The sequence below is a fragment of the Oncorhynchus keta genome, unplaced genomic scaffold (genome assembly GCF_023373465.1).
Source record: "Oncorhynchus keta strain PuntledgeMale-10-30-2019 unplaced genomic scaffold, Oket_V2 Un_contig_13749_pilon_pilon, whole genome shotgun sequence".
Taxonomy (NCBI): Eukaryota; Metazoa; Chordata; class Actinopteri; order Salmoniformes; family Salmonidae; genus Oncorhynchus; species Oncorhynchus keta.
Genome location: NW_026278334.1, coordinates 26,715 through 98,803, shown reverse-complemented (window position 1 = coordinate 98,803; position 72,089 = coordinate 26,715). Strand labels below are relative to the sequence as shown.

Sequence of the window (72,089 nt, the reverse complement as noted above, 5' to 3'; positions counted from 1 at the left end):
CATCAAGAATTTCAAGAAGAGCGGTTCAATTGTTGTGAAGAAGGCTTCAGGGCACCTAAGAAAGTTCAGCAAGCGCCAGGATCGTCTCCTAAAGTTGATTCAACTGCGGAATCAGAGCACCACCACTACAGAGCTTGCTCAGGAATGGCAGCAGGCAGGTGTGAGTGCATCAGTGAGGCGAAGACTTTTGCAGCAAAGAAGCCACTTCTCTCCAGGAAAAACATCAGGGACAGACTGATATTCTGCAAAAGGTACAGGGATTGGACTGCTGAAGACTGGTGTAAAGTAATTTTCTCTGATGAATCCCCTTTCCGATTGTTTGGGGCATCCGGAAAAAAGCTTGTCCGGAGAAGACAAGGTGAGCGCTACCATCAGTCCTGTGTCATGCCAACAGTAAAGCATCCTGAGACCATTCATGTGTGTGGTTGTTTCCCAGTCAAGGGAGTGGGCTCACTCACAGTTTTGCCGAAGAACACAGCCATGAATAAAGAATGGTACCAGCACATCCTCTGAGAGCAACTTCTCCCAACACTCCAGGAACAGTTTGGGGATGAACAATGCCTTTTCCAGCATGATGGAGCACCTTGCCATAAGGCAAAAGTGATAACTCAGTGGCTCGGGAAACAAAACATCGATATTTTTTTGGTCCATGGCAAGGAAACTCCACCGACCTAATCCCATTGAGAACTTGTAGTCAATCCTCAAGAGGTGGGTGGACAAACAAAACCCCACAATTTCTGACAAACTCCAAGCATTGATTATGCAAGAATGGGCTGCCATCAGTCAGGATGTGGCCCAGAAGTTAATTGACAGCATGCCAGGTCGGATTGCAGAGGTCTTGAAAAAGAAGGGTCAACACTGCAAATATTGACTCTTTGCATTGACTCTTTGCACTTCATGTAATTGTCAATTAAAGCCGTTGACACGTATGAACTGCTTGTAATTATACTTCACAATTCCACAGCAGCAAACTTTGTGGAAATGAATATTTGTGTCATTCTCAACTATTTGGCCACGACTGTAAATAGCACCTTTGTGTATTCTCTCTGGCAGTTCAATTTATCCAATGAGTTTTCACAGCTAATCTCCAACAACCGCTACCTCTACCCAGCCCAGCTTCATCTCCATCCATAGGCCCTGGCATTGGACATGTATTCCTAATATGGACACCCATATCAGTGGATGTTTAGGAGGGCTTTGTCAATCAGAAAGAATGCAACTCATTTTCTGTCTTTATTTCCCAGAAGAGTAGAGAGCCAGGACAGCACTGACCCTGCCCAAACCCTCTTCTTGTCCTCCTATCCTCGTCTCCTTTCCTAGTGGGTCCATTGTCGTCACTGGTCTGCTCCGTGCTCCAACCAATTGGCTGCTGTTTCTGTGAATAACAAGCACAGAGATGTATTCTTTTTGTATCTTTCGTTCTTGCGTTCCAACTTGCAGACTGTCTGAAATTGAATAGAACACCAAATAGGCGTCTTACTTTTCCATAACAAATCCACCAACAGTAGCAAAGGAGAATACTATTATTTCTGTCTCTGTATTCTTCAGTCAGCATTATGACTAGTAGGGAGGGCTACACTGAACATCCATAAGCCAACGAAGATAGAAGACGTGGGTTAAAATACTATTTGAAATCCTTTCAAATACTATGGCTGTGCTTGATTGAACTTGCATGGAGCAATAGAATAGTCTCAAAATTGCAAGTAGTATTTGAACCCAGGTCTGGAAGATCGTATCTGTTCTGAGTTTCTGCTGTGTGTTTATTGGTCACAGAGGGATTAGACTAGCCTTGTAATTACCAGACTGATTACCGCTGCGTAGGGAAAAGCCATGTAAGTTCGCGAGACCAGGCGGCTTGCGAGGCTGGGTTTAGACAACATGGCTGAGAGAACACAGTTGATCAGGGGGAACCAGGAAGGACAACGCTCAGAGGACAGATTGCAGGAAAATAATGTTGTGATGAAGAGAGGAAGGCTAGGGGAGAGCAGCTGATAGTGATGTGGCACATTTGGAAACAAAGACGATAAACTATTATTTTACAGCATCTGGTGGATGGAGAGGAAAGTGGGTGCTGTGGAAGTAATATTACACAGAGATAGATAGAGAGGGAGAATGACAGAGAGAAGGGAACAGACAGAGAGAGTAGGGCAAAGAAAAAGAAACACAGAAAGAGGGAGATAACCAATATAGAAAGAGAAAAATGGAAGACAGAGAAAACAATGGGAGAGAGAGGGAGAGAGATTGAGAGGGAAAGAGCAAAAGAAAGAGATATGATTAAAGATATGATTACTACGTGTAACAATGTAACACACAAACTGTCTCTATTGTCAAATTGACTGGGGCCAGCAAATCTCTTGTTGTCAAATTGACTGGGGCCAGCAAATCTCTTGTTGTCAAATTGACTGGGGCCAGCAAATCTCTTGTTGTCAAATTGACTGGAGCCAGCAAATCTCTTGTTGTCAAATTGACTGGGGCCAGCAAATCTCTTGTTGTCAAATTGACTGGGGCCAGCAAATCTCTTGTTTTCAAATTGACTGGGGCCAGCAAATCTCTTGTTGTCAAATTGACTGGGGCCAGCAAATCTCTTGTTGTCAAATTGACTGGTCCGTTGTTGATTGAACTCATAGCTTCTTTAAGTTTGGACAGGTCACCATACTCTCATCTATTTGAGTGACGCATGTTCAGAGAGTGGACATAGACAATGTTGCCACACTAAGTCAAGCGAGGTGTCATGCGTCATAGGAGTCATCAACCCCAGAGGTCTTTCCTCACCCTGTTAACGTTCACCACGTCCACAGGCTTTAGAATAGTGCTATTTCTCTGTCTTTTTATTGAGTTTTTAGCTCTACCCCTCCTTCCCTGCCTCTGTCCTCTATATATCTCTTCCTCTATTTTATGTATTTGCTCCCTCTCTCCTTAAATTCCTCCCTCTCCTCTCCTTGTCTCTAGGGAGCCATCCATTCAGATGCTGTTGAACACTTCTCCCTCTCCATGTCTCTCACTCTCTCTTTCTCCCTATCCATGTCTCTCACTCTCTCTTTCTCCCTCCATGTCTCTCATCTCTTTCTCCCTCTCCATGTCTCTCATGTCTCTCTCTTTTCTCCCTCTCCATGTCTCTCACTCTCTCTTCTCCCTCTCCATGTCTCTCACTCTCTCTCTCCCTCTCCATGTCTTTCACTCTCTCTCTCTCATCTCCATCTCTCTTTCATCTCCATCTCTCTTTCAATTTCATTTCATTGCCAAAGCAAGTGAAATTAACAAGAATTAAAACTGAGAAGAAACAAATTTAACAACATCAACAAAAAATGATTAACAGTAAACATTGCAGTCAAAAAGGTTTCAAAAAGATAAAGACATTTCAAGTGTTACATCATCAGTTATGTACAGTATTTTAGCAATGTGCAAATAGTTGTAGTACGAATAATAGTACAAATAGTACTACAAATACCACCAATACTTATAAACAGATAAATATTGGTGATATTTACAATGTTTTTGTACTCCACTTGTTGCCCTTTTCCCATGGCAACAAGCCACACATCTTGCCACTGTGATTGCACATGGTGGTATTTTGCCTAACAGATGTGGGAGTTTATCAATGCTGAATTTGTTTTCAAATTCCTTGTGGGTCTGTGAAATCTGTGGGAAGTATGTGTCTCTAATGTGGTCATACATTGGCAGGAGGTCAGGAAGTGCAGCTCAGTTTCCACCTCATGTTGTGGACAGTGGAGACATATCCTGTCTTCTCTTGAGAGCCAGGTCTGCTTATGGCGACGTTTCTCAATAGCAAGGTTATGCTCACTGAGTCTGTACATAGTCAATGATTTTCTTAATTTGTGGTCAGTCACAGTGGTCAGATATTCTGCCAATGTGTTGTCACTGCTCAGGGCCAAATAGCAATTTGTTTGGCTGATTCTTTCCAGTGTGCCATTCAGTCTTTTGGACTTCTCACAGTTTGGTTGGGTCTGTTTGTGTTTGTGAACAGAGCCCCAGAACCAGCTGGCTGACGGGACTCTTCTCTAGGTTCATCTCTCTGTAGGTGAGGGCTTTGTGGTGGAATGTGTGAACATTGCTTCCTTTTAGGAGGTTGTAGAGTTGAACAGGTTTTTTCTGGATGCTGATAACTAGCAGGTATAGTCATCATTCTGCTCTGCATACATTGTTTGGGGTTTTGCGTTGAACAACAAAGTATATTTTTGCAGAATTCTACATGCAGATTCTCAATTGGGTGTTTGTCCCATTTAGTTAATTCTTGTTTGGTGAGTGGACCCAGACAATCACAACCATAGAGGGCAATGGGTTTGATAACTGATTGAAGTATTTGGGATGTCAAGTTTTATGTTCCTTTTCATGGCATAGAAGACCCTTCTTGACTTGTCTTTTAGATGGTTCACAGCCTTGTGGAAGTTACCTGTGGTGTTGATTTTTAGGCCGAGGTAGGTATAATTCTTTGTGTGCTCTAGGGCAATAGTCTCACTCTCTCTATCTCTCACTGTGTCTCTCACAGAGAGTGTCAAGAGATTTATGTAAAGTATATCAAGAGATTTCCTTTGCCCACGAACACAACTCAGAGGAGTTACTTCAGCCTCAACTTACCCAGGAAAACTGTCTATTGCTCTAAATCAGGTCCCTGTTAGTGAAGAGAGAGAGAGAGAGAGAGAGAGAGAGAGAGAGAGAGAGAGAGAGAGAGAGAGAGAGAGAGAGAGAGAGAGAGAGAGAGAGAGAGAGAGAGAGAGAGAGAGAGAGAGAGAGAGAGAGAGAGGCCATGTTCACAATCTGTCCTGCCTACTACTTACAAAAACGACATACTGTATACTAATTGTACTACATACTATTTAGAAAGTACTGTTTAGTAAAAACAAATGAAGTAAGCAACACATATTACCACACTAGGCTCATACATATTGAGAATGCATCATCTAATGGGCAAGTACGCTACTTAATATAATGTTTACATACCCTACATTATTTATCTCATATGTATACGTATATACTGTACTCTATATCATCTACTGCATCTTTATGTAATACATGTATCACTAGCCACTTTAAACTATGCCACTTTGTTTACATACTCATCTCATATGTATATACTGTACTCGATACCATCTACTGTATCTTGCCTATGCCGCTCTGTACCATCACTCATTCATATATCTTTATGTACATATTCTTTATCCCTTTACACTTGTGTGTATAAGGTAGTAGTTTTGGAATTGTTAGCTAGATTACTCGTTGGTTATTACTGCATTGTCGGAACTAGAAGCACAAGCATTTCGCTACACTCGCATTAACATCTGCTAACCATGTGTATGTGACAAATAAAATGTCATTTGATTTGATTTGACGTTGATTCCCAGCATTAGTTCATTTTAGAACAGTGCATCCACTTATCTGATTATCAGCTTTAGTCAAACCTGTGTGTCTGGAAAGATCATTCTCTTCTTCAATAGTGTGCAGCAAATTCTACTAGATGAACAACCGAAATGAGTATGACATCCTGGCATTTAAAGCAAACTCAATTGTAGAAAATGTGCATACCGAAAATGCCTACTATTTAGAACACGGGTATTCGGGACACGGTCAGAGCGAGGGAGAGGGGGAGAGGGAGAAGGAGAGGGAGAGGGAGGGAGAGAGCGAGAACCAGAGAGAGAAAGGGAAAGAGAGAGACAGGAAGAGAGAAATGGACAGTGACTCTAACCTATAATAGTCCTTAGTAAGTGGTGACACGTAGCGATAGTGGTCCCTTGACTGGTGCTACACACTGCCACAGCCTGGAGGCTGCCCCGGGGCACTGGGTAATCTCATGGTGGTTAGCGGCCCGTCTCAGGGCTACGGGAGACTGGTGGGGGCAGTTGGAGATGGTGGATTGAGAAGTAAGGAAAAGGGGGATTTGAAGACCTGGAATGGAGAGAATAGGGCAGTGAGGAGGAGGAGAGGAGAGGGAAGGAAAGGACAGGGACAGGTAGGCATATGTCTACAAGAAGGTATAAGGTAGTGAGAAGGAGGGAAAGAGAGGACAGTTTACCTCCTGGGTAAAGCTGGGCAATGGAGGTGGACTCTTAGACATATCAGTTCATTCATCAGAGTGACAGATATAAAGTGACTAGTCGACCATCTTGAGTCAGATTGTCTCAGGAGACATCGTTCCCACTTCCCAGGAAATCACTGTCATATAACTTCACCCCCCCCTTTCCTCCCTCTCTCTCTCCCTCCCTCAGCCCCCTTTCATCCCCCTTTCCTCCCTCTCTCCCTCCCTCAGCCCTCTTTCATCCCCCTTTCCTCTCTCTCTCCCTCCCTCAGCCCTCTTTCATCCCCCTTTCCTCCCTCTCTCCCTCCCTCAGCCCTCTTCACCCCCCTTTCCTCCCCCTCTCTCGCCCTCCCTCAGCCCTCTTCATCCCCCTTTCCTCCCTCCCTCTCTCCCTCCCCCAGCCCTCTTCATCCCCCTTCCTCCTTCCCTCTCTCCCTCCCTCAGCCCTCTTCATCCCCCTTTCCTCCCGCTCTCTCGCCCCTACTGTATTATGTCCTTAAGCCCCACCCTGCAATGCAATGTCTGTCTGTCTGTCTGTCTGTAAGTAAAGGGGCTTTATTGGCATGGGAAATATATGTTTACCTTGCCAAAGCAAGTGAAATAGATAATAAACAAAAGTGAAATAAACAATAAAAAGTAACCTTAAACATTACACTCACAAAAGTTCCAAAATAATAAAGATAGGTTGAATTTACAATGGGGTTTGTTCTTCACTTGTTGCTCTTTACTTGTACTTGTACTTGTGTATTTCACCCAATAGATATGTGTACTGTGTACTTGTGTATTTCACCCAATAGATATGTGAGTTTATCTCTCTCTCTCTCTCTCTCTCTCTCTCTCTCTCTCTCTCTCTCTCTCTCTCTCTCTCTCTCTCTCTCTCTCTCTCTCTCTCTCTCGCTGTCTGCTTTGTGATATTTTTAAAGTTGAAAGTCAAACACTGCAACTGCCACAGGATTACAAAAGATACTTTACATGTCATCATATAATTGGCTGTGTATGACCCATTCCATTGCATTGACCCAGGCCAAAACGGGTCTTTTGTCCAATCACATCAGATCTTTTCACATCAGATCTTTCTCAGAGCTGATCTGATTGGTCAAAAGACCAATTAATGAAAAAAGTACCAGAATTGGGCTGCCTGTCTAAATACAGCCTTTACTGTCTCTCTCTTTTTCTCTCTGTTTCCTATATACGCTGAGTGCACAAAACATTCGGAACACATTCCTAATATTGAGTTACACCCCCTTTCACTCTCAGAACAGCCTCAATTCATCGGGGCATAGACTCTACAAGGTGTCGAAAGCGTTCCACAGGAATGCTGGCCCATGTTGACTCCAATGCTTCCCACAGTTCTGTCAATTTGTCTGAAAGTCCTTTGGGTGGTGGACCGTTCTTGATACACACGGGAAACTGTTGAGCGTCAAAAACTCAGCAGCGTTGCAGTTCTTAAGAAACCGGTGCACCTGGCATCTACCACCACACCCTGTTCAAAGACACTACAATGTTTTTTCTTGTAAATTCAACCTCTGAATGGCACACATACAGTACACAATCCATGTCTCACTTAAAAACCCTTCTTTAACCTGGCCAGTCATGGAAAGAGCTTTGTACACATAGTGTTTTGTACACTTAAGGTTTTGTACACTTAGTGTAGTCTTCCATATAATAAAAATAACCCAAGGGCATACTAAACAATAACACAAGGCAATGTTAAAACACAAAAACACATCCCAGTAGTATAGGCAGGAAGTTGAGGGATGAGTCAAATATATAAACCGGTTTCTCATGGTCCTGTTCTTGCCAAATCCAGACATATGAACATAATCAGTACAACTTTGGCCACATGGGATTGATAGATAGGCAATACTTAAACAGTGATGGAGGGTACAGGTCAATCCCAGTCCCCTGAGAGAAGAAGAACAGGGAGAAGGAATAAAGGAGGAGCGAGGAGTTGGAAAAAAAACATTCTATTATGTTTTGTTTTGGAGTTCCTTGAAATTGCTGTTGTTTTGTGTTAAAGTAAAATGTTAGAAAGGAAGGATAATCTCACATTTATGTGCTATGGTTTTGTGTTTTGCATTGTGTGTGTTTTGTGTTTCTGTTGTATATTTTCTGTTGTTGTTGGTGACTGTCATAAATTAAAATTATAGAAGTAAAATCTTTGAAAGGAAGGATAATCACATGTATGTGCTATGCCAATAAAAATGAGTGCCTGAGTGCCAGTCTTTTTGTGCTATCATGCCAACTCATTGTCACTTAATGGCTGCATTTACACAGGCAGCCTAATTCTGATCTCTTTTCCACTAATTGGTCTTTTGACCAGTTACATCAAATCTTTTCACTTCAGATATTTTTCAGAGCTGATCTTATTGCTCAAAAGACCAATTAGTGAAAATAAGATCAGCATTGGGAGGCCTATGTGAAAGCAGCCATTAAGTCAAATATTGACCAGTTTTTCATGGTACTCTTCCTGACATTTCCATTGTTGGTTCACCACAGAGGTTTGAAGTAAATCCAGACATATGAACATAATCAGTAAAACTTTGGCCGCAAGGGGCCACAAGCATAAATCAACTGATGGGGGCTGTAGGTCAGTGTTTCCCAATCCTGGTCCCGGCCATGAGGACCATAAAGGGTGAATATTTTTGTTTTTACCATAGCACTAACACATTGAAACAAGTAATCAACTCATCATAAAGCCTTTTAGTATTTCATAAAAGGTTGTGTTGGTGATAGGGCAAAAACTAAAACGTGCACCCTGGAAGGACTGGCATTGGTTCCCCCCCGTGGTTTGGTATATGGACCAGAGTTTGTCATTTGAGAAACAACTGGTGCATGTGCTTTATAAGGATTTCAACTTGTATGTGATTTGTCTAGGCCCTACTGCAACAGAGACAGTAGTGGTTATACCAAGATGGATCATCTGTGGTTGTGGTTATTTCCTCTGGAAGGACTGGCATACTGTATGTCTTCCAGGGGAAACTTGATAGGTTTCAGTGCATCTGGATCCCCGTGGTTTGGTATATGGGAGAGGATGCAGTGTTGAGAGGGGTTGGCTGGGCCGTAAGAGAACAACACGAGGGACAAGGGAAGGAAAGGAAGAAAGAGTGATGAGTTGGAACATAGTGATAATAATAATAATAATAATAATAATGCTGGATTTTTCTTCTTTTTCTAGTATGTTTTTGGAGTTCCTTGACATCGTTGCTTTTGTGTTGTGTTATACATTGTGTTGTGTTATACATTGTGTTGTGTTATACATTGTGTTGTGTTGTACATTGTGTTTGTGTTGTACATTGTGTTGTGTTATACATTGTGTTGTGTTGTACATTGTGTTGTGTTATACATTGTGTTGTGTTATACATTGTGTTGTGTTATACATTGTGTTGTGTTATACATTGTGTTGTGTTATTGTGTTGTACATTGTGTTGTGTTGTACATTGTGTTGTGTTATACATTGTGTTGTGTTATACATTGTGTTGTGTTATACATTGTGTTGTGTTATACATTGTGTTGTGTTATACATTGTGTTGTGTTGTACATTGTGTTGTGTTGTACATTGTGTTGTGTTATACATTGTGTTGTGTTATACATTGTGTTGTGTTGTACATTGTGTTGTGTTATACATTGTGTTGTGTTGTACATTGTGTTGTGTTGTACATTGTGTTGTGTTGTACATTGTGTTGTGTTATACATTGTGTTGTGTTATACATTGTGTTGTGTTGTACATTGTGTTGTGTTGTACATTGTGTTGTGTTATACATTGTGTTGTGTTATACATTGTGTTGTGTTATACATTGTGTTGTGTTATACATTGTGTTGTGTTGTACATTGTGTTGTGTTATACATTGTGTTGTGTTATACATTGTGTTGTGTTGTACATTGTGTTGTGTTGTACATTGTGTTGTGTTATACATTGTGTTGTGTTATACATTGTGTTGTGTTATACATTGTGTTGTGTTGTACATTGTGTTGTGTTGTACATTGTGTTGTGTTATACATTGTGTTGTGTTGTACATTGTGTTGTGTTGTACATTGTGTTGTGTTATACATTGTGTTGTGTTATACATTGTGTTGTGTTATACATTGTGTTGTGTTGTACATTGTGTTGTGTTATTGTGTTGTGTTACATTGTGTTGTGTTATACATTGTGTTGTGTTATACATTGTGTTGTGTTATACATTGTGTTGTGTTATACATTGTGTTGTACATTGTGTTGTGTTGTACATTGTGTTGTGTTATACATTGTGTTGTGTTATACATTGTGTTGTGTGTTGTGTTGTGTTATACATTGTGTTACATTGTGTTGTACATTGTGTTGTGTTGTACATTGTGTTGTGTTGTGTTGTGTTATACATTGTGTTGTGTTATACATTGTGTTGTGTTATACATTGTGTTGTGTTGTACATTGTGTTGTGTTATACATTGTGTTGTGTTGTACATTGTGTTGTGTTACATTGTGTTGTGTTACATTGTGTTGTGTTACATTGTGTTGTGTTATACATTGTGTTGTGTTATACATTGTGTTGTGTTATACATTGTGTTGTGTTGTACATTGTGTTGTGTTATACATTGTGTTGTGTTGTGTTGTGTTACATTGTGTTGTGTTATACATTGTGTTGTGTTTGTGTACATTGTGTTGTGTTATACATTGTGTTGTGTTATACATTGTGTTGTGTTGTACATTGTGTTGTGTTGTACATTGTGTTGTGTTATACATTGTGTTGTGTTGTACATTGTGTTGTGTTATACATTGTGTTGTGTTATACATTGTGTTGTGTTATACATTGTGTTGTGTTGTACATTGTGTTGTGTTATACATTGTGTTGTGTTGTACATTGTGTTGTGTTGTACATTGTGTTGTGTTGTACATTGTGTTGTGTTATACATTGTGTTGTGTTGTACATTGTGTTGTGTTATACATTGTGTTGTGTTATACATTGTGTTGTGTTATACATTGTGTTGTGTTATACATTGTGTTGTGTTGTACATTGTGTTGTGTTGTACATTGTGTTGTGTTGTACATTGTGTTGTGTTATACATTGTGTTGTGTTATACATTGTGTTGTGTTGTGTTTGTGTTGTGTTGTACATTGTGTTGTGTTATACATTGTGTTGTGTTATTGTGTTGTGTTGTACATTGTGTTGTGTTGTACATTGTGTTGTGTTGTATACATTGTGTTGTGTTATACATTGTGTTGTGTTGTACATTGTGTTGTGTTGTACATTGTGTTGTGTTGTACATTGTGTTGTGTTATACATTGTGTTGTGTTATACATTGTGTTGTGTTGTACATTGTGTTTGTGTTGTATGTTTGTGTTGTTGTTGGTAACATTGTCATACATTGTGTTTTAAATGATAAAATTGTGTTGTGTTGTACAAATTGTTTGTGTTGTAAGTGAAGGTTGTGTTATACATTGTGTTGTGTTATACTTGTGTTGTGTTGTACATTGTGTTGTGTTGTACATTGTGTTGTTTATACATTGTGTTGTGTTGTACATTCATTGTGTTGTGTTAAAAAAGTTTGTGTTGTGTTGTGTTTGTACAATGTGTTGTGTTGTAGCATTGAGTGTTGTGTTGTACAATACATTGTGTTGTGTTCATTGTGTTGTGTTATACATTGTCATGACAACTCCTTGTGTTGTTTATCATTGTGTTGTGTTGTACATTGTGTATCATGACAAACATGTTTGTCTTGACAATGAGCAATGGGGTTGGGACCAGACTAATGCCCACATGCCACCCTGACAATGATCTCTACTTAGGCCACAAGGGAGTGATAGAGGGCCATAATCAATCATCTAATGGAGGGTATGAGTCAGTGTTTCCCAATCCTGGTCGTGTGACCCTATGGGGTGGATATGTCTGCTTTTGACTAGAACTAACACATTTTATTAACTTGGTTCAACTCATCATCAAGCCTGATTATTTCAATCAGGTGTGTTGGTGATAGGGGAAAAAAGTATCATTTTGGGTTCCCAGGAAAATAAATTGTAATTTGGGAAACAATTATGTATTTTTTTAAACTAGGCAAATCAGTTAAGAACAAATACTTATTTACAATGACAGCCTAGGAACAGTGGGTTAACTGCCTTGTTCAGGGGCAGAACAACAGATTTTCCCCTTGTCAGGATTCAATGTAGCAACCTTCCGCTTACTAGTCCAACGCTCTAAACACTACCTGCCACCCCATGTATGTGCTTAAAGGATATTCAGACATGTTTGGCTTGACAAGCACACACACATAACTTGGACCAGGCTAATAGAAATGACTGGAATACATGTCCATGCAATATTGTATGTCTTAAACAAGATGAAAGACCCCATGCTGGTAGAGGAATCCATTTTCTATGATCTTAGTTCATTAGTGTCTGACACCCAAACCATACAACCATTCATCTGTCAACATAAAACAACATGAAAGCATTCCAAGCCAGAAAGCCGTGGGTTTATCCTATGGGGACAGAGTCTCAAATAATGAACTCTGTATTAGGAATATAGCCAATATAATGATATAAACATCTTCCCTCTCAAATTAATGTCTTGAACCATACATCAATCCAAGTGTAGAATCTATTTTTTTATAGAATCCTGGATAGTCCTAGCTAGCCTAAAAAACATATACATTTTAACAAAAGATTAAAAAATTTAAAAAATTAAATGGTAAGACTGATATTTGGAAAGGTGTAAATAAAGTTAATGATGCTAAAAACAGCTGCTGTGCAAAGATTTCATCGGTCAGCTTGGTCTCATATAATAGACGTAACATAGTAAACGAAGATCAGAGTAACTCAATTTGTATGATATGTTACATTTGGTATAGTGACGTATATAACACGAATGTCTAGCACCCCAAAGGTTGCGTGTTCGAATGTCATCATGGATTTTGGCACTTTAGGTAATTAGCAACTTACTAATGAACTACTTGCTACTTTACAACTACTTAGCATGTTAGCTAACCCTTCTTCTAACCATAACACTTTAACCTAATGCCTAACCTTAACCACCTAGCTAACGTTAGCAACAACAAATTGGAATTCGTAAAAATATCATACGCATTGTGTTTCACAACATATTGTACGAATTGCAATTCTTAACATATCATATGAAATTGATGATAGATATCCACACATGTATAAATACCATACCAAATGTTACATATCATTCTAATTTGAACATCCACGATTGTCCTTTACTATGTAATGCCTAACCCTGAGTCCAGGTTGCATCAGTCCTATTGCCTTAGCTTGTGCAACAAGTGAGTACTGTATGTATGGCTTTATGGTGGATCAGTAGCTATTGGTGAGAGACCTGCTCAGAAGCATAGTGACGTTGTCGCGCTATTGTGATATATAAATACCAGCGCAGCAGCCAGCCTCCCTCTCCAAAAGGACTAGCCGAAAAGCTCCAGATGAATTAACTGCATTCCCACCTTCAAATGAATTCTGCACCGTGCAGAGCTGGAGCTTGCTGTTTTACTTTGCTAACAGTAAACTACACATTCATCACAATCAAACAAGATACTTTGATTTGATAAGAAAATGTATCTTAGTTTACATAACAATAATGATTAGATTGTGGGCGTTTTGAGATCAGCAAAGATGCAAAAACGGATTATTGAGTGTGTGCTGCTCCCGCCTGGAATTGACACGAGGACTTGTTGACTTGATCGTTGTGTAACATAGTCAACTTCTTCAAAACATTTCGTTGCTTTGATACAAGTCTTTAACAGCACCACGTCGATAAAGGCGCGCGTCTGAAGTGGAAAAGACATGGAAATGCGCACTGCGCGAACGGCGAAACTCGGACGTGCCATGGACAGTGTATGAAACGCTCAGGTAAGTCTTTCAATAGAAATTAATAAAGCGAGCAAATATGTTCGTTTTTTCATGGGAATTATTAAAACAAGATTAAAGTTACATTGTTTAATATGTCCCTAAGCAATGTAATATTAGGTTTGAAGGATTGGTGTGCTTGGCGAAAACAAGACTACTCTAACACTTAGAGGAGCTACTGTACACCTGGATGGCGCGTTCCCAAACTGTGAACAGGACGTTAGTGCAGTAATTTTACACGCTACACCAGAGAGGGAAACAGATGCGTGGGTGGAAGCAGAATCAGTAGTACTAGATCTGTTCTGCAAGGAATATCTTGATTTGGGGTCCAATGTGTGTATATGACGACAACCATATTTCTCATTACATCAAAAATAAAGCTGAGTAAAAATTCTACAACCATCTGGCAGTCAATTCATTAACCTCATTCATTAATCAACAATTGAACAGTTGCTGGCTAGCTGCAGTGGTGGCCTGCCCATTTGGGCGTTAGGGGCAGAACCCCACATGTGATTGGTCAAATTGTAAAAATAAATAATATATAATAATATATTTATATATATATACAAATATATATTATATAATCATGATTATGTTTTAAATGTTTCATAAAAGTGTGGCAAATGTGTACATTTCCCTGTTTAAAAATATATTGTTCAAAACAAGTGGTGCAGTCACTTACTACTCTGCCCCTCATTGACTCAGCAGCAGCAGCAGCCCGTGGGCACATAGGCCGTGTGAACATTGCTTGGATTGTTTTGCCACCTATTTGATATGAGGAAGAACTGCCCCAATGAAATCACAGAATATTATAGCATACATTTTTACATCAATAAATAAATGGACCACCCTGGAGCACTCAAATGTTCACTCAGAACTTCTGGGTCTGATCTAGTCTTCCTCCCAATGAGTCTCTCCAACCCCCACAGCTTACTTCTGCTTGAGACTAGATCTGCTCTATCAGGTACAGATGATGCTTAAGCAAAAGCTAATTGTATTTAACTTGTAAATAATCACAACAGTCATGGAAGCCTGGGACCTGATCAACCGTACATCTACATCCAACAAGAGTGGAAGGACAGAGGGATACACTAGCTGAACCTTCTCATCGCAGATCTGGTTGGGCAAAAACATGACTGTGGCTGGTCAATTGTATTGTTTTCCCCATGGTGTTTATCAGGCGACATGTTGTATTGACTTACACAGCGTAAATCTGTGTTTATCACAAAGCATGATCAAATTAATTAACTAGTTATAGTAACTTTGACAAACATTGTGAAATAGTTTGGTAGTGTCATGACATAAGGCGAAAGATGGTTGGAGTCTTACAATGTTTATTAATCCAAAAGGTGTAGGCAAGACAGTAAGCAAGACAATGGTCATGGACAGGCAAAAGGTCAAAACCAGATCAGAGTCCAGGAGGTACAGAGTGGCAGACAGGCTTGTGGTCAAAACCAGGAGGACTAGAAAAAGGAAAAATGCAAAAGCAGGAGAACAGGAAAACCACTGGTTGACTTGGAAACATGCCAGACGAACTGGCACAGAGACACAGGAAACACAGGGATAAATACAGTGGGGAAAATCAGGTTGGAGACAATCACAAGGACAGGTGAAACAGATCACATGACAGGTAGATTTTTGGGTCAAACCCTTTATCTACCTTTGAATCCAAGCTAGCTAAGCTAGTGGTAGGCTAGGTAGCTCCCATGCCAATTTCAAGTCTTTCTAAACAATATCTGACTAACTTGGAAATAGGAAGTTATTTCAGAATGAAAGTTAACTTGCTAGCACATCAGGTGACAATGTTAGCCACTCCAGTTAGATAATGTGTTTTGAGTCTGCATGCTTGTTGCATTCTCCTGGGGCACTTGTTCATTTGTGAGCTGGCTGCTCATTCTAAATAGAACACCACCCCTGGGTTTCAACCAATCACAGCCGCCACTGGCTAGCTGTCTGTACTTTGTAGGCCAGAACAAATGCACATCAATTGATTCTGTTGACAAAACATACCTGGTTCTCCGAGGACGGTTGCTACAGCATTCCATGCTTTTTCTTTGGACAAAGCATCCTTGTATTTGGGGTTGCTGGGGTCGTACAGCAAAGGGTGCTTCTCAACTTAAATGACCAAACTGGTGGCATCCATTTGGCCAACTTTGTCCTGTCACATCAGAATAATTTCTAAGGAGGGTTGGGGGAGGGTCTACTCTACACATCCTCTGCCTCAAAAGATAATACAAGGTAGACCATCAGCTCTGCAACTGCCTTTTTTTATAGTTCATCAGCTGGTTTAAATGTTTAAATGTTTCTAATAAACCTATTGCTACTATACATATAACCTACCTCCAGTTATGAACTAGGAAGACATCAATCAAATGTATTTATAAAGCCCTTCTTACATCAGCTGATGTCACAAAGTGCTGTGTAGGTGTAGAAGGTGTAGAAGCACCTAAAACGACAGTTTTATTTTTATGTGATTTTCATACAGGTAGCCTTCTACTATTGTCACATCCGTCATATAGAGGAGACCAAGGCGCAGCGTGATGAGAATACATTCTTCTTTAAATGAACGAAGAACACTTAACAAACTATACAAAACGAACATGACGCTATGAACAACAAGTGTCAACACAGGCAACTATACATAGACATAACGACACAGGCAACGATCCAAGGAATATGGCTACCTAAATATGGTCCCCAATCAGAGACAACGATAAACAGGCAACCATAGACATATATACACCTAGACTAGAAAACCCCATAAACATACAAAAACCCAGAGACAATACAAAAAAATACACAAACCACCCTTGACACACCCTGACCTAACCAAATAATATAGAAAACAAAGATAACTAAGGTCAGTGCATGACAACTATTGTGTTGATGTAACCGACTACTATTATTCAAATTTCTATTACATTTTCACTATGAAGCTGAGTGAATATGTTTTTTAAGTGTCAAAAAAATATTTAGGCACTTTGTATGGTGTTTACGCATGTGGATCTGAGAAAAATAGACTCCAAACCTAATTTTAGGTTGCTGCTACAGCAGCTGCACAACACCTAGGCTTTATGCACGTGCTGATATAGTAAGTAACATTGACTACAGAATGACTCTTATCAACTCCGTATCAAGCAAGTCTCACAGAAATCCACACGTGGCATAGCTAGGCTGTTACATACTCTTATTATTATTAGTGTGCTTGCTGAAGGCAAGACCACTCTAGATCTCTTACGTAATAATATGAATCATGTTTTGGGTGGCATGAATTAATGTGGGCTTGAATGAGAACAATTGTAATACATTGGTAGGTATTCAACATTGTCCTGCTCCTAAGCTAATTAAGCTACAAGAACAACTTTAAAATGTTCAGGCTATCCTAACTACAAAATTCTATAAAACCTTTCTAAACTACATAAATAAATGTATTTGCATAAATTTGCATAACACTTAATGGATTCAATGCCAGCCATAAGAACAAAGTGGTGGACATTTTAAAAGCTACCGCTCTTTAACCATTTCAGCTACAAACATTAAAACAACTTTTAAAATGTCAAAACTTTATAAATTATAACTATTGACATTTGCATAAATTACCCATCTAAAATAGCAGTAACTCTTGAACCACTCAAGCTAGAAACACCAAACCAACTTTGACATATTTAAGCTATCAATCAATCAATCAATCAATCAATCAATCAATCAATCAATCAATCAATCAATCAATATTTCAATCAATCAATCAATCTTTCAATCAATCAATCAATCAATCAATCTTTCAATCAATCAATCAATCAATCTTTCAATCAATCAATCAATCTTTCAATCAATCAATCAATCAATCAATCAATCAATCTTTCAATCTAGCTACTATTTCAACTGTAACCGGTCACTACGATTACTACTGCAGTCACTAGCACTACCATAAATACTTCAAGACAAGCTAGCAAGCACACACATATTCTTTAGGAAATGTACTTTTCTAGTATGTATGTATTATTCTTTTCACATGGCTGAACCAACTTTATATATATTATACAATTGTAAAATGTGAACAATTCAATGCATGAACATTTTTTTGCCTGCAGGCTTTTGCATTGATATGCAGCATTGCCTGTGTCTGGCTTGACATTAGGTATTTGCCCAGCGTCACTTATCATAGCATTTTACTGTGACTGAAGTCACCCGGAGATGAGCTGGTTTATTGCCAGGACATCCATGTCCTTAAAGATAAGAATGTTCCAATGTGGTTAGCTAAAAATGTCATAAGATAGTTCACAAGGCCATCATCCAGAGTTTCAAATCAACAGATATGCCACTTTTCCAGTTCCTTCTTGTTGCAGGGCGCGTTGACAGGAATTAGAATTTGACTATAGAAAACCATGCCTTTGTTATGTGTGACATGACAATTGGAGAGAAAGAATATTACACAGGTAGCCAAATTCGGATCTTTTGCCCAAGTATTGTTCAAAAAGCTGATCTGATTGGTCAAAAGACCAATAAGCAGCTAAATATCTCAATTGGGCTGCCTGTGTAAATGCAGCCAAAGAAGAGGTGTGGAAAATTGAATGTCACCATGCAGGTTTGCAGACAGTTACCACGTTTCCATCCAACCATTTTTCTGTGTAAAAGGTAAGTGCATAGGTATGTAGGAGGGCATTTTCATCACCATGTGGATTTCCACAAGTAATCACATAACCTCTCACATGTGAAATCATGTGGTTTTGGAACACTTCACAAGTGATGATATTTCACATTAACCTTCACAATATAATATATATATATATATATATAATCATATATATTAAGAACATTATATATATCATTTAACCAGATTTAACCAGGCAGTCAGTTAAGAACAAATTAACTCTAAAATAGCAGTAACCAGTGGAACAGCTCAAAGGAAAACCAAAAACTTTTACATATTTAGGGATCACCACTCAATCAATCAAGAACAAATTCTTATTTTCAATAACAGCCTAGGAACAGTGGGTTAACTGCCTGATCAGGGGCAGAATAACAGATTTGTACCTTGTCAGCTCGGGGGTTTGAACTTACAACCTTTTGGTTACTAGTCCAATGCTCTAACCACTAGGCTACCCTGCCGCCCACATGTGAATTAAAATGTTCACATAATGCACTGCAAGCAAAAATGTGTTGTTAGGATGTCCCTGGAACATCCTGAAATAGCCACAGTGTTTTCAACTTACAAACGTGATGTACATGATTACATTGTGTATGTATATTTATACAGTCATTATTAGTCAACATGTTCTCACCTGGGATTTGAACTCAGAACTTCTTAGTTCCCGGTATTCTGATTCTCTGCTATACCACCATGGCTGTATGAATAACTGAGTTCACCTGTACACTGAGTTCACCTGTACACTGAGTTCACCTGTACACTGAGTTCACCTGTACACTGAGTTCACCTGTACACTGAGTTCACCTGTACACTGAGTTCACCTGTACACTGAGTTCACCTGTACACTGAGTTCACCTGTACACTGAGTTCACCTGTACACAAAGTTTCACTTACAAACTGGTTCATCCATGTACACTTTGTCCTTCACAAATTTCTAGGATTGTAAAGAAAACTATTTGATTTATCATAGTGATTCAAGTAACATTTAAACATAATAACATCAGACTGCAACTTACAAAAAAAATGTTTAAATGTTTCTAATAAACCTAATTGCTGACAATAACAAAAGTTATCAACTGATGAAGACATCAATCAAATGAACATAACCCTTCTTACATCAGCAGATGTCACAAAGTTTCAATGCAGAGAGGTGTAGGTACGTGAAAATTAAATACCCAGGTAGCATTCACTATTGACATGAGTGAAAACTGAGAATACATTTGTCAAATGATACAAGATTTGTACACTTTTAAACTGGAATTGCTTAAAACCTTTTCATTACATGTCAACAAAAAACATAAGAGAATAACTGTCAATTTCTTGAAAATTAAATGAGCATAACTTGGAATTGCATTTTCACATGTCAAAAACTGTCACTTGAAAATCTAACTTGCACTTTAAAAAAAGTTTAAAAAGTTGTCACATAGTTCAAGATATGAAAAATCCCCATGTTGTCACATTTATTTCCATGAGATTTTTTTATATGTGTAGTTTCATGGTATTTATTTCCATGAATCATTTTTTATATGTGTAGTTTCATGTTGTCACATTTATTTCCATGAGATCATGTTTTTATATGTGTAGTTTCATGTTGTCACATTTATTTCCATGAGATCATGTTTTTATATGTGTAGTTTCATGTTGTCACATTTATTTCCATGAGATCATGTTTTTATATGTGTAGTTTCATGTTGTCACATTTATTTCCATGAGATCATGTTTTTATATGTGTAGTTTCATGTTGTCACATGTTTCTTTTACATGTTGTCACATGTTATCACATTAACTTCACATAAGATCACATGAAATGGATATGGTTTTTCCTGTAAGGGTACTGCAGTCACTATCACTACTATAACGTATTTCAAAACTATAAATACTTTAAGACAAGCTATCAAGCACACAAATGTTCTTTAGGAAATGTACTTTTGTAGTTGATCTATTTCTTCCACTCACTCTAGCACTTAAAGCACGTACACATTCAACACTAAACAACCCCAACTTTGATTGCTTGAGATTTTTTCCCTTCTATTTATACCTTTTCTACTCCAACATTTCTTAAGTGCATTTCACCAAATGCATTTCAATGGCAATACAAGTGCATGTAACACTTTATTTTAAGGGTCCATAATGAACCATTTATAAGGCATTTAAAGGGCATTTGCTTACCATTTATTAATCATTACTCCCACATTATTAATTATTATTAATTATTCACACTTATATATATTTCCTTTAACATCCTGTGTTGTGTGCTTGTTATTTTACCAGGGACTACAGAATGTCTACCAATGGCATGCCCATCTTTTTTACACTGGTCACTCCAAACATTTATGGAAGATTTATATACATAGCACTCCCTTAATGTTTACATACCCTACATTATTCATCTCATATGTATATGTATATGTATGTATATGTATATACTGTACTCTATATCATCTACTGCATCTTTATGTAATACATGTATCACTAGCCACTTTGTTTACATACTCATCTCATATGTATATACTGCACTCAATACCATCTACTGTATCTTGCCTATTCCGCTCTGTACCATCACTCACTCATATATCTTTATGTACATATTCTTATCCCCTTACACTTGTGTCTATAAGGTAGTAGTTTTGGAATTGTTAGCTAGATTACTTGTTGGTTATCACTGCATTGTTGGAACTAGAAGCACAAGCATTTCGCTACACTCGCATTAACATCTGCTAACCATGTGTATGTGACAAATAAAATTTGATTTGATTTGAGATGAAAGAATGCAAAAATACTTCACTTGATTAGTAAATGGTTTATTCATGTGGGAGTAATGCTTAATAAATGGTGAACAAACAATTTATAAATGGCTAATAAATGGTTTATTGCAGACCCTTAAAATACCACTTGAATGGTCAAACCTTAACGCTACTCTTCTTGAACCGTTTAAGCTATCAAAACCATACTAATGTTGAAATATGCAGACTGAAACAATTTAATAATTGCCCACAGCTTTTTGATACTATTTATACTTTTCGAACCAGAAACATTAAAAATGTGCATTAAAATGGTAACATTAAGAAGCCAGCATACATCCAAATGAGGAAAAAATATATTACCCTTCAGAAATACTTGTAATAGGCCTTTGATTATTGATTTAATGTTTTTTTTTTAAGTAAGGGCAGATTGCATCATCTGTGGATCTATTGAGGGGGTATGCAAATTGGAGTGGGTCTAGCGTTTCCGGATGAAGGAGTTGATATGAGCCATCACTGGCCTTTCAAAGCGGTAGTCATTTAGGCAGGTTACCTATGCTTTCTTGGGCACAGGGACTTTGGAGGTTTTGTCTGAAATGGCAAAATGTATCAACTTGACCAGTCCATATTTTGTATTTTGCCCCCAAAAACATATATTTTTTAAAAGATCAAATGTTTTGTGGATTTTCTATGTAACTTTCTTTCAGTAATATTTTGTTGTCCTTTATGGCTTAACTTGGAGACATAACCAGGGTTTAAATTGGACCCAATCCGCCAGGTAACACTTCAAATGAATGGCTCAGAAATAAGAAATAATCATTTTTAACACACTTTAATTATTATACTCAGATAGGCTAAGTTGCCTTTTGACAGAATGGCATTACAGAATTTGCACTTCCATATGTGGAAACATTGCTACTGCAGCATGCTAACAACACCTCTTCACATGTGAGGTGAATAACACTATTCCACCATCACACGTGAAAGGGAGATTTTCACCTGTGGAGTTTTCAGTACATGTGAAAATGCAAATGTGATTTTTACACGGTTGTTTTATACGTGTCTTGGTGTGGGCTCTGGAGTGGAACAGCGGTCTAATGCACTGCATCACAGTGCTATAGGTGTCATTACAGACCCTGGTTCAATTCCAGGCTGTATCACATCTGGCTGTGATTGGATGTCCGATAGGACGGCACACAATTTGATTTTCAAATGTTGAACTGCATATCTAAAATTCACATGAAGTGAAACAGCTAATTTCACATGTGCAACTGCAACTCACATGGAAAGTTGGTGTTAACAAGTGAACTCCACATTTTATACATGTGAAAATATTTTCACGTGAAATTTAAGCTCAACATGTGAAACTGCAAATTTTACATCCTTTTTTGTAAAGGGAGTATGCAACAGAAAAATCAAAGAATCCCACTGTTGAATAGTTGAACTATTCAATTGTTCAGCCTATAATGTATTCCTCTCGTGCATATTCAAATTGCGAGTGCTGCACAGGGAGAGAAATATGTATGCCCTGTCACTCACTGTACAACATTCTTAATGCAGTCGCAGGAAAACACATTTTTGAAAGCAGTCACTGTTAAAAGAGGAGGATCACTTGTCTTTCTACTGTTACTACAGTGGTAGGATCTTCATTTCACCTGTATTGTCGCAGCAAAATAATCCTGCAGCAACAGGATTTTAACATTTAGTCCATTGGCTGCGTGGGGTGGCATTCAAGTCATTAATGTGTTGCCAACTAGCAACAAGATAGCCTAATGTTTATACTTTAGAGGTTGTGATCTAGGTAATGATTAGCCTACTGTTTATACTTTAGAGTTTAAATCTAGCTAATGATTAGCCTAAACATACTTTAGAGGTTTGATTGCTAATGATTTTTTCCTAATGTTTATACTTTAGAGGTTGTGATCTAGCTAATGATTAGCCTAATGTTTATACTTTAGAGGTTTGTGATCTTGCTAATAATTAGCCTAATGTTTATACTTTAGAGGTTTGTGATCTAGCTAATGATTAGCCTAATGTTTATACTTTAGAGTTTGCGATCTAGCTAATGATTAGCCTAATGTTTATACTTTAGAGGTTTGTGATCTATCTAATGATTAGCCTAATGTTTATACTTTAGAGGTTTGTGATTTAGCTAATGATTAGCCTAATGTTTATACTTTAGAGGTTCTGATCTAGCTAATGATTAGCCTAATGTTTATACTTTAGAGGTTGTGATCTAGGTAATGATTAGCCTAATGTTTATACTTTAGAGGTTGTGATCTAGCTAATGATTAGCCTAATGTTTATACTTTAGAGGTTGTGATCTAGCTAATGATTAGCCTAATGTTTATACTTTAGAGGTTGTGATCTAGGTAATGTTTAGCCTAATGTTTATACTTTAGAGGTTGTGATCTTGGTAACTAGATTAGCCTAATGTTTATACTTTAGAGATTGTGATCTAGCTAACCATTAGCCTAATGTTTATACTTTGATTGTGATCTAGCTAATGATTAGCCTAATGTTTATACTTTAGAGGTTGTGATTATTAATGATTAGCCTAATGTTTATACTAAAGGTTGTGATCTAGCAATGATTAGCCTAATGTTTATACTTTAGAGGTTGTGATCTATGATTAGCCTAATGTTTATACTTTAGAGGTTGTGATCAAAACCAATGATTAGCTAATGTTTATATAGAAACTATTTAATGATTAGCCTAATGTTTTTGATACTTTAGAGGTTGTGATCTAGGTAATGATTAGCCTAATGTTTATACTTTAGAGGTTGTGATCTAGGTAAATGATTAAAAAATGTTTATACTTTAGAGGTTGTGATCTAGGATTAGCCTAATGATTATTGATTTAAATTTGTTTTTATAGTTTAGGGGTTGTCATCTGTGGATCTAGCCTGATGTTTATACTTTAGAGGTTGTGATCTAGCTAATGATTAGCCTAATGTTTATACTTTAGAGTTGTGATCTAGCTAATGATTAGCCTAATGTTTATACTTTAGAGGTTATCTTGCTAATAATTAGCCTAATGTTTATACTTTAGAGGTTTTGATCTAGCTAATGATTAGCCTAATGTTTATACTTTAGAGGTTGTGATCTAGGTAATGATTAGCCTAATGTTTATACTTTAGAGGTTGTGATCTAGCTAATGATTAGCCTAATGTTTATACTTTAGAGGTTGTGATCTAGGTAATGATTAGCCTAATGTTTATACTTTAGAGGTTGTGATCTAGGTAATGATTAGCCCAATGTTTATACTTTAAATGAGGTTGTGATCTAGGTAATGTTCATTTTTATACTTTAATTGTTATCTTGGTAGATTAGCCTAATGTTTATACTTTTTGACAGAATGATTAGCCTAATGTTTATACTTTAGAGGTTGTGATCTAGCTAATGATGCTAGCCTAATGTTTATACTTTAGAGGTTGAATGACACTATCTAATGATTAGCCTAATGTTTATACTTTAGAGGTTGTGATCTATCTAAAATTAGCCTAATGTTTATACTTTAGAGGTTGTTTTATAATGATTAGTCTAATGTTTATACTCTAGAGGTTGTGATCTATCTAATGATTAGCCTAATGTTTATACTTTAGAGGTTGTGATCGGTAATGATTAGCCTAATGTTTATACTTTAGAGGTTGTGATCTAGGTAATGATTAGCCTAATGTTTATACTTTAGAGGTTTTCTAAATGATTAGCCTAATGTTTATACTTTAGAGGTTGTGATCTAGGTAATGATTAGCCTAATGTTTATACTTTAGAGGTTGTGATCTAGCTAATGATTAGCCTAATGTTTATACTTTAGAGGTTGTGATCTAGGTAAATTAGCCTAATGTTTATACTTTAGAGGTTGTGATCTTAATGATTAGCCTAATGTTTATACTTTAGAGGTTGTGATCTAGGTAAAATTAGCCTAATGTTTATACTTTAGAGGTTGTGATCTAGGTAATTGATTAGCCTAATGTTTATACTTTAGAGGTTGTGATCTAGGTAATGATTAGCCTAATGTTTATACTTTAGAGGTTGTGATCTAGGTAATGATTAGCCTAATGTTTATACTTTAGAGGTTGTGATCTAGGTAATGATTAGCCTATGTTTATACTTTAGAGGTTGTGATCTAGCTAATGATTAGCCTAATGTTTATACTTTAGAGGTTGTGATCTAGCTAATGATTAGCCTAATGTTTATACTTTAGAGGTTGTGATCTGCTGGATTAGCCAAATGTTTATACTTTAGAGGTTGTGATCTAGGTAATGATTAGCCTAATGTTTATACTTTAGAGGTTGTGATCTAGCTAATGATTAGCCTAATGTTTATACTTTAGAGGTTGTGATCTAGCTAATGATTAGCCTAATGTTTATACTTTAGAGGTTTGTGATTTAGCTAATGATTAGCCTAATGTTTATACTTTAGAGGTTCTGATCTAGCTAATGATTAGCCTAATGTTTATACTTTAGAGGTTGTGATCTAGCTAATGATTAGCCTAATGTTTATACTTTAGAGGTTGTGATCTAGGTAATGATTAGCCTAATGTTTATACTTTAGAGGTTGTGATCTAGCTAATGATTAGCCTAATGTTTATACTTTAGAGGTTGTGATCTAGGTAATGATTAGCCTAATGTTTATACTTTAGAGGTTGTGATCTAGCTAATGATTAGCCTAATGTTTATACTTTAGAGGTTGTGATCTAGGTAATGATTAGCCTAATGTTTATACTTTAGAGGTTGTGATCTAGGTAATGATTAGCCTAATGTTTATACTTTAGAGGTTGTGATCTAGGTAATGATTAGCCTAATGTTTATACTTTAGAGGTTGTGATCTAGCTAATGATTAGCCTAATGTTTATACTTTAGAGGTTGTGATCTAGCTAATGATTAGCCTAATGTTTATACTTTAGAGGTTGTGATCTAGGTAATGATTAGCCAAATGGGGCAAATGCAGATGGGTAACCTTCAGGCTGTTTATTTACAGACACTATGTTGCATCATATGGGCTACATCAGGTGATAATGATAACCCCTGCCTGATAGTATTGTCCAATATGTTATTAAGCTCATTTCTGGAGGGGGAAAGTATATTTTAAACGTCAGCATTATTTTATTTTCATTCATTTTGGAGCAGAGTGCCCCTTTAAAAAGTAACCAGAACTGACTTTCTCCCCAAAAAGTGTAGGTCCCCCCATGACCTATAGTATGATGTGATAAGGGTTGCTGTCAGTATTGTTGTCAGGAGGTTTAAGCACCTCCTAAATCCCAATTTGACCTTACTTCTTTAACATCAAATGAATGAACGTAATTGCAGTATTCTGACCTCATAAACCACCATTTTGTGGTTTGTTGTTGAAATATATATATTTGAGTTATTTTGATGTCGGAAGGTAAACCATCTCTCTAAATTGTCTATCAAATATGAATGTGGTTCCATGTCTCAGTTTGGCAACCCTTTAAGCCCAATGTTGCATTTTTGCAGCACTTACAAATCTAACTCTAGCTCTGGCTCAGAATGTTTGTTTCTGAAATGATTTTATTTGAACATAATCACTACATCTTAGAGAAGATAGGGAAAAATATTGTATGTACTTGCATGGATGGCTTACAACATATGCTTGTTTGGTGGACTGGTGTAGTCTTAGATGAGTGGACAGGTTTCTGATGTTTCAGAGTCTACTGATGCCACAATAATCATACAGACACACAACGCATACTGCTCAGAGATACATCTGGGTCTAAGGAGATGCACTAGGTAGTGTTTGTCATGATGTTTTAGTTTAGGACCTGTACACAATGCAATTTTTTGGAAGCATTGCATTTGTTCAACCATGGGTCTTACAGGGTTAAGCTATGAACTTCAATCCCATGTTGAAATGTGCAGACTGACTCAACTCAGATGGCTTGCATACGGCTTGTTGTTACTATTTATACTTTTTGGATTTATAACCATTTAACATTTGCATAAATGAACATGGGTTTGAATGAGAAGCATACGAATACAGTGGTAGCTATTCAAAACGGTCCTACTCCTTGGCGACAAGACCAACTTTAAGATGCTTAGGCTGTCCTAACTTCAAGTTCTCTAAAACCTTTAGAAACTATAATGACATAATATAGACTATAATGACAAAACATTAGGAAAACACTCACTTTCCATGACATAGACTGACCAGGTGAATCCAGGTGAAAGATATGATTGTTTATTGATGTCACTTGTTAAATCCACTTCAATCAGTGTAGATGAAGGGGAGGAGATGGGTTAAAGAAGGATTGTTAAGCCTTGAGACCACTGAGACATGGATTGTGTATGTGCCATTCAGAGGGTGAATGGGCAAGATAAATGATTGAAGTGCCTTTGAATGGGGTATGGTAGTAGGTGCCAGGAGGGGGGGTATACTCTATGTATATAGATATAATGCTAATAAACTTGAACCATTTCAGCTACAAATACCACTTTAAGATTTTAAAAACGTTAAATTATACAGAGTGGCTACGCTAAAGATACTGAGATTTTAGCGCGTGTGCAGGATCGAGTCCTTTCAGCTGTTGCCTTAGTGCTCACTCATTTCGTGACTCCCCTGCTGCTTGTTCAAACAAACTTAGTTCATTGTCTATTGTAACAGTAATCAAAGCAAACATGAGAACGACACAACAGGCAGTCTAGCAATTTCATGTTCTTCTTTCAGGAGAGGAGTTGGCCTTCATGCAGCTATTTAGGCCAGCTAGATGTACACAGCATAGCAAAAAGCAAGCCACAGACAGGCAGTAAGTAGCAATTCGATGTGCAAGCAATATCAGTTACAACAGACAGATAGCCTTCATATATATATATATATATATATATATATATATTGTAATGACCTGACTAGATCATAAATGAACAATTGTCCAGACAGAGGCTTGAGTTTACGAATTGACGGTTTATTACACCAACTTCACACAGGCTACTGTTTGGGCCGTAGCACACGCCAAATAGATGACAGATAACCCACAAGCCAATCGTGACCTTCTCTTGTGAAACCCAGACATAAGAGAGAGAGAACAAAGGCTGAACCTGGTCTTAACTTCCAATGCTCCACCCCCCTGCCCAACCCCCCTCCACGCCACTCCGCCAACCACCAGGATGCCCGGCATCAGAACATTCCAGGCATTCCCGTGATTGGCAGATAGCAGGTTGATTGACAGGTCGGACCCCGCGAACACCGGGTACTGGTCAGTACAACACAACCACCTCCTAGCCTAACACATAACACACAGCTGTCTGTGCGGGTCGCTACAATATATACACACGCGCAAAAATCTCAGTATACACACACACACACACACACACACACACACACACACACACACACACACACACACACACACACACACACACACACACACACACACACACACACACACACACACACACACACACACACACACACACACACACACACACACACACACACACACACACACACACACACAGAGAGGACAAGACATTAGGATCACCTGCTCTTTCCATGACATAGACTGTTCAAAATATTACAAAGCAGTCACCCCGCCACTTGGATTGGTAAACAGCTGAGGGGCGGGGCTTGAGTAATATAACCACTCACAAATTCATAGACAAAGCTATGGATGCAAGGACTTACCATCCATGAGATTGAAATGATAGTTTTACCATGTTTTAAAGCTATAGTGGTTGTTTACATGGACTTTGTTTACAAACATTGACATAAAACAAGCTTATATTTTGGCTTCTGATGGGTTCCTACAGTTGAACTAAGCTCATGAGGCTTTGATAAAGTATATTATTCAAGAATCAATGGCTATATATCAATCATTTAACGGTGCAAAAATGGATGTAGTAACTGCGGATTGCCTCTGTAAATGGCACAAACATAAGTTATTAAACAAAGTCATGTTATGTTTACTTTATTTTCTGTATAAATTTGGAAAGTGCAATTTTTCATGAGTGAAAATAGAAACTGTCATGATTTTGCGCTAATAGAGTCAGACAATTATGTCCTTACAATAGTTTTGATTTAGAAATGTCAAAACGATTTATGCAACTTCGCCTCCATGCCACATGCAATTGTTTATAGTCACAACACTAGGCTGTTGAATGGACGTCATTCCAATGTTTTGGACTGCGTTTCAATGAATCCCCACATCAGACCACTTATTGGCGCAACAGGTTTCAGGAGCTAGTAGCTAGGGGTTTACTCAGAAACACTGACCCATCATGAACAATAAAATGTCAACCCTTGACCGAGTCTTCAGTCAGATACACCCAGCATTGTCCAGGACTTGCACGCCATTGACAGACTAGCCAGATTGTTACATCCATTCTTGGACTTAGAATTCATAATATAAACCCATTGAAGAGTATAAGAGTTTAGTTCCACTGTCTTACCCCATCAGAACCCACATTTTTTTAAATTTTATGAGGCAAGTCAGTTAAGAACAAATTCTTATTTTCAATGACAGCCTAGGAACAGTGGGTTAACTGCCTGTTCAGGGGCAATACAACAGATTTGTACCTTGTTAGCGCGGGGATTCGAACTTGTAACCTTTCAGTTACTAGTCCAACGCTCTAACCACTAGGCTAGCCTGCCGCCCCAATATAACCATGTTTTACCCCTTTGTTTGTAAACAATGCAATTGTAAACAAACACTGTATAACATCAAAACAAGGTTAAAAGTATAATTTGGATATCTTGGATGGTCAGTCCTTGCATCCATAGCTCTGTCTATGAACTGGTTACAATTCTCCATCAGCTATTTACCAAGTCAGTGGCAGGGTGACAACTTTGGTTACATTTCTCCAACCCCATCCTTCAACTATTTACCAAGTCAGTTGCAGGGTGACCACTTTGGCTACATTTCTCCAACCCCATCCTTCAGCTATTTACCAAGTCAGTTGCAGGGTGACAACTTTGGTTACATTTCTCCAACCCCATCCTTCAGCTATTTACCAAGTCAGTTGCAGGGTGACAACTTTGGTTACATTTCTCCAACCCCATCCTTCAGCTATTTACCAAGTCAGTTGCAGGGTGACCACTTTGGCTACATTTCTCCAACCCCATCCTTCAGCTATTTACCAAGTCAGTTGCAGGGTGACAACTTTGGCTACATTTCTCCAACCCCATCCTTCAGCTATTTACCAAGTCAGTGGCAGGGTGACTACTTTGGCTACATTTCTCCAACCCCATCCTTCAGCTATTTACCAAGTCAGTTGCAGGGTGACAACTTTGGCTACATTTCTCCAACCCCATCCTTCAGCTATTTACCAAGTCAGTGGCAGGGTGACTACTTTGGCTACATTTCTCCAACCCCATCCTTCAGCTATTTACCAAGTCAGTGGCAGGGTGACTACTTTGGCTACATTTCTCCAACCCCATCCTTCAGCTATTTACCAAGTCAGTTGCAGGGTGACCACTTTGGCTACATTTCTCCAACCCCATCCTTCAGCTATTTACCAAGTCAGTTGCAGGGTGACCACTTTGGCTACATTTCTCCAACCCCATCCTTCAGCTATTTACCAAGTCAGTTGCAGGGTGACCACTTTGGTTACATTTCTCCAACCCCATCCTTCAGCTCCAAGTCAGTTGCAGGGTGACAAGTTTGGTTTTTCTCCAACCCCATCTTTCAGCTATTTACAAGTCAGTTGCAGGGTGACCACTTTGGCTACATTTCTCCAACCCCATCCTTCAGCTATTTACCAAGTCAGTGGCAGGGTGACTACTTTGGTTACATTTCTCCAACCCCATCCTTCAGCTATTTACCAAGTCAGTTGCAGGGTGACAACTTTGGCTACATTTCTCCAACCCCATCCTTCAGCTATTTACCAAGTCTGTTGCAGGGTGACAACTTTGGCTACATTTCTCCAACCCCATCCTTCAGCTATTTACCAAGTCAGTTGCAGGGTGACCACTTTGGTTACATTTCTCCAACCCCATCCTTCAGCTATTTACCAAGTCAGTTGCAGGGTGACCACTTTGGTTACATTTCTCCAACCCCATCCTTCAGCTATTTACCAAGTCAGTTGCAGGGTGACAACTTTGGCTACATTTGCCCAACCCCATCCTTCAGCTATTTACCAAGTCAGTGGCAGGGTGACCACTTTGGCTACATTTCTCCAACCCCATCCTTCAGCTATTTACCAAGTCAGTTGCAGGGTGACAACTTTGGCTACATTTCTCCAACCCCATCCTTCAGCTATTTACCAAGTCAGTTGCAGGGTGACCACTTTGGCTACATTTCTCCAACCCCATCCTTCAGCTATTTACCAAGTCAGTTGCAGGGTGACCACTTTGGCTACATTTCTCCAACCCCATCCTTCAGCTATTTACCAAGTCAGTTGCAGGGTGACCACTTTGGTTACATTTCTCCAACCCCATCCTTCAGCTATTTACCAAGTCAGTTGCAGGGTGACCACTTTGGCTACATTTCTCCAACCCCATCCTTCAGCTATTTACCAAGTCAGTTGCAGGGTGACCACTTTGGTTACATTTCTCCAACCCCATCCTTCAGCTATTTACCAAGTCAGTGGCAGGGTGACCACTTTGGCTACATTTCTCCAACCCCATCCTTCAGCTATTTACCAAGTCAGTGGCAGGGTGACTACTTTGTAGTAAGGCATGAGGAATACGTGGAAGAAGTGCATGGATGTATGCCTGCCTGAGGTAGTCCATGAAAATGTGCTGTTTTTCTGATGAAGTACAGAGTGAACAGTGTCAATATGGGCCCCCTGCCCAGAGAATGTCCATGTGGTGTTGTGGGTGAACAAAGTGGAGTGGTGAAGCAGTATAGTAGAAAAGGTGAAATATCACACTAATACAAACATTGAAACATCACTCAACCTCTCATCCATAAGATGGTTTTCATAGACAAATGTCAGAATGACTAATGATGTTCAATTCTATTCTAATTTATTCTATATTCTTCTTCTATTCTGTTCTTTTCAAAATGTCCATTAGAATGTCTATTAGAATGTCTATTTTCCATCCTCAATAACTGACAGTTCTATTTTTATTTTCAGCCTTATGGGCCATTTCCTGATTCATCTCCCTGACCTCCAACCCCACCCCCACCTCCCCGCTATGAATCCCCAAGACTGCACCTCCATTCCTGGGGATTTCAACCTCTCCTCCTCCTCCAGGGGCTACTCCACGGTCACCAACCTCTTCATGAATGAGTCCGGCGAGAGCGCTCCCTTCCAGGACAGCAGCACCGTTATCACGGCAGTAATCTCTATGACTGTATTCATGGTGGGCCTCCTGGGCAACACGCTGGCCATCTACGTGGTCCTGCGCTATGCCAAGATGAAGACTGTCACCAACATGTACCTTCTGAACTTAGCCCTGGCAGATGAATTGTACATCTTAGGACTTCCCTTCCTGACCACCCAGAACGTGCTCTCTTATTGGCCGTTCGGGCAGTTTCTGTGCCGTGTGGTCATGACGGTAGACTCCATCAACCAGTTCACCAGCACCTTCTGCCTGACCGTAATGAGCATTGACCGCTACCTGGCCGTGGTGCACCCCATTCGGAGCGTCAAGTGGCGGCAGCCGAAGGTGGCTAAGATCATAAACGGGCTGGTGTGGGTGGTGTCGTTCGTGGTGGTGCTGCCGGTCACCATCTACTCAGATGTTCAGGACCGCTTCAACTCGTGCAACATGAGCTGGCCTGATCCCCAGGAGCTGTGGTCAACGGTCTTCATCCTCTACACGGCCATCTTGGGCTTCTTCGGCCCCCTGCTGATCATCTGCCTCTGCTACCTGCTCATCATCATCAAGGTATAGTTGTGTTGTACTATAACCCACATCCTCTTTAGTCTTATGTTGTTCATTGTTTGTTCATTGTTTAAGGCCCCTTCCATTTGTTTGAGACCCCATTTAATTTGTTTGAGACCCCATTCCATTTGTTTGAGACTCCATTCCATTTGTTTGAGGATCCATTTAATTTGTTTGAGACCCCATTCCATTTGTTTGAGACCCCATTCCATTTGTTTGAGGATCCATTCCAATTGTTTGAGGATCCATTCCATTTGTTTGAGGATCCATTCCATTTGTTTGAGACCCCATTCCATTTGTTTGAGGATCCATTCCATTTGTTTGAGGATCCATTCCATTTGTTTGAGACCCCATTCCATTTGTTTGAGGATCCATTTAATTTGTTTGAGGATCCATTCCATTTGTTTGAGGATCCATTCCATTTGTTTGAGGACCCATTTTTGTTTGAGTTTGTTTGAGACCCCATTCCATTTGTTTGAGGATTTGTTTTTGAGGATCCATTCCATTTGTTTGAGGATCCATTTTGTTTGAGGATCCATTTGTTTGAGGATCCATTCCATTTGTTTGAGACCCCATTCCATTTGTTTGAGGATCCATTCCATTTGTTTGAGGATCCATTCCATTTGTTTGAGACCCCATTTTGTTTGAGAGTTTGAGACCCCATTCCATTCCATTCCATTTGTTTGAGGATCCATTCCATTTGTTTGAGGATCCATTCCATTTGTTTGAGGAACCCCATTCATTCCATTTGTTTGAGACCCCATTCCATTTGTTTGAGGATTTGTTTGAGGATCCATTCCATTTTTGTTTGAGGATCCATTCCATTTGTTTGAGGACCATTCCATTTTTTTGAGACCCCATTCCAATTTGTTTGAGGATCCATTCCATTTGTTTGAGGATCCATTTTTGTTTGAGACCCCATTTTTGTTTGAGACCCCATTCCATTTTTGTTTGAGACCCCATTCCATTTGTTTGAGGATCCATTCCATTTGTTTGAGGATCCATTCCATTTGTTTGAGGATCCATTCCATTCCATTTGTTTGAGACCCCATTCCATTTGTTTGAGGATCCATTCCATTTGTTTGAGGATCCATTCCATTTGTTTGAGGATCCATTCATTTTTGTTTGAGATCCATTTGTTTGAGACCCCATTCCATTTTCCATTTGTTTGAGACCCCATTCCATTTGTTTGAGACCATTTGTTTGAGACCCCATTCCATTTGTTTGAGGATCCATTCCATTTGTTTGAGGATCCATTCCATTTGTTTGAGATCCCATTCCATTTGTTTGAGGATCCATTCCATTTGTTTGAGGATCCATTCCATTTGTTTGAGGATCCATTCCATTTGTTTGAGGATCCATTCCATTTGTTTGAGGATCCATTCCATTTGTTTGAGGCCCCATTCCATTTGTTTGAGGATCCATTCCATTTGTTTGAGGATCCATTCCATTTGTTTGAGGATCCATTCCATTTGTTTGAGGCCCCATTCCATTTGTTTGAGGATCCATTCCATTTGTTTGAGGATCCATTCCATTTGTTTGAGGATCCATTCCATTTGTTTGAGGATCCATTCCATTTGTTTGAGACCATTCCATTTGTTTGAGACCAATTGTTTGAGACCCCATTTGTTTGAGACCATTTTTGTTTGAGGATCCATTCCATTTGTTTGAGACCCATTCCATTTGTTTGAGGATCCATTCCATTTGTTTGATATTTGTTTGAGGATCCATTTGTTTGAGGATTTGTTTGAGACCCCCATTTGTTTGAGATCCATTTGTTTGAGACCCCATTCCATTTGTTTGAGACCCCATTCCATTTGTTTGAGAATCCATTCCAGTTGTTTGAGGATCCATTCCATTTGTTTGAGAATCCATTTAATTTGTTTGAGACCCCATTCCATTTGTTTGAGGATTCATTTAATTTGTTTGAGGCCCCATTTCATTTGTTTGAGGATCCATTCCATTTGTTTGAGGATCTATTCCATTTGTTTGAGAATCCATTTAATTTGTTTGAGACCCCATTCCAATTGTTTGAGACCCCATTCCATTTGTTTGAGGATCCATTCCATTTGTTTGAGACCCCATTCCATTTGTTTGAGGCCCCAATGCATTTGAGTCCTTAATCCCTTCTTCTCACGGTCCCAAACTGAATTCTAATGGTTCTTAGGTTTGTTTCTATTTCCAAACCCAATGGACCAGTGCCTTAGACCCTGGTCTGGGCTTAAAACCTCTCCAAACCACTATAAATCCTCTCAATATAGTGATCTTCAAAGGTGTCCATGTCCAGAGCTATTCCTTCACAAAGTCACAGACCAAAACCTCCCATTCATTACAGGTGAAGTCTGCCGGGGCCAGGGCGGGCCTGACCAAGCGGCGCCGCTCCGAACGCAAAGTCACCCGCATGGTGGTCATCATCGTGGTGGTCTTTGTCATCTGCTGGCTGCCCTTCTTCACCACCAACATAGTCAACCTCGTCTTCATCATACCAGAGAACAGTGTCACCGCCGGCGTCTACTTCTTCCTGGTCATCATGACCTACGTCAACTCCTGTGCCAACCCGCTCCTCTACGGCTTCCTGTCTGACAACTTCAAGCAGAGCTTCAGGAAGGTCCTGTGTCTCCACAAGGCGAACGGGGTTGGGGTGGGGGACGGAGGAGACATGGGGAGTGGAGGAGGACGTCCCATATCTCCTAGGCTGGAGAGGGTGGAGACGACGCAGCAGCATGACCCGCTCTTCACCCCCCGGATCATGGACTTCAACAATGGACACATGCAGAACAACCAAGTAGGTAAATCTATAGAAATAAAACGACTAGAACGGACATTCACAATAAGGTGAACGTTCTGTGATGGGTGGACTACTAATTCTATGGGTCAATATTCTACCCAAGAACTGTGAATGGCTGTCAGGTTTCAATTATTTTGGTCAGTCTGCCAAAGATAATCTTGAAGGCTGTCCATTTCATTCATTGGTAGTCAACCGCAGTATAAAATATAACTAGATTCACAGCCAATTTATATGTAATTTATATTTATCTAAATGATATTACTTGATAGTTTTTTTCACCTGCAGAGCATCTTAAGAAGTAGAATAGATTAATAAGCACTTACTACACAGGGCGTTTACCCTTCTCCTTGGCCCACAACAGCTTTACAGCATAGAGGGTGAGAGGAGCTGAAAAATCACTCTGGAAGCCTAACATAGTAAACCCTCCTGATCAGAAGCTTTGGCGCTGAGGGGATCCAGTGTACTGTGTGCTGATAGTTAGTTACACCCACTAGTACTGTAAATGGGTACCACTGATTTCTCCTCTACTGTTGATGCCTCCAGTGTATTTCTTTTTTTTACATTCTGAGTGCTATGCATTTCGCTAGTACATTGACGTGTAAGGGCCCTCCAGTTTTTTAGATAGACTGGGTCTTTATATTTGCCATCTAGGTCTTGTTTTAATAATAGAGAAATCAGACCTTCCTGCTGAGTACCTGACAGACTACCATTTCTATAGGAGTAGTTAAAACAAACAATGGCGCTTTTAGTATTTAAAGAAGGCTTGATATACCTCACCCGGTATGCCATCAAGCTCTGGGGTTTTTCCAGACTAAAAGGATTTAATAGCATCAACAAGTTCTTCCTCTGTAATTTGATCTTTCTGTACATTTGTTAATTTTCTATTTTTTATATTATTTGGGAAGAATTCCTTTTAAAATTCCATTTGGAGAAACATAGATTCTTCAGTAACGAGTTTCTGCAAATTATTTTTGTTAGTGTTCCTGTATTGGAGATTCAGGAAAAATGTTGTGCATTTTTCTCCATATTCCATCCAGTTTGCTTTATTTTTGTAATAGATTACATTAGATCATTCTTGAATAAGTTATTTTTGTTTTTCCTTTAACTTATTTTGTATCTCTGTAGTATAGTTTTTATTGCTATCAACCTGTACTATTAGTTAATGTATATCCCTTGTTAGTCTTGGCTCTTGTGCCAGAAACTGCTTTGTTATTATTGATGAATATTGAATTGAATGACACCTGAAGGTACATTTAAAGGTATCCCAAACAATAAGGGGATTTGCTGAACCTATACTATACTGGAAAAATTCAGTTATACATTATTTTGTCTTAGTTTAAAATAAGTTGTCCTCCCGTAAACTTTGATGAAATTTCCAATATCCCCATCCACGTGGAAAATATTTAAGAGTTATGTGAATGCCAATTAGATGATGATCCGATCTCATTCTGTTTACTATTAAAACGTTTTGTTTGTAGAGTGATAACCTTTACGGCCCATTGAGATATTCAAAAGGATCCACCTTCCTTGCGAATCATTCCTGACTATTTGCACATTCAGATCTACATTTTTGGTAATTTATATCACACCTTTTGAGTTCCTGTCACGTTCATCGTATGAAGGAGACCCAGGCGCAGCGTGAATAGAGTTCCACATATTTTTTATGAACTGAAACTCACCAAAACAAAACAACAAACAACCTAACAAAACGTGAAGCTACTAGTGTGCACACAGGCACCTAACTGTAGACAAGAAAGTGGACACCAGAAAGTGGAAAAAAGGCATGCCTAGATATGATCCCCAATCAGAGACAACGATAAACAGCTGTCTCTGATTGGGTACCATATCAGGCCAACATAGACATACAAAACCCCTAGACATACAAAACCCCTAGACATACAAAGGTCCCCACCCTAGTCACACCTTGACCTAACCAAAATATATAGAAAACAGAGATTTCTAAGGTCAGGGCGTGACAGTACCCCCCACAAAAGGTGCGGACTCCCGGCCGCAAACCTGAACCTACAGGGGAGGGTCTGGGTGGGCTTCAACCCTCGGTGGCGGTTCCGGTTCTGGATGCATTCCCGCTCCCTACACTGATCCCTCCGCTTCTGTGGAACCCGACCGTGGATTGTTGTCGGAGACTCCGCCGAAGCTCGACTGGGGACCGAAGCCGGACTGGGAACCGTCGCCGGAAGCGCCGTCGCCGGAAGCTCCTCCAGGACTGGGAAGCCGTCGCTCCGGACTGGGGACCGGAAGCTCCGGACTGGGGACCGTCGCCAGCTCCGGAGGGGACCGCTCCAGACTGGGAACCGTCGCCAGAGGCTCCGGACTGGGGACCGTCGCCGGAAGCTCCGGACTGTGGAGGCACACTGGAGGCCTGATGCGTGGGACCGGTACAGGTGGCACCGGGCTGATGACACGCACCTCAGGGCAAGTGCGGAGAGGAGGCAAAGGACGTACTGGACTACAGGTGGGAGTCGGACCGCGGAGTGAAGGAAAAGCAGCCAACAAGTGCTCACCATATGTGGGAACTCCTCCAAGACTGTTGGACAAGCATTCCAGGTGAAGCTGGTTGAGAGAATGCCAAGGTGTGCAAAGCTGTCATGAAGGCAAAGTGTGAAGGCAAAGTGTAGCTATTTGAAGTGCATTAACAACGTTGTCACCAAAGTAACTATACATACATATGCCAACCAGAAGCCGTGGATTACAGGCAACATCCAAACTGAGCTAAAGGCTAGATCTGCCACTTTCAAGGAGCGGGACACTAATCCGGACGCTTTAAAAAAAATCCTGCTACGACCTCCAACGAGCCATCAAAGAGTCAAATCTTCCATACAGGACTAAGATCGAATCCTACTATGCTGGCTCTGATGCTTGTTGGATGTGGCAGGGCTTGCACACTATGAACGATTAGGGAAACCCAGCCACAAGCTGCCCAGTGACGTGAGCCTACCAGACGAGTTAAATTCCTTCTATGCTCATTTCAAGGCAAGCAACACTGAGCCATGCATGAGAGCACCAGCAGTTCCGGATGACTGTGTGATATCCCTCTCCATAGCAGATGTGAGTAAGACCTTGAAGCACGTTAACATTCACAAGGCCACGGGGCCAGACGGATTACGAGAATGCATACTTAGAGCATCCACTGGCCAGCTTGCAAGTGTCTTCACTGACATTTTCAACTTTTCCCTGACCCAGTCTGTAATACCTACATGTTTCAAGTAGACTACCATAGTCCCTGTGCCCAGGAAGGCCAAGGTAACCTGTCTAGATGACTATCGCCCAGTAGCACTTACATTGATAGCCATGAAATGCTTTAAAAGGCTGGTCATGGCAAAGACCATCATTTCAAACACCCTGGACCCACTCCAATTTGCAACAACACATCCTCCACGCTGACCCTTAACATGGGGGCCCCTCAGGGGTGCATGCTTAGTCCCCTCCTGTACTTCCTGTTCACCCATGACTGTGTGGCCGCACACAACTCCAACACCATCATTCAGTTTGCTGAAGACACAACAATGGTTTGCCTGATAACCAACAATGATGAGACAGTCTATAGGGTGGAGTTCAGTGACCTGTCAGTGTTGTGCCAGGACAATAACCTCTCCCTAGGGATATATTAGCAAGACAAAGGACCTGATCGTGTATTACCGGACCTAGAGAGCCTAGCATTCCCCAATCCACATCGACGGGGCTGTTGCAGAGTGGGTCGAGAGCTTCAAGTTCCTCGGTGTCCACATTACTAAGGAATTATCATTGTCCACACACACCAACACAGTCACGAAGAAGGCATGACAATGCTTCTTCCCCCTCAGGAGACTGAAAAGATTACCATGGGCCCTTAGAAAGTTCTACAGCTGCAGCACTGAGAGCATCTTAACTGGCTGCACCCCACTTATTATGGCAAATACTTGGCATCCGACCGCAAGGCACTGCAGAGGGTACATCACTGGGACCGAACTCCCTGCCATCCAGGACCTCTATACCAGGCGGTGTCAGAAGAAGGCCTTAAAAATGGTCAAGGACTCCAGCCACCCAAGTCATAGACTGTTCTCTCTGCTACCACATGGGAAGCGATACTGATGCACCAAGTCTGGTACCAAAAGGACCCTTAACAGCTTCTACCCCCAAGCCATAAGACTACTAAATAGATAGTCCGGGTAGCTATTGGTTAACTATGTATCTTTCTGCATTGACCCTTTTTAGCACTAACTCTTGCATTTACGTTGCTTTAACTGTTTATTATCTATCCTGTTGCATAGTCATTTTATCTACTTCAATTACCTTGTACCCTAGTACATCGACTTGGTTCTGGTACCCCGTGTATATAGCCAAGTTATCGTTACTCATTGTGTATTTATTCCTTGTGTTACTATTTATCTTTTTTTCTCCCAGCATTGTTGGGAAGGGGCCGTACATCGTTTCACTGTTAGTCTACACCTGTTGTTTACGATGCATGTGGCAAATACATTTTCATTGGATTTGATTCAACACCAAGCTCAGAGCCTTGGGTCTGGACACCACCTCTGCAACTGGATCCTGGACATCCTGACGGGCAGATGACAAGCTGTCAGGATTGACAAGCCATTCTCCAGCACACTGATTCTTAACACAAGGGCCCCCAGGGGTGTGTCCTGAGTCCTCTGCTGTAGGTCTATTAACCAACAACGGCGAATCAGCCTAAAGGGAGGAAGTAAGTGAACTGGCATTGTGATGCTAGGACAACAACCTTTCCTCAACATCAGCAAAACAAAGGAGTTGATTGTTGACTTCAGGAAGCAGAGGGGGGAACATGCCTGATCCACATCAATGGGACTACAGTAGAGTCATGTTCCTTGCTGTCCACATCATCAAGGACATGACATGGACCAACAACACCACCACAACACCGTCTCTGCTTCCTAAGGCGGCTGAAGAAATTACAAATAGGATTGCTGACCTGTTGCATCACGGCCTGGCACGGGAATTGCTTCATCCACGACTGCAAGGTCCTTCACCAACAGCTGGATACACACCATTTAAAAGTGAAAGAATGGAATGAAGGAATATACAAGTATTAGGATGAGCAACGTCAGAGTGGCACAGATTAAAATACAGTAGAATAGAATAGAGTATTTAATTTTTTGTTGGTGAAGAAGGCCCAGTTTAAAATTATTTTTTTAACCTTTATTTTAAGTTAAGAACAAATTCTTACTTTCAATGAGGGCCTAGGAACAGTGGGTTAACTGCCTGTTCAGGGGCAGAACGACAGCTCGGGGATTTGAACATGCAACCTCTCGGTTACTAGTCCAACACTCTAACCACTAGGCTACCCTGCCGCCCCATCACTGGGACCATGTTCCCACCCATCCAGGACATCTACTCAATACGTTGCCTGGGGGCGAGCAGTTGCATCATCAAGGAACCCACACACCCTAGTCACTCCTTTACCGTCGGGCAGATGGTATCGGAGCATGAGGTCTGATAGCTACAGACTCAGATACAGTTTCTATCTACAAGCCATCAGACTGCTGAACAACTGGTCTGACCACCTCCAGTCACTCTGCACACCGTAGCACATATGCACTCATTTAATCACTCACACAACAGATATGCAGTCATCCACACAAACACGCATACACAATCACACATATTTATGCTACACACACATCACAACTGCTGCTACCAGACTCTTATTATCATTGTTAAATACTGCACAATTTATACACTTGCCCACCAATCGTCCCTTCCCCAAAACACGTGTAAATATTGGACTATAAACTGTGCCTTCATATATAATACTTATGCAAAAATAAAAATTATATTGTACTGAGCCATTTACTTTATATTTGAATTGTTATCTTTTATCATGTCTTACTGTTGTTGGTTGTCAAGAAGGAACCTGCAAGTAAGCATTTCGTTGGATGATGTTTACCATGTGTGTCCTGTACATAAGACTAATAAAACATAAAAGCTCACTTGTTTGTGTGTGAATAGATTTCTGGTGATCTCCTTGGTGTGACTTGTCTCCATCTGAGAGCTGTGTCTGTGTCTAGTACTCCCTGTTAGTGTGAATGTGTGTCTATGATGCCATAATGTGAGAATACATAACAAATCAGCAGCAGCTCTGTGTGACATATCAGACATCAGACTCTTTTCTATTATATCTTAAAAGAGATGTATCGTCTCTTTTACAGTTTGAAGATTAAAAACAAATTGTCGCTGACGGGGAATGGGCTGGGGGCAGACGGACGGATGGGGGACGGATGGACGGACGGGGGCAAAGGGGGATGGGGAGTGTATGTCATAAGCTTTGTCCAGCCAAGGAGTCCCTGATAGAGTGTGCTGGTCATTGTTTGTAATGTCTAAATGTATCTCTTGTTGTCTTTGCAGTGTGTTCAAATTGAGACTTGTGCCAACATGACGACGGAGCTTCTGCCCTTAGAGAGCCCAGTGATTGATCAGTCTACGCTATGATGAGGCCTGATAGGTCAGTCTACGCTATGATGAGGCCTGATTGGTCAGTCTACGCTTTGATAATCCCTGATTGGTCTGTCTACGCTTTGATGAGCCCTGATTGGTGAGTCTACACTTTGATAAGCCCTGACTGGTTAGTCTATGCTTTGATGAGCCAAGCCACCTCCCTCTCCATCATGACAAACAATCCATCATTGGGAGCCCTCCCACTGTCAATCCATGTAGCTCTTGACCAATGACCTGTTTCGGACGATACAGGAAGAAGAGGTACATGGGACTTCAAAGAACACTTCCTGTTCTGACACTACACTGAACGATTTCTGCGATGACACCTCTCCTATTTGTCAGTATAAACCACAGACATTTACAGCGCATTGCAGCACTGGAAGGGGCTGGGGGGAGGATGGCTCATAATAAGGGCTGGAACGGAGCGAATGGAATGACATCAAACACATGGAAACCATGTTCAATGTATTTTATACCATTCCACTGATTCCGCTCCAGCCATTACCACAAGCCTGTCCTCCTCAATGAAGGTGCCACCAACCGCCTGTGCATTGCACCAGCTTGGTGTCATGGAACCAGCAAGAGCACATTCTTCCATGTACTTTATAGATTCCTTACATATACTATAAGGAAAGACTATTTTTTAGACTGTGAATGGGTAGAAACTTAGCATTAGATTAAAATGCCCTAGAAAATGAACCTGAGTATTCCCTTCACTTTATATGAACTGGATCATTTGATTTCATCAGAAATGTTGTGAATTGAAATGGATTGTCATCTTTGTGAGCTTGGAACTTTCTGTATGTAGGTATGTACTGGGCCTTCATCACTATGTAGGTAAGGCCATGACGGGAACGTACTACACACACTGTCTATGACCCTTGTCCATTTGTCACTATGATCACCTGTAACAAGTCCCAAAGGCTCATAATTCCCACCTGTGGACTCATGGATGGTTTCTGCTCTGGACAAAGTTAGTTCAAGCTGGGATGACCAATGAAATGGTACTAGAGGAAACCTGCATTGTGGAAAAAGAACACTGTCCCCGAACAGAGAGAATGATGATAATGATGATGTCAATCAAATAGATGGATCTGGCGTACAGTACTCACTGTATCTATGGCATAATGTTATAACTGAGGATCCTATTCATATTATTGATGAATTATTGTTATTTGTTGGGTATTATTGTTATAAACTTGGGTAGTTGTTCCAAGTGTTTTGGTTATTTTAATGTGTTTATTTGTGATTAATGGATCCCCTTGACCTTTTATTGGAGTTTGAAGCACTGGTGCAACTTCATTGTGCTTGACCTTACCTGAGGTCATGTTCTTTAGGCACCATATGGAATATAAAACGGGCTGAAACAGGGAGGGACTACCTCCTAGACTAATGTCCAGTAAGATACACAGATGTTAATTTCACCTTTTGAATTGTTTCCCCTTGCATGCCCTACTGAACAATCTGCGTACAACAGCATAGTCGTCGCTGGCTAATGGAAAGCACTCATCTCCAAAACACATTTCTTCAGGAAATGGAAGAAATTACCATATTGTCCCATTATTGAACATACAATTCTGGAACTTCAGGAGCTATTTTGAATACATTTTCTTGGTCCTAGAGTCATTACATGTTCAGAGTACATTGAAGGGAGTTACTGCTTTCAATTTTAAAAAAATAATGTAAATGGCAAAAATTGTGTTTTCATCAGACAGCGACTCAATGATTAATCTGCTGTACACACATGCAGTATTTTATGGATTAGCTTTAACTGTATTTCAATGAGCACACAATCCACACGGACTGTTTTACAGTCATGTATGACAGGTTCAAGATTTATACAGTAAGTTATTATCTGTGTACTCTACTCTGGGATTACACCGTGGTCAAGTAAATGTAAAAAAAAGTTGCTGTTACTTATGATAATTATTTAAAATAATACCATAGCATTATTGCTAATGTGTACCATCTGGACATGTGTTCAAAATTTTTCATTTCAGTGTTATTGTTTTAATAAAATGACAAAAATACAATTGGTTCGATCAATATGCATGTAGTCCGAGTACCAGTCTTTTTAGCTAACATTCCACTCCCTGTACCAGTCTTTGTAGCTAACATTCCACTCCCTGTACCAGTCTTTGTAGCTAACATTCCACTCCCTGTACCAGTCTTTGTAGCTAACATTCCACTCCCTGTACCAGTCTTTTTAGCTAACATTCCACTCCCTGTACCAGTCTTTTTAGCTAACATTCCACTCCCTGTACCAGTCTTTGTAGCTAACATTCCACTCCCTGTACCAGTCTTTGTAGCTAACATTCCACTCCCTGTACCAGTCTTTTTAGCTAACATTCCACTCCCTGTACCAGTCTTTTTAGCTAACATTCCACTCCCTGTACCAGTCTTTGTAGCTAACATTCCACTCCCTGTACCAGTCTTTGTAGCTAACATTCCACTCCCTGTACCAGTCTTTTTAGCTAACATTCCACTCCCTGTACCAGTCTTTTTAGCTAACATTCCACTCATTGTACCAGTCTTTTTTAGCTAACATTCCACTCCCTGTACCAGTCTTTTTAGCTAACATTCCACTCCCTGTACCAGTCTTTTTAGCTAACATTCCACTCACTGTACCAGTCTTTTTAGCTAACATTCCACTCCTTGTACCAGTCTTTTTAGCTAACATTCCACTCCCTGTACCTCCGCTACAAGACCATGGTGCTTGCCTACGGAGCTGTGAGGGGAACGGCACCTCAGTACCTCCAGGCTCTGATCAGGCCCTACACCCAAACAAGGGCACTGCGTTCATCCACCTCTGGCCTGCTCGCCTCCCTACCACTGAGGAAGTACAGTTCCCGCTCAGCCCAGTCAAAACTGTTCGCTGCTCTGGCCCCCAATGGTGGAACAAACTCCTCACGACGCCAGGACAGTGGAGTCAATCACCACCTTCCGGAGACACCTGAAACCCCACCTCTTTAAGGAATACCTAGGATAGGATAAGTAATCCTTCTCACCCCCCTTTAAGATTTAGATGCAATATTGTAAAGTGACTGTTCTACTGGATGTCATAAGGTGAATGCACCAATTTGTAAGTCGCTCTGGATAAGAGCTTTCTGCTAAATGACTTAAATGTAAATGTAAATGTACCAGTCTTTTTAGCTAACATTCCACTCCTGTACCAGTCTTTTTAGCTAACATTCCACTCCTTGTACCAGTCTTTTTAGCTAACATTCCACTCCTTGTACCAGTCTTTTAGCTAACATTCCACTCCCTGTACCAGTCTTTTTAGCTAACATTCCACTCCTTGTACCAGTCTTTTTAGCTAACATTCCACTCCCTGTACCAGTCTTTTTAGCTAACATTCCACTCCCTGTACCAGTCTTTTTTAGCTAACATTCCACTCCCTGTACCTCCGCTACAAGACCATGGTGCTTGCCTACGGAGCTGTGAGGGAACGGCACCTCAGTACCTCCAGGCTCTGATCAGGCCCTACACCCAAACAAGGGCACTGCGTTCATCCACCTCTGGCCTGCTCGCCTCCCTACCACTGAGGAAGTACAGTTCCCGCTCAGCCCAGTCAAAACTGTTCGCTGCTCTGGCCCCCAATGGTGGAACAAACTCCCTCACGACGCCAGGACAGCGGAGTCAATCACCACCTTCCGGAGACACCTGAAACCCCACCTCTTTAAGGAATACCTAGGATAGGATAAGTAATCCTTCTCCCCCCTTTAAGATTTAGATGCACTATTGTAAAGTGACTGTTCTACTGGATGTCATAAGGTGAATGCACCAATTTGTAAGTCGCTCTGGATAAGAGCGTCTGCTAAATGACTTAAATGTAAATGTAAATGTACCAGTCTTTTTAGCTAACATTCCACTCCCTGTACCAGTCTTTTTAGCTAACATTCCACTCCCTGTACCAGTCTTTTTAGCTAACATTCCACTCCCTGTACCAGTCTTTTTAGCTAACATTCCACTCCCTGTACCAGTCTTTCTAGCTAACATTCCACTCCCTGTACCAGTCTTTGTAGCTAACATTCCACTCCCTGTACCAGTCTTTGTAGCTAACATTCCACTCCCTTTACCAGTCTTTTTTAAGCTAACATTCCACTCCCTGTACCAGTCTTTGTAGCTAACATTCCACTCCCTGTACCAGTCTTTTTTCCACTCCTTGTAGTCTTTTTAACATTCCACTCCTTGTACCAGTCTTTGTAGCTAACATTCCACTCCTTGTACCAGTCTTTTTAGCTAACATTCCACTCATTGTACCAGTCTTTTTAGCTAATGTAACAGTATAATTTTAAACCGTCCCCTCGCCCATACCCGGGCGCGAACCAGGGACCTTCTGCACACAACGACAACAGTCACCCTCGAAGCATCGTTACCCATCGCTCCACAAAAGCCGCGGCCCTTGCAGAGCAAGGGGAACTACTACTTCAAGGTCTCAGAGCAAGTGACGTAACCGATTGAAACGCTATTTAGCGCACACCGCTAACTAAGCTAGCTGTTTCACATCCGTTACACTCACCCCCTTGACCTTCCTCCTTTTTCCGCAGCAACCAGTAATCCGGGTCAACAGCATCAATGTAACAGTATAATTTTAAACCGTCCCTCGCCCATACCCGGGGCGCGAACCAGGGACCTTCTGCGCACAACGACAACAGTCACCCTCGAAGCATCGTTACCCATCGCTCCACAAAAGCCGCGGCCCTTGCAGAGCAAGGGGAACTACTACTTCAAGGTCTCAGAGCAAGTGACGTAACCGATTGAAACGCTATTTTTTTTATTTTTTTTTTATTTTTTTAAACCTGGATAACACTTGCCAGCCCAGCTTCCCTGCCCATCCACCGATGCCCCCTGGACACTGATCTCTTGGCTACATAGCTGACGCACGCTGGACTGTCCATTAATCACGGTACTCCATTCTGCTTGTTTGTTTTATCTGTCGGCCCAGTTGCCTAGTCAACGCCATTTTACCTGCTGTTTGTTGTGCTAGCTGATTAGCCTCGCCTACTGTTTTTAGCTAGCTTTCCCAATTCAACACCTGTGATTACTGTATGCCTCGCTGTATGTCTCTCCCAAATGTCAATATGCCTTGTATACTGTTGTTCAGGTTAGTTATCATTGTTTTAGTTCACAATGGAGCCCCTAGATCCACTCTGCATACCCCTGTTACCTCCTTTGTCCCACCCCCACACATGCGGTGACCTCACCCATTACAACCAGCATGTCCAGAGATACAACCTCTCTCATCATCACCCAGTGCCTGGGCTTACCTCCGCTGTACCCGCACCCCACCATACCCCTGTCTGCGCATTATGCCCTGAATATATTCTACCATGCCCAGAAACCTGCTCCTCTTATCCTCTGCCCCCAACGCTCTAGGCGACCAGTTTTGATAGCCTTTAGCCGCACCCTCATACTACTCCTTCTCTGTTCCGCGGGTGATGTGGAGGTAAACCCAGGCCCTGCATGTCCCCAGGTACCCTCATTTGTTGACTTCTGTGATCGAAAAGTCTTGGTTTTATGCATGTCAACATCAGAAGCCTCCTCCCTAAGTTTGTTTTACTCACTGCTTTAGCACACTCTGCTAACCCTGATGTCCTTGCCGTGTCTGAATCCTGGCTCAGGAAGGCCACCAAAAATTCAGAGATTTCCATACCCAACTATAACATCTTCCGTCAAGATAGAACTGCCAAAGGGGGCGGAGTCGCAGTCTACTGCAGAGATAGCCTGCAAAGTAATGTCATACTTTCCAGGTCCATACCCAAACAGTTTGAACTACTAATTTTGAAAATTACTCTCTCCAGAAACAAGTCTCTCACTGTTGCCGCCTGCTACCGACCCCGTCAGCTCCCAGCTGTGCCCTGGACACCATTTGTGAATTGATCGCCCCCATCTAGCTTCAGAGTTTGTTCTGTTAGGTGACCTAAACTGGGATATGCTTAACACCCCGGCAGTCCTACAATCTAAGCTAGATGCCCTCAATCTCACGCAAATCATCAAGGAACCCACCAGGTACAACCCTAACTCTGTAAACAAGGGCACCCTCATAGACGTCATCCTGACCAACTGGCCCTCCAAATATACCTCCGCTGTCTTCAACCAGGATCTCAGCGATCACTGCCTCATCGCCTGTATCCGCCACGGAGCCGCAGTCAAACGACCACCCCTCATCACTGTCAAACGCTCCCTAAAACACTTCTGTGAGCAGGCCTTTCTAATCGACCTGGCCCGTGTATCCTGGAAGGACATTGACCTCATCCCGTCAGTTGAGGATGCCTGGTCATTCTTTAAAAGTAACTTCCTCACCATTTTGGATAAGCATGCTCCGTTCAAAAAATGCAGAACCAAGAACAGATACAGCCCTTGGTTCACTCCAGACCTGACTGCCCTCGACCAGCACAAAAACATCCTGTGGCGGACTGCAATAGCATCGAATAGCCCCGTGATATGCAACTGTTCAGGGAAGTCAGGAACCAATACACGCAGTCAGTCAGGAAAGCTAAGGCCAGCTTCTTCAGGCAAAAGTTTGCATCCTGTAGCTCCAACTCCAAAAAGTTCTGGGACACTGTGAAGTCCATGGAGAACAAGAGCACCTCCTCCCAGCTGCCCACTGCACTGAGGCTAGGAAACACGGTCTCCACCGATAAATCCATGATTATCGAAAACTTCAATAAGCACTTCTCAACGGCTGGCCATGCCTTCCGCCTGGCTACTCCAACCTCGGCCAACAGCTCTGCCCCCCCGTAGTTCCTCACCCAAGCCTCTCCAGGTTCTCCTTTACCCAAATCCAGATAGCAGATGTTCTGAAAGAGCTGTAAAACCTGGACCCGTACAAATCAGCTGGGCTTGACAATCTGGACCCGCTATTTCTGAAACTATCTGCCGCCATTGTCGCAACCCCTATTACCAGCCTGTTCAACCTCTCTTTCATATCGTCTGAGATCCCCAAGGATTGGAAAGCTGCCGCAGTCATCCCCCTCTTCAAAGGAGGAGACACCCTGGACCCAAACTGCTATAGACCTATATCCATCCTGCCCTGCCTATCTAAGGTCTTCGAAAGCCAAGTCAACAAACAGGTCACTGACCATCTCGAATCCCACCGTACCTTCTCCGCTGTGCAATCTGGTTTCCGAGCCGGTCACGGGTGCACCTCAGCCACACTCAAGGTACTAAATGATATCATAACCGCCATCGATAAAAGACAGTACTGTGCAGCCGTCTTCATCGACCTCGCCAAGGCTTTCGACTCTGTCAATCACCAAATTCTTATCGGCAGACTCAACAGCCTCGGTTTTTCGGATGACTGCCTTGCCTGGTTCACCAATTACTTTGCAGACAGAGTTCAGTGTGTCAAATCAGAGGGCATGCTGTCCGGTCCTCTGGCAGTCTCTATGGGGGTGCCACAGGGTTCAATTCTCGGGCGACTCTTTTCTCTGTATATATCAATGATGTTGCTCTTGCTGCGGGCGATTCCCTGATCCACCTCTACGCAGACGACACCATTCTATATACTTTCGGCCCGTCATTGGACACTGTGCTATCAAACCTCCAAACGAGCTTCAATGCCATACAGCACTCCTTCCGTGGCCTCCAACTGCTCTTAAATGCGAGTAAAACCAAATGCATGCTTTTCAACCGATCGCTGCCTGCACCCGCATGCCCGACTAGCATCACCACCCTGGATGGTTCCAACCTTGAATATGTGGACATCTATAAGTACCTAGGTGTCTGGCTAGACTGCAAACTCTCCTTCCAGACTCACATCAAACATCTCCAATCAAAAATCAAATCCAGAGTCGGCTTTCTATTCCGCAACAAAGCCTCCTTCACTCACGCTGCCAAGCTTACCCTAGTAAAACTGACTATCCTACCGATCCTCGACTTCGGCGATGTCATCTACAAAATGGCTTCCAACACTCTACTCAGCAAACTGGATGCAGTCTATCACAGTGCCATCCGTTTTGTCACTAAAGCACCTTATACCACCCACCACTGCGACTTGTATGCTCTAGTCGGCTGGCCCTCACTACATATTCGTCGCCAGACCCACTGGCTCCAGGTCATTTACAAGTCCATGCTAGGTAAAGCTCCGCCTTATCTCAGTTCACTGGTCACGATGGCAACACCCATCCGTAGCACGCGCTCCAGCAGGTGTATCTCACTGATCATCCCTAAAGCCAACACCTCATTTGGCCGCCTTTCGTTCCAGTACTCTGCTGCCTGTGACTGGAACGAATTGCAAAATCGCTGAAGTTGGAGACTTTTATCTCCCTCACCAACTTCAAACATCAGCTATCCGAGCAGCTAACCGATCGCTGCAGCTGTACATAGTCTATAGGTAAATAGCTCACCCTTTTTCACCTACCTCATTCCCATACTGTTTTTATACTGTTTTTATTTATTTACTTTTCTGCTCTTTTGCACACCAATATCTCTACCTGTACATGCCCATCTGATCATTTATCACTCCAGTGTTAATCTGCTAAATTGTATTATTCGCCTACTTCCTCATGCCTTTTGCACACATTGTATATAGACTGCCCATTTTTTCTACTGTGTTATTGACTTGCTAATTGTTTACTCCATGTGTAACTCTGTGTTGTCTGTTCACACTGCTATGCTTTATCTTGGCCAGGTCGCAGTTGCAAATGAGAACTTGTTCTCAACTAGCCTACCTGGTTAAATAAAGGTGAAATAAATAAAAATAAAATAAAAATATTTAGCGCACACCGCTAACTAAGCTAGCCGTTTCACATCCGTTACACTAACATTCCACTCCCTGTACCAGTCTTTTTAGCTAACATTCCACTCCCTGTACCAGTCTTTTCAGCTAACATTCCACTCCCTGTACGTCTTTTTAGCTAACATTCCACTCCCTGTACCAGTCTTTGTAGCTAACATTCCACTCCTTGTACCAGTCTTTTTAGCTAACATTCCACTCCTTGTACCAGTCTTTTAGCTAACATTCCACTCTCTGTACCAGTCTTTTTAGCTAACATTCCACTCCTTGTACCAGTCTTTGTAGCTAACATTCCACTCCCTGTACCAGTCTTTGTAGCTAACATTCCACTCATTGTACCAGTCTCTTTAGCTAACATTCCACTCCTTGTACCAGTCTTTGTAGCTAACATTCCACTCCTTGTACCAGTCTTTTTAGCTAACATTCCACTCCTGGTACCAGTCTTTTAGCTAACATTCCACTCCTTGTACCAGTCTTTTAGCTAACATTCCACTCCTTGTACCAGTCTTTTTTAGCTAACATTCCACTCCCTGTACCTCCGCTACAAGACCATGGTGCTTTTAGCTGTGAGGGGAACATCAGTACCTCCAGGCTCTGATCAGGCCCTACACCCAAACAAGGGCACTGCGTTCATCCACCTCTGGCCTGCTCGCCTCCCTACCACTGAGGAAGTACAGTTCCCGCTAGCCCAGTCAAAACTGTTCGCTGCTCTGGCCCCCAATGGTGGAACAAACTCCCTCACGACGCCAGGACAGTGGAGTCAATCACCACCTTCCGGAGACACCTGAAACCCCACCTCTTTAAGGAATACCTAGGATAGGATAAGTAATCCTTCTCACCCCCCTTTAAGATTTAGATGCAATATTGTAAAGTGACTGTTCTACTGGATGTCATAAGGTGAATGCACCAATTTGTAAGTCGCTCTGATAAGAGCGTCTGCTAAATGACTTAAATGTAAATGTAAATGTACCAGTCTTTTTAGCTAACATTCCACTCCCTGTACCAGTCTTTTTAGCTAACATTCCACTCCTTGTACCAGTCTTTTTAGCTAACATTCCACTCCTTGTACCAGTCTTTTTAGCTAACATTCCACTCCTGTACCAGTCTTTTTAGCTAACATTCCACTCCTTGTACCAGTCTTTTTAGCTAACATTCCACTGTACCAGTCTTTTTAGCTAACATTCCACTCCCTGTACCAGTCTTTTTAGCTAACATTCCACTCCCTGTACCTCCGCTACAAGACCATGGTGCTTGCCTACGGAGCTGTGAGGGGAACGGCACCTCAGTACCTCCAGGCTCTGATCAGGCCCTACACCCAAACAAGGGCACTGCGTTCATCCACCTCTGGCCTGCTCGCCTCCCTACCACTGAGGAAGTACAGTTCCCGCTCAGCCCAGTCAAAACTGTTCGCTGCTCTGGCCCCCCAATGGTGGAACAAACACCCTCACGACGCCAGGACAGCGGAGTCAATCACCACCTTCCGGAGACACCTGAAACCCCACCTCTTTAAGGAATACCTAGGATAGGATAAGTAATCCTTCTCCCCCCTTTAAGATTTAGATGCACTATTGTAAAGTGACTGTTCTACTGATGTCATAAGGTGAATGCACCACTTTGTAAGTCGCTCTGATAAGAGCGTCTGCTAAATGACTTAAATGTAAATGTAAATGTACCAGTCTTTTAGCTAACATTCCACTCCCTGTACCAGTCTTTTTAGCTAACATTCCACTCCCTGTACCAGTCTTTTTAGCTAACATTCCACTCCCTGTACCAGTCTTTTTTAGCTAACATTCCACTCCCTGTACCAGTCTTTCTAGCTAACATTCCACTCCCTGTACCAGTCTTTGTAGCTAACATTCCACTCCCTGTACCAGTCTTTGTAGCTAACATTCCACTCCCTTTACCAGTCTTTTAAGCTAACATTCCACTCCCTGTACCAGTCTTTGTAGCTAACATTCCACTCCCTGTACCAGTCTTTTTAGCTAACATTCCACTCCTTGTACCAGTCTTTTAGCTAACATTCCACTCCTTGTACCAGTCTTTTTAGCTAACATTCCACTCATCGTACCAGTCTTTTTAGCTAATGTAACAGTATAATTTTAAACTGTCCCCCGCCCATACCCGGGCGCGAACCAGGGACCTTCTGCACACAACGACAACAGTCACCCTCGAAGCATCGTTACCCATCGCTCCACAAAGCCGCGGCCCTTGCAGAGCAAGGGGAACTACTACTTCAAGGTCTCAGAGCAAGTGACGTAACCGATTGAAACGCTATTTAGCGCACACCGCTAACTAAGCTAGCTGTTTCACATCCGTTACACTCACCCCCTTTTGACCTTCCTCCTTTTCCGCAGCAACCAGTAATCCGGGTCAACAGCATCAATGTAACAGTATAATTTTAAACCGTCCCCGCCCATACCCGGCGCGAACCAGGGACCTTCTGCGCACAACGACAACAGTCACCCTCGAAGCATCGTTACCCATCGCTCCACAAAGCCGCCAGCCTTTGCAGAGCAAGGGGAACTACTACTTCAAGGTCTCAGAGCAAGTGACGTAACCGATTGAAACGCTATTTTATTTTTTTATTTTTATTTTTTTAAACCTGGATAACACTTGCCAGCCCAGCTTCCCTGCCCATCCACCGATGCCCCCTGGACACTGATCTCTTGGCTACATAGCTGACGCACGCTGGACTGTCCATTAATCACGGTACTCCATTCTGCTTGTTTGTTTTATCTGTCGGCCCAGTTGCCTAGTCAACGCCATTTTACCTGCTGTTTGTTGTGCTAGCTGATTAGCCTCGCCTACTGTTTTTAGCTAGCTTTCCCAATTCAACACCTGTGATTACTGTATGCCTCGCTGTATGTCTCTCCCAAATGTCAATATGCCTTGTATACTGTTGTTCAGGTTAGTTATCATTGTTTTAGTTCACAATGGAGCCCCTAGATCCACTCTGCATACCCCTGTTACCTCCTTTGTCCCACCCCCACACATGCGGTGACCTCACCCATTACAACCAGCATGTCCAGAGATACAACCTCTCTCATCATCACCCAGTGCCTGGGCTTACCTCCGCTGTACCCGCACCCCACCATACCCCTGTCTGCGCATTATGCCCTGAATATATTCTACCATGCCCAGAAACCTGCTCCTCTTATCCTCTGCCCCCAACGCTCTAGGCGACCAGTTTTGATAGCCTTTAGCCGCACCCTCATACTACTCCTTCTCTGTTCCGCGGGTGATGTGGGAGGTAAACCCAGGCCCTGCATGTCCCCAGGTACCTCATTTGTTGACTTCTGTGATCGAAAAGTCTTGGTTTTATGCATGTCAACATCAGAAGCCTCCTCCCTAAGTTTGTTTTACTCACTGCTTTAGCACACTCTGCTAACCCTGATGTCCTTGCCGTGTCTGAATCCTGGCTCAGGAAGGCCACCAAAAATTCAGAGATTTCCATACCCAACTATAACATCTTCCGTCAAGATAGAACTGCCAAAGGGGGCGGAGTCGCAGTCTACTGCAGAGATAGCCTGCAAAGTAATGTCATACTTTCCAGGTCCATACCCAAACAGTTTGAAGTACTAATTTTGAAAATTACTCTCTCCAGAAACAAGTCTCTCACTGTTGCCGCCTGCTACCGACCCCGTCAGCTCCCAGCTGTGCCCTGACACCATTTGTGAATTGATCGCCCCATCTAGCTTCAGAGTTTGTTCTGTTAGGTGACCTAAACTGGGATATGCTTAACACCCCGGCAGTCCTACAATCTAAGCTAGATGCCCTCAATCTCACGCAAATCATCAAGGAACCCACCAGGTACAACCCTAACTCTGTAAACAAGGGCACCCTCATAGACGCTGTCCTGACCAACTGGCCCTCCAAATATACCTCCGCTGTCTTCAACCAGGATCTCAGCGATCACTGCCTCATCGCCTGTATCCGCCACGGAGCCGCAGTCAAACGACCACCCTCATCACTGTCAAACGCTCCCTAAAACACTTCTGTGAGCAGGCCTTTCTAATCGACCTGGCCCGTGTATCCTGGAAGGACATTGACCTCATCCCGTCAGTTGAGGATGCCTGGTCATTCTTTAAAAGTAACTTCCTCACCATTTTGGATAAGCATGCCCGTTCAAAAATGCAGAACCAAGAACAGATACAGCCCTTGGTTCACTCCAGACCTGACTGCCCTCGACCAGCACAAAAACATCCTGTGGCGGACTGCAATAGCATCGAATAGCCCCGTGATATGCAACTGTTCAGGGAAGTCAGAACCAATACACGCAGTCAGTCAGGAAAGCTAAGGCCAGCTTCTTCAGGCAAAAGTTTGCATCCTGTAGCTCCAACTCCAAAAAGTTCTGGGACACTGTGAAGTCCATGGAGAACAAGAGCACCTCCTCCCAGCTGCCCACTGCACTGAGGCTAGGAACACGGTCTCCACCGATAAATCCATGATTATCGAAAACTTCAATAAGCACTTCAACGGCTGGCCATGCCTTCCGCCTGGCTACTCCAACCTCGGCCAACAGCTCCGCCCCGTAGTTCCTCACCCAAGCCTCTCCAGGTTCTCCTTTACCCAAATCCAGATAGCAGATGTTCTGAAAGAGCTGCAAAACCTGGACCCGTACAAATCAGCTGGGCTTGACAATCTGGACCCGCTATTTCTGAAACTATCTGCCGCCATTGTCGCAACCCCTATTACCAGCCTGTTCAACCTCTCTTTCATATCGTCTGAGATCCCCAAGGATTGAAAGCTGCCGCAGTCATCCCCTCTTCAAAGGAGGAGACACCCTGGACCCAAACTGCTATAGACCTATATCCATCCTGCCCTGCCTATCTAAGGTCTTCGAAAGCCAAGTCAACAAACAGGTCACTGACCATCTCGAATCCCACCGTACCTTCTCCGCTGTGCAATCTGGTTTCCGAGCCGGTCACGGGTGCACCTCAGCCACACTCAAGGTACTAAATGATATCATAACCGCCATCGATAAAGACAGTACTGTGCAGCCGTCTTCATCGACCTCGCCAAGGCTTTCGACTCTGTCAATCACCAAATTCTTATCGGCAGACTCAACAGCCTCGGTTTTTCGGATGACTGCCTTGCCTGGTTCACCAATTACTTTGCAGACAGAGTTCAGTGTGTCAAATCAGAGGGCATGCTGTCCGGTCCTCTGGCAGTCTCTATGGGGTGCCACAGGGTTCAATTCTCGGGCCGACTCTTTCTCTGTATATATCAATGATGTTGCTCTTGCTGCGGGCGATTCCCTGATCCACCTCTACGCAGACGACACCATTCTATATACTTTCGGCCCGTCATTGGACACTGTGCTATCAAACCTCCAAACGAGCTTCAATGCCATACAGCACTCCTTCCGTGGCCTCCAACTGCTCTTAAACGCGAGTAAAACCAAATGCATGCTTTTCAACCGATCGCTGCCTGCACCCGCATGCCCGACTAGCATCACCACCCTGGATGGTTCCAACCTTGAATATGTGGACATCTATAAGTACCTAGGTGTCTGGCTAGACTGCAAACTCTCCTTCCAGACTCACATCAAACATCTCCAATCAAAATCAAATCCAGAGTCGGCTTTCTATTCCGCAACAAAGCCTCCTTCACTCACGCTGCCAAGCTTACCCTAGTAAAACTGACTATCCTACCGATCCTCGACTTCGGCGATGTCATCTACAAAATGGCTTCCAACACTCTACTCAGCAAACTGGATGCAGTCTATCACAGTGCCATCCGTTTTGTCACTAAAGCACCTTATACCACCCACCACTGCGACTTGTATGCTCTAGTCGGCTGGCCCTCACTACATATTCGTCACCAGACCCACTGGCTCCAGGTCATTTACAAGTCCATGCTAGGTAAAGCTCCGCCTTATCTCAGTTCACTGGTCACGATGGCAACACCCATCCGTAGCACGCGCTCCAGCAGGTGTATCTCACTGATCATCCCTAAAGCCAACACCATTTGGCCGCCTTCGTTCCAGTACTCTGCTGCCTGTGACTGAACGAATTTGGTAAAAATCGCTGAAGTTGAGACTTTTATCTCCCCTCACCAACTTCAAACATCAGCTATCCGAGCAGCTAACCGATCGCTGCAGCTGTACATAGTCTATAGGTAAATAGCTCACCCTTTTTCACCTACCTCATTCCCATACTGTTTTTATACTGTTTTTATTTATTTACTTTTCTGCTCTTTTTGCACACCAATATCTCTACCTGTACATGCCCATCTGATCATTTATCACTCCAGTGTTAATCTGCAAATTGTATTATTCGCCTACTTCCTCATGCCTTTTGCACACATTGTATATAGACTGCCCATTTTTTCTACTGTGTTATTGACTTGCTAATTGTTTACTCCATGTGTAACTCTGTGTTGTCTGTTCACACTGCTATGCTTTATCTTGGCCAGGTCGCAGTTGCAAATGAGAACTTGTTCTCAACTAGCCTACCTGGTTAAATAAAGGTGAAATAAATAAAAATAAAATAAAAATATTTAGCGCACACCGCTAACTAAGCTAGCCGTTTCACATCCGTTACACTAACATTCCACTCCTGTACCAGTCTTTTTAGCTAACATTCCACTCCCTGTACCAGTCTTTTCAGCTAACATTCCACTCCTGTACGTCTTTTTAGCTAACATTCCACTCCCTGTACCAGTCTTTGTAGCTAACATTCCACTCCTTGTACCAGTCTTTTAGCTAACATTCCACTCCTTGTACCAGTCTTTAGCTAACATTCCACTCCCTGTACCAGTCTTTTTAGCTAACATTCCACTCCTTGTACCAGTCTTTGTAGCTAACATTCCACTCCCTGTACCAGTCTTTGTAGCTAACATTCCACTCATTGTACCAGTCTCTTTAGCTAACATTCCACTCCTTGTACCAGTCTTTGTAGCTAACATTCCACTCCTTGTACCAGTCTTTTTAGCTAACATTCCACTCCTGGTACCAGTCTTTTTAGCTAACATTCCACTCCCTGTACCAGTCTTTTTTAGCTAGCATTCCACTCCTTGTACCAGTCTTTGTAGCTAACATTCCACTCCTGTACCAGTCTTTGTAGCTAACATTCCACTCATTGTACCAGTCTCTTTAGCTAACATTCCACTCCTTGTACCAGTCTTTGTAGCTAACATTCCACTCCTTGTACCAGTCTTTTTAGCTAACATTCCACTCCTTGTACCAGTCTTTTTAGCTAACATTCCACTCCTGGTACCAGTCTTTTTAGCTAACATTCCACTCCCTGTACCAGTCTTTTTAGCTAACATTCCACTCCTTGTACCAGTCTTTGTAGCTAACATTCCTCTCCCTGTACCAGTCTTTGTAGCTAACATTCCACTCCTTGTACCAGTCTTTTAGTTAACATTCCACTCCTTTGGAAAACAACAGGAGTGGCAAGGAGTAGAATGTAAAGCTGAACAGACACTGCGACCAGGCTAATATGCATGCTCTTGGATGGATGTCGCTCCCCATGTCTCTGTCTCTCTGTCTGTCTTTCTTCTTTCTCTCTATATGCCCTTCTTTCATCTCCCATCCTCCCATGATCCCTCCCTCTCACCAACCGTCCTTGGTGCTTTCTCTTCACCCGTATCTCCAGTGTGTTTTACAGGCAACGTGTCCCAGTGGCTTTACTACTGCAGGTGCATGCAGGTGTATGGGTGAAAACAACAAGCTCCCCTTTAAACCGCTAGGCCCTAGGCTGCACCTATCCGTTTGACTGGCATGTTTTCCACCCTCAATGTCAGGGAAAGGACAGAAGGAGAGCAGTAGGGTATTTGAAGGTCTGTTCTCAAATCTTCCTATATACGTTAGCTAGCTATCACATGGACCGTTGAATGAAGCTCACGTGTGTTGACGAGCTTTGTTGTGTAGTCTTACTTCAAATCTGTTGTTAACAATGGCTATGTTTTGAGACTTATCTGAATTAGGTCAACGTTATAGCTTCAAGAAAATGTCCAATGCGGCACACACTGCCATAGCGCTGCAGTTTTAACCTTCTCCAATTATACAAACAAATGGTGGATTTTAAAAGTGTAATACTTTTTAATAATACAATAATAATACAAATGATTCAAGTTTAAATATACCAAGTAGGCAACAGTTCCATCAATTTTCTGCTTCCAGGAGAGCAAGGGATTATTTATAACTGCGGTATTGTCACAGGCCCCGTGGGTTTTAAGAGGTCGCAGGTGGGGGGGATTGCTTTTTCCACCCATAAATGTTTATTCAATAGGAAATAAACAAACCTGCAATTACATTGGTGCTTGGATGGTGTCAAGCCCGGCTTGCCTCTAGTGATAAATCTGTAGCCTCCATACTCTGGCTTGAACAGTGATGAGACTTATGAGGTCTCAGAGGAAGATGTAACGTTGTGAGAAGAGGAGAGAGGAAGACATAAGGCAAAAAGACAAAATACTATTTTAGGGTTTTAATTGGTTTACAGATGTTGATGTTTTTTTTATTGACGCTTCATGAAATACGGTAACATTAGACTGCACTGTACGGCATTCTACAGCTAAGTCTTGGGATGAGTTGATGCATTTTGAAATACAATACAATTCATATGTAGGCCATTTTATTCATTTTTATTTATTTAACCTTTATTTAACCAGGTTAGTCCCATTGAGATAAAACACATCTTTATCTCAATGAGATTAAACTGGTTGACTAAAGGTTAAATAAATTAAACATAAAATAGCCTACATATTGATTGTATTGTATTTCAAACTCATCAACTCATCCCAAGACTTAGCTGTAGAATGCCGTAGCCCAGAGGGGCCAGACAGGCACCCTTTCCCAGAGAAAGAACATTTTCAGTAGGAAGAGCTTCTCTGTTATGAATAATACTTCTCTTCTCTTTCAGAAGGGAAGAGCTTCTCTGTTATGAATAATACTTCTCTTCTCTTTCAGTAGGGAAGAGCTTCTCTGTTATGAATGACCACACATATTCTCTTCTCTTTCAGAAGCGAAAAGCTTCTCTGTTATGAATAATACTTCTTCTCTTTCAGAAGGAAGAGCTTCTCTGTTATGAATGACCACACACTTCACAACCATTTTGAAAAGAAGGTCGATGACATCCGATCCTCGTTTGCTAAGTCAAACGACACCGCTGGTTCTGCTCACACTGCCCTACCCTATGCTCTGACCTCTTTCTCCCTCTCTCTCCAGATGAAATCTCGCGTCTTGTGACGGCCGCCGCCCAACAACCTGCCCGCTTGACCCTATCCCCTCCTCTCTTCTCCAGACCATTTCCGGAGACCTTCTCCTTACCTCACCTCGCTCATCAACTCATCCCTGACCGCTGGCTACGTCCCTCCCGTCTTCAAGAGAGCGAGAGTTGCACCCCTTCTGAAAAACCTACACTCGATCCCTCCGATGTCAACAACTACAGACCAGTATCCCTTCTCTCTTTTCTCTCCAAAACTCTTGAGCGTGCCGTCCTTGGCCAGCTCTACCGCTATCTCTCTCAGAATGACCTTTCTTGATCCAAATCAGTCAGGTTTCAAGACTAGTCATTCAACTGAGACTGCTCTTCTCTGTATCACGGAGGCGCTCCGCACTGCTAAAGCTAACTCTCTCTCCTCTGCTCTCATCCTTCTAGACCTATCGGGCTGCCTTTCGATACTGTGAACCATCAGATCCTCCTCTCCACCCTCTCCGAGTTGGGCATCTCCGGCGCGGCCCACGCTTGGATTGCGTCCTACCTGACAGGTCGCTCCTACCAGGTGGCGTGGCGAGAATCTGTCTCCTCACCACGCGCTCCTCACCACTGGTGTCCCCCAGGGCTCTGTTCTAGGCCCTCTCTTATTCTCGCTATACACCAAGTCACTTGGCTCTGTCATAACCTCACATGGTCTCTCCTATCATTGCTATGCAGACGACACACAATTAATCTTCTCCTTTCCCCCTTCTGATGACCAGGTGGCGAATCGCATCTCTGCATGTCTGGCAGACATATCAGTGTGGATGACGGATCACCACCTCAAGCTGAACCTCAGCAAGACGGAGCTCCTCTTCCTCCCGGGAAGGACTGCCCGTTCCATGATCTCGCCATCACGGTTGACAACTCCATTGTGTCCTCCTCCCAGAGCGCTAAGAACCTTGGGCGTGATCCTGGACAACACCCTGACGTTCTCAACTAACATCAAGGCGGTGTCCCGTTCCTGTAGGTTCATGCCACCAACATCCGCAGAGTACGACCCTGCCTCACACAGGAAGCGGCGCAGGTCCTAATCCAGGCACTTGTCATCTCCCGTCTTGATTACTGCAACTCGCTGTTGGCTGGGCTCCCTGCCTGTGCCATTAAACCCCTACAACTCATCCAGAAACGCCGCAGCCCGTCTGGTGTTCAACCTTCCCAAGTTCTCTCACGTCACCCCCGCTCCTCCGCTCTCTCCACTGGCTTCCAGTTGAAGTCGCATCCGCTATAAGACCATGGTGCTCGCCTACGGAGCTGTGAGGGGAACGGCACCTCAGTACCTCCCAGGCTCTGATCAGGCCCTACACCCAAACAAGGGCACTGCGTTCATCCACCTCTGGCCTGCTCGCCTCCCTACCACTGAGGAAGTACAGTTCCCGCTCATCCCAGTCAAAACTGTTCGCTCTGGCCCCCAATGGTGGAACAAACTCCTCACGACGCCAGGACAGCGAGTCAATCACCACCTTCCGGAGACACCTGAAACCCCACCTCTTCAAGGAATACCTAGGATAGGGTAAGTAATGGGTAGGTAATCCTTCTCCCCCCCCAACAAGATTTAGATGCAAGTGGCTGTTCCACTGGTTGTCATAAGGTGTATGCACCAATTTGTAAGTCGCTCTGGATAAGAGCGTCTGCTAAATGACTTAAATGTAAATGTAAAACATACTTCTCTCTTTCAGAAGGGAAGAGCTTCTCTGTTATGAATAATACTTATCTTCTCTTTCAGAAGGAAGAGATTCTCTGTTATGAATGACCACACATACTTCTCTTCTCTTTCAGAAGGGAAGAGATTCTCTCTTATGAATGACCACACATACTTCTCTTCTCTTTCAGAAGGGAAGAGATTCTCTCTTATGAATGACCACACATACTTCTCTTCTCTTTCAGTAGGGAAGAGATTCTCTCTTATGAATGACCACACATACTTCTCTTCTCTTTCAGAAGGGAAGAGATTCTCTCTTATGAATGACCACACATACTTCTCTTCTCTTTCAGGCGCACTCGCCCAGCCCGGCCAGGAGTCTGGTGCACGATGTTACAAGGATATCCCTACCGGCCAAGCCCTAGGCCAATTGTGTGTGGCCCCACGGACCTCCTGGTCGCGGACTGTTGCGACAGAGCCTGGGCGCGAACCCAGAGTCTCTGGTGGCACAGCTGGCAGTACAGCGCCTTAACCACTGCGCCACTCAGGGAGGCCCTCGCATTGCTCTTTTTTCACTCTCTAGCTAGCATTCGTGCGCAAACACACACATACAAAAACACACCAACCTCTAAAACACACTCTTTAGGAAAGTCTGTCACCCAGTCAGAGACAATTAGTGGCTTCCAATAAATCAATATCTCGTTTTCAAGTGGTTGCGATAATATTGCAACTCACACAACACTGACATCAATATCCTGGGAGATTCGTTTCTGGGAGGCGGAAACTAAATTACACATTTTTATAGATTCATGAAGACCACTTGTACTTGTGTTGCTGTTGATTACACAAAAGTTAAATAAAAACAAATTGATAACACATACAGTGCCTTGCTAAAGTATTCTGCCCCCTTGAACTTTGCGACCTTTTGCCACATTTCAGGCTTCAAACATAACATCTTTGCTTCAAACAAAGCTCTTGTCTAAATGTTTTGCATCTGAGGGGACTACCCGTAGTACCCTCCCCGTAACTGAACGTGTTGTGTGTTCTCAGCTCTCCAAATGATTTCTTTCTGGGTTTTGCAGAGAAATGAGAGGTAAGCAAGGTCACTGTAGGAGAGTTCAAAGTATTTCCTCATTCTGATTTAAAGGCTACAGCAAGGCTTTGATGTATCTTGGTCTGTTAACTCAAAGGAATTGAGCTTGAGGTCTTTGACCTGACCCACTAGAATTACTGCAGTGTAATCTTACGAAAGAAGTGAGACAGAATGAGCCTACTTTGCAGCCATCAGAAAACACAGGAAGAAAAGTTGAAATGGTTGAATTTGTTACCGTTTTTTCTCCACTATACAGGCTTAGTTGTTTATATCCACGTGAATGCTTAAGAAAGGTGAAGCCTAACTCCATTACCAGTGTCTTCCAGAAGACACCCTGAGTATCAAGTGAACATTTCTGGTTTTGTCTTTCTTTTTACTCACTCTGGAGGGAGGGGGCAGCCCACTTTTCTTGTGTGGCAATCCTAGGAGTATGAGCACCACCACTTCTCAGTTATGTGGAGAAAAGTTTTCCATTGGGCGAAGAGGGGGAAGAACAGAGGGGATGCAAGTAGGAATGAGAAGGAGGACAGAAGGAGAGACAAGATAAGGCAGACAAGGAGGAGGTATAAGGTTTCTGTTCTACATCCTCAGGACCGAAAGCCTTTATTGTTCTCTCCGGTGTTCCTCCCACAGGTGTTTCTGTGACGGACAGATGAGTCCAGAGGGCTCGATGGGGACGTGTGGCTGAATAATAATTTATTGATTTGTCTAATGACGGAATGGATGACTGTTTAACAGAGGTGATAAATAACCTTGCCTGTGGCCTGTAGATTTGAGTTTGTCCCCTCAAGTTAATGCTAAAGCTTAAAGATGGAATCTGGTGAAACTACATCCATTTGGGCTATTACAACAAAAAGACGTTACTGCAAACAACAAACACTGTTTTTTGCCCCCTCAGACAAAACTGCACGCTGCAGAACAGAACATTATGTACAGAATGTTTTTTTACCACGCTCCTCCTCTCCATTCGGAAGCTCCTCCTCCCATTTGAAGCTCTTCCATTTGGAAGCTCCTCCTCCATTTGAAGCTCCTCCTCTCCATTTTGGAAGCTCCTCTCCGTTTGGAAGCTCCTCCTTCCATTCGGAAGCTCCTCCTCCATTTAGAAGCTCCTCCCTCTCCGTTTGGAAGCTCCTCCTCTCCATTTGGAAGCTCCTTTCCATTTGGAAGCTCCTCCTCTCCTTTGGAGGCCTTCCATTTGGAAGCTCCTCCTCTCCGTTTAGAAGCTCCTCTCCGTTTGGAAGCTCCTCCTCCCATTTGGAAGCTCCTCCTCTCCGTTTAGAAGCTCCTCCTCTCCGCTTAGAAGCCCTCCGCTGGGAAGCCTCTCCATTTGGAAGCTCCTCATCTCCGTTTGGGAAGCCCTCCTTCCGTTTGGAAGCTCCTCCTTCCATTTGAAGCTCCTCCGTTTAGAAGCTCCTTCCATTTAGAAGCTCCTCCTCTCCGTTTGGAAGCTCCTCCTCTCCATTTGGAAGCTCCTCCTCTCCATTTAGAAGCTCCTTCCCATTTGGAAGCTCCTCCATCCATTTGGAAGCTCCTCCTCTCCGTTTGGAAGCTCCTCCCCCATTTGAAGCTCCTCCTCTCCGTTTGGAAGCCCTCCTCTCCGTTTGGAAGCTCCTCACCTCCGTTTAGTCAACAAAACAAAACCATAACAAAGGCGCGGGGTGAACAGGACGCTGTTCCTAATGCAGACTCCATCTTTAATTGCGAAACTGTCCATTTGGGATAGTACAATAACAAAGAAGTCACTACAAAACCATAAACACTGTTTTTTTCTCCTCAGACATCACTGCGTGATCAACCTTTTTACCACACTGTGCAGATGCTCCTCTTTTTCAGTTTTCCCTCCATTTCATGAACAAAACAAACAAAAAATAACAAAGGCTGTGGGCTTAAGAGTGGTGCTGTTCATAATGCAGATTCCAGATTGAAGCTTCACTGGCTATAATAGTATTGTTTATTAGATGTGTAAAGGAGGTGGGTTTACTGTGTTAGCCTGCTGAGCTTAAAGCGCAACTGAAGGCAATAAACAACTTATCTGATCCAAAACGGCCTATGTGGCATCCTTATTATTCAGAAACATTTATTCTAGTGTCAAAATTTACTACAAAGTGTAAATAGGATAAAATGTTTCATAAAGTCAGTCTTGTCCAAAACTGAGTTTTGTATGTGACTTTGTCATTACTAACTGGTTTTGATTTCGACAATGCTCACTTGCCCACTAACACAGGATACACAGCTGCATTGATTGCTCTCTATCCAATCCTACTGCAGAACACACAGACAATGAGACAAACCTGCCCAGCAGTGCAGCGGGTCGGACTTGGTTTACATAAGACAACACATTGCTAGATGTACAATTGGGTGACTAAAACCTTCTCAGTAAAAAACTTCCCTTGAGTTATCTTAGATTCCTTCTGACTATTTAGGAGAAATAACACTATTTCACCACCAGATGATGAAATTGTAATTCCACATGAAAGTGAGATTTCAACATGCAGAGTTTATCATATGTGAAACTGCATATCTGATTTTCATATGTGAAAGCGCAAGTTTGACAGGTCGTTTTTTAAGGGGAGTACTGGCTTTGTTCCTACGGTTTGTCATGAGACAAACATCAGTAACTTCACATCCCCAAGACTGAAATAGTTTTTGTTTAATGAGCACAGAGTGGCACTGCATCTCAGTGCTAGAGGCATCACTACAGACCCAGGTTCGATTCCAGGCTGTATCACAACCGGCGGAGATTGGGAGTCCCATAGGGCTGGAGCACAATTGGCCCAGTGTCTTCCGGGTAAGGGTTTGGCCGTAGGGTTTGGCTGGGTAGGGTTTGGCTTCGGGGTAGGTTTAAACTGGGTAGGGTTTGGCCGGGGTAGGTTTGGCTGGGTAGGGTTTGGCTGGGTAGGGTTTGGCCGGGTAGGGTTTGGCTGGGTAGGGTTTGGGCCGGGGTAGACGTCATTGTAAATAAAAATTTGTTCTTAACTGACTTGCCTAGTTAAATAAAGGCTGGGAATTAAACAATGTAAAACACATGCAAATCGGTGCGTCAGTCACTCTTTCAGCCCAGGCATAGCTGGCTCAGGAGCTATGCAAGGCTTCAGGTCTCTCATTTGGGATGGGTAGACTATGTGTTTATTGAGGGATTCCATGCACCACACTTGTGATGAGTCACCTTGTCTGAGACCTGGAGACTTGAGTAAATTTCAAGCTAGCTAATGGCTAGGCTTTAGCTCGGAGGCTATTGCAGTCTTGTGGCATGCAGGAGACTCGGATTCGAACCCAGTCACAGGGGGAAGTATTTGAGCATTTCAACTCATTGGTAACTGTATAACTGATGAAGAACATGGGGTTTCAAACATAAACATTAACACACTGTCTGGTTTGGTAAATAGACATTTTTATTTTCTACACATCCAAGACGCTGTGAGGTCTAAAGTAAGTGTGAGATGTGTCAATAGCAATCTGATAAATCTATACATTTTCTGTCTACAAACATGTTGAATATTCAGATGTGTTTGACACTGAGTCAAAGCAGATGTAGTGATGTCTAATTTAACAGAGATTAGCTTCTGTTTAGGATGTCAGGTTTAAAATAGCATAGATGAGCTAATGATTATACATGCACCCAATGTGTTCCAATCAATCAAAACGGGATAACAGGCTGCTCGAGATGAGGAAGGATGATTTTAAATTAGAATTGTTCTTTGCGGACGGACCAGACCGTGAGGTCGTGCTGAACTTTTCAGGTTAGCTGCTAGTTAGCAGGAGAGAATAAATGTGGTTTGTTTTAATTGGTAAATGATACATACAATAGCCTACCCAACACACTGCTGCTATACAGACAGGAATGGAGAGTGTGGTCTTCTGGGATAGAACAAAGAGGAGGAGGATGTTATTGAGGAAATATGGAAGAGATCAGGTGAGGAAATAGGAGGTGTGGGGCCGCTGTATGAGGGATGATGGGGAAAGGTGTTAATAGAGAGAAAAATATTAGGAGTTGTTGGGGAAAAGGAGGAGAGAAGTGAAAAATAAAGAACACTGGTTGTACAGTATGTTCTTGCTTCTGTTGCACGCCACACTTTGAATAAAGTATCATTTTAAATGAAAGTTATATATTAGGTTTGTTTAAGTGGTAATTAAGGTATTTTTTACACTTCAGAAAGAGCTAATATCTTCAATGTGATAGATCAGCTTGATTAAATCTCTTCAGCCTGGTTCTTGGAAAGCAACCGGATGGTTCCTGGTTTTCCGTCATTCTCTGTTTTTCCCACTGCCTCTACTGTCTTTGTGTTTCAAACATGAGCTGGTCCGTGTGCCGTGTCGCACTCGACGACAGTTGCTATCCATTGAGCTCATGCGATTGGTTGCCCAAAATTCTGTGGGCGGGGCTTAGTGAAGGGTCCATTCAACTGAAAAGGCCATGGGGTTTCAAACATCATCAACATTAACACAATGTGTTCTGGTGAATAGAATGTGATTTATATTTTCTACTCATCCAAGAACAGGCTGTGTCTAAAGAACATGAGAGACGTGTCAATAGCAATCTGATGTCTATTCATTTCCTTTCTTCTTAACATGTTGTTACTCTCAGTGGCATGATACATTTGGATGAAGTAATTTTTTGTTGTTTAAGTGGTAATAAAAATGTAAGTGGTATTATAAAGATTATTGCATGAAATTAGGCCATTTTTTCCTGAACAGGCAAATGACAGTTTCCAGGTTCCCACCATTGCTTTCACCAATCTAACCATGTCAGGATCAGACGGGTCATCAAAAGAAGGAAGTAGCACTATCACACATGCACCCTTAATTTGTTCCAATCACTCAAAATGGCTGACGGGCTGCTTGAGAGGATCAAGGATGATTTGAAATTGTTCTTTAGATGGAGCAGACCGTGAGGTCGTGATTAACTTTTCAGGTTAGCTGTTAGTTAGCAGGAGAGGGTATGTAGTTTGTTTTAATTGGAAATCGTATATACAATAGCCTACATACACACTGTTACACATAATCAAGAATGGGAATGTATTTTGGGAGAGAAAGAGGGTATGTATGTGATGGAGGAAATATGGAAGAGGTCATGTGTCACGTGAGGAAATGGGAGGTGAGGGATGATGGGAAAAAGGAGATGAGACAGAGAAAAAGATAAGGAGAGGAGAGAGGTGATCAAATACTGGCTGCACACAGAGACATGTGATGGTGTGTGTGTGTGTGGTGTCAATATTTTCTATGTGTGTGTGTTCCAGGTTTACCATGACTGAAATAATGATATCTATCCTAAAAGGGTTCTTCAGCTGTCCTCTAGGATAAACCTTTGAATAACCCTTTTGTTTCCAGGTAGAACTATTTTGGCCCCCAAGTACAACCTTCTGAGAAGGGTTCCACATAACTCAAAAGGGTTCTACCTGGAACTAAAAAGGGTTATTCAAAGGTTTATCCTATGGGACAGCTGAAGAACCCTTTAGGATTAGATTAGATTAGATTATGTTATTAGTCACATGGTCGCAGATATATATATATATATACACAGTACCAGTCAAACATTTGGACAGGTCTACTCATTCAAGGCCTTTTCTTTATCTTTAGAATTTTCTACAGTGTAGTTTTAATATTGAAGACATCAACACAAAACTATGAAATAGCATATAGAATCATGTAGTAACCGAAAAATATATTTTATATTTGAGATTCTTCAAAATAGCCACCCTTTGCCTTGATGACAGCTTTGCACACTCTGCACTCTCAACCAGCTTCACCTGGAATGCTTTTCCAACAGTCTTGAAGGAGTTCCAACATATGCTGAGCACTTGTTGGCTGCTTTCCTTTCACTCTGCGGTCCAACTCATCCCAAACCATCTCAATTGGGTTGAGGTCAGGTGATTGTGGGAGGCCAGGTCATCTGATGCAGCCTCCATCACTCTCCTTCTTGGTCAAATAGCCTTACATAGCCTGAGAGTGTGTTGGGTCATTGTCCTGTTGAAAAACAAATTATAGTTCTACTAAGCGCAAAACTATAAGGAATGGCGTATCGCTGCAGAATGCTGTGGTAGCCATGTTGGTTATGTGTGCCTTGAATTATAAATAAATCACTGACAGTGTCACCAGCAAAGCACCCCCACACCATCACACTCGTCCTCCATGCGTCATGGTGGGGACCCACACATGCAGAGATCATCTGTTCACCTACTCTGCCTCACAAAGACACGGTGGTTGGAACCAAAAATCTCAAATTTGGACTCATCAGATCAATGGACAGATTTCCACAAAAGACTAATGTTCATTACTCGTGTTTCTTGGACCAAGCAAATCTATTATTATGTTTTTAAATGACCTTCAAATCTTAAAAGTAATAATGGACTGTCTTTTCTCTTTTGCTTTTTTGAGCTGTTCTTGCCATAATATGGATGCAGGGTTCAAATCAAATCAAAATGATTTGTCACATACACATGGTTAGCAGATGTTAATGCGAGTGTAGCGAAATGCTTGTGCTTCTAGTTATTATATTAGGTAACATTGTTTAAAGTGGCTAGTGATATATTTGACATCATTTCCCATCAATTCCCATTATTAAAGTGGCTGGAGTTGAGTCAGTGTGTAACTTTTGCTAGACGTTCTTGTTAAATGCCGACCAACCATCCTACTTTAATTTTTGCATTTATAAATGTTCTGTCTCCTGTAACCATACCAAACGTAACATATCATACTAATTTGCAAGTCCCGGATTTACATTTACTATGTTACGCCTCTAGTCTATGAGACCAGGCTGGGAGAAGTGCTGAAGGAAAACTTGAATGGCTATTCAGAGAAGAATCGCGTTGTTGGCTGCACATTTTATATCAAAAGCTTGAAGATGGGACAACACAAGTTGTAGAACTGAAAGGTTTTTGTTTGATTAAAATATTTGTTCATTTGTGTAGGAAATGCAAATGGGTGTATGTGTTTGTATGTGTGTGTATGTATGCATGTTTGTATGTATAAAGTTACGTATGTACAGTATGTATGGACGGGTATGATATGTAAAGTATGTTCATTTTCTTTGATGTTAAAGCAAATACAGTGTCCATGTGGGATGGGCATGAAGATGAATGACACAATAATAAATAAAAATAAAATATCTAATCACATACAAACACACAATAAATACATTGCTGGAGACAAAAGGAGGAACAAACAATGAATGAGGATGACGAGCCATGGTGAGAGAAGGAAGGGATGGATAGAAGAATTCAGAAGACTAAAAGAACATATTGGCAGTCCAACAACCTTTGATAGGTTGTGGCAGCCACTTGCCCTCTGTCACAATCTATGATGCCCATCATTAATCATTGTCTTTCCTGGAGGTCAGTTATGACAGCAGAGGGCTAAAGAGTCCTCCTCTTGGGGTAGCTTGGTTCCCATTTACAATGTGAACAATGTGCTTCCTGCTCAACATGTTAATGATGCCCTTGAGGAGCGGTGCATGTGTGTGTGTGTGTGTGTGTGTGTGTGTGTGTGTGTGTGTGTGTGTGTGTGTGTGTGTGTGTGTGTGTGTGTGTGTGTGTGTGTGTGTGTGTGTGTGTGTGTGTGTGTGTGTGTGTGTGTGTGTGAGTGAGTGAGTGAGTGAGAGGAGTGAGTGAGTGAGTGAGTGAGTGAGTGAGTGAGTGAGTGAGTGAGTGAGTGAGTGAGTGAGTGAGTGAGTGTGTGTGTGTGTGTGTGTGTGTGTGTGTGTGTGTGTGTGTGTGTGTGTGTGTGTGAGCGTATGTGTGTGTTTGTGAGCGTATGTGTGTGTGTGTGTTTGTAAGCGTATGTGTGTGTGCGTGAGAGAAAAATAGAGAGAGAGTGAGTGAAATTGTGGCATATTTAAAAGAGATCCTAAGACACACATTTTTAGCTTGGCTTTTCCTCAGGGTGCATTTTTTTGTCTTTCAGTTTTTATTGTTATTCTTTTGTTTTTTCCATCCTCTTATGTTTGTTGTGTGGTAAATATTTCTTTTATTTTCGTTGTTTGCTATATAATTAAAGTTAGATTTGATTTGATAGGTTGAAAGCTACTGGTAATTTACAAAAGTTACCGAAATCTTCAGTAATTTTGGTAATTAACAGAAAATCTATGGAAATCTAATGTAACTTTTGCAATTTATACTTGAATAACATTTTTTTAAACATTTATTCATTTTATTAAAGGTTTTAAAAAAATATAATCAATTTGACTCAAAAATTCCATGATGTGCATGCAGTAAGGCATTGTTGGCAGAATAGATGGATGCAGTTCGATGCATGATTAATATAATTCACCAATACATTTCTTGGTAGTCCAACATATACTGCAATCAGGTTGTATATCACAGCTGACTGGTACACTGTTTGCAGCCCCCACTCATTCAGGATGCACTGTTTGTTTCAATTACTCAATATTTTAAACAAAACGGCCGACTGTAACTAAGGCTGGGAATGTCAATACAATCAAACTAGCAAGGGCAATGATCACAAGTTAGTCACAACGTGGCTAATAGGCTAGCACACATGTGTCAAACAAGGCCTGCGTTGCCAAAAAGGACACACAGCGAGTATAATTAGTCAACAGTTGAGTGATCTACTTTATGAAACAACAGCTTGATGTCTTGATGTCTTTGAATTCAACTTCAATTGTGCTGCTTTCGTGTGTCCTGTTTACAGTGCGCAGCAGAGGGAAAGTACAGACATATGCCACAGTCTTAGCTAGGCTACTGAAATATTGCAGCCCGGCTTCGGTTTTTAATGCTTGACAATGAATAACCCAAAAACACCATGCAAAAGAGACACATGTAGGCCTATTACAGCAGCATTTGAGCAGAATCCTGCCTACTCAACTACAACTTGCAGACTTGTTTACATGTTGAGGGGTTTTGTGCGCTTTACCTGACAACTTTACGTTTTTTACTTTTTAATTACCGTTTATATTTTTAATTTTTCCTCACTCAACTTTTTTTTCATTCAACTTTTTCACTCCTGACGCTTTATCTGGACGTGGTTCGTCAGACCTCCAACAGCCGAAGCTAAGTAGTAACATTAACATGATGCTTTATCTGGACGTGGTTCGTCAGGACCTCCAACAGCCGGCTAAGTAGTAACATTAACATGATGGTTTATCTGGACGTGGTTCGT

At 41.9% G+C, this 72,089-nt stretch overlaps 1 protein-coding gene across 3 annotated transcripts; it reads left to right on the top strand.

Moving 5' to 3' along the window:
• Positions 1-13,350: 13,350 nt before the first annotated feature.
• LOC127918208 (somatostatin receptor type 5-like) lies at positions 13,351-44,345 on the top strand. 3 transcript variants are annotated; one of them, XR_008099469.1, is made up of 5 exons: positions 13,357-13,868; positions 32,288-33,044; positions 35,377-35,826; positions 42,208-42,394; positions 42,550-44,345. XR_008099469.1 is itself a non-coding variant. In XM_052501478.1 (4 exons), exons 2-4 carry the CDS (start codon positions 32,292-32,294, stop codon positions 42,219-42,221), a joined length of 1,221 nt encoding a protein of 406 aa, XP_052357438.1. In that variant the 5' UTR covers positions 13,351-13,868; positions 32,288-32,291; the 3' UTR covers positions 42,222-44,345. The 3 variants fall into 3 exon arrangements, 2 of the variants coding, with proteins under 2 accessions (XP_052357438.1, XP_052357437.1); XM_052501478.1 differs by having other exon boundaries at positions 13,351-13,868; positions 35,377-35,830; positions 42,208-44,345; XM_052501477.1 differs by having other exon boundaries at positions 42,208-44,345.
• Positions 44,346-72,089: the final 27,744 nt, after the last annotated feature.

What these genes read in the sequence shown, in the direction of transcription:
- LOC127918208 (XM_052501477.1), top strand. Translation starts at nt 32,292, where the DNA reads ATGGGCCATTTCCTGATTCATCTCCCTGACCTCCAACCCCACCCCCAC. An exon ending in ACCTGCTCATCATCATCAAG is followed by an intron (nt 33,045 to 35,376) that starts GTATAGTTGTGT and finishes CATTCATTACAG; the next exon opens with GTGAAGTCTGCCGGGGCCAG. An exon ending in GACACATGCAGAACAACCAA is followed by an intron (nt 35,827 to 42,207) that starts GTAGGTAAATCT and finishes TTGTCTTTGCAG; the next exon opens with TGTGTTCAAATTGAGACTTG.